The sequence below is a fragment of the Gordionus sp. m RMFG-2023 genome, chromosome 4, assembly GCF_954871325.1.
Source record: "Gordionus sp. m RMFG-2023 chromosome 4, tfGorSpeb1-WG-v2, whole genome shotgun sequence".
Taxonomy (NCBI): domain Eukaryota; kingdom Metazoa; phylum Nematomorpha; class Gordioida; order Chordodea; family Parachordodidae; genus Gordionus; species Gordionus sp. m RMFG-2023.
This window is the reverse complement of record NC_088778.1, coordinates 30,346,872-30,398,504: the sequence shown is the minus strand read 5'-3', so window position 1 is coordinate 30,398,504 and position 51,633 is coordinate 30,346,872. Positions and strand designations below refer to the sequence as shown.

At 28.4% G+C, this 51,633-nt stretch overlaps 3 protein-coding genes and 1 long non-coding RNA gene across 4 annotated transcripts; 3 read left to right on the top strand and 1 right to left on the bottom strand.

Annotated features, from left to right (window-relative positions):
- Nucleotides 1–3,898: 3,898 nt before the first annotated feature.
- Nucleotides 3,899–4,642, bottom strand: LOC135927814 (protein mago nashi homolog). Its single transcript, XM_065464008.1, has 5 exons — nucleotides 4,513–4,642; nucleotides 4,415–4,473; nucleotides 4,259–4,369; nucleotides 4,129–4,211; nucleotides 3,899–4,072 (listed from the first exon to the last, which is right to left on the bottom strand). The coding sequence occupies exons 1-5, from the start codon at nucleotides 4,607–4,609 to the stop codon at nucleotides 3,970–3,972; spliced, it is 453 nt and encodes a 150-aa protein (XP_065320080.1). The 5' UTR covers nucleotides 4,610–4,642; the 3' UTR covers nucleotides 3,899–3,969.
- Nucleotides 4,643–14,305: 9,663 nt separating this feature from the next.
- Nucleotides 14,306–28,222, top strand: LOC135927943 (uncharacterized oxidoreductase YjmC-like). Its single transcript, XM_065464223.1, has 10 exons — nucleotides 14,306–14,404; nucleotides 14,496–14,587; nucleotides 21,319–21,710; nucleotides 23,419–23,607; nucleotides 24,058–24,119; nucleotides 25,366–25,518; nucleotides 25,820–26,074; nucleotides 26,528–26,623; nucleotides 27,249–27,359; nucleotides 27,862–28,222. Exons 1-10 carry the CDS (start codon nucleotides 14,321–14,323, stop codon nucleotides 27,910–27,912), a joined length of 1,485 nt encoding a protein of 494 aa, XP_065320295.1. The 5' UTR covers nucleotides 14,306–14,320; the 3' UTR covers nucleotides 27,913–28,222.
- Nucleotides 28,223–29,041: 819 nt separating this feature from the next.
- Nucleotides 29,042–30,510, top strand: LOC135927932 (uncharacterized). Its single transcript, XR_010572207.1, has 3 exons — nucleotides 29,042–29,161; nucleotides 29,520–29,576; nucleotides 30,305–30,510. It is a non-coding gene; the product is annotated as an uncharacterized LOC135927932 (long non-coding RNA).
- Nucleotides 30,511–30,572: 62 nt separating this feature from the next.
- LOC135927931 (ankyrin repeat domain-containing protein 29-like) lies at nucleotides 30,573–35,234 on the top strand. The gene is made up of 10 exons (XM_065464210.1): nucleotides 30,573–30,681; nucleotides 30,744–30,854; nucleotides 30,901–30,999; nucleotides 31,048–31,146; nucleotides 31,193–31,291; nucleotides 31,424–31,522; nucleotides 33,477–33,575; nucleotides 33,650–33,745; nucleotides 34,364–34,462; nucleotides 34,511–35,234. Exons 1-10 carry the CDS (start codon nucleotides 30,670–30,672, stop codon nucleotides 34,661–34,663), a joined length of 966 nt encoding a protein of 321 aa, XP_065320282.1. The 5' UTR covers nucleotides 30,573–30,669; the 3' UTR covers nucleotides 34,664–35,234.
- Nucleotides 35,235–51,633: the final 16,399 nt, after the last annotated feature.

The window sequence follows — 51,633 nt, the reverse complement described above, 5'->3', positions numbered from 1 at the left end:
ATAGTATTTATTTATAAGACTGTTCATACCAATAGCTTTAAAGAAATGGAGAAACATTTAAATTTTGGTATAGGCGACTCTACATCCAAAAAGACTAATATTTAATTAATAATTCAAATGCCAATTTGTCTCAAATTGGCTGATAGTTTTGTTGATTTTATAATTGATATAGTTCAGCCAATCCTTTATTGATAATCCATCATTCACCATGATGATTAAAACTCTATCTCCTGGTACAACAATTTTATGTCACTAGACACTAATGAATAAAATAGCAGATAACTTTAAAGTGATGAAAGATGCTCTAATAATAAAGTTATGAGAGACATCATATATATGTACCAAGGCAGATAGTTGGACACATAACACTAGGTAAAAACTTATAAAATACAAAAATTTACCATAAATATTTATTTTTATTATATAAATTTTTTTATAATCAAAACTAACTATATTTAATATTTATAAATGATTTATATATTTACACAATAACATATATGCAAAAAAATAAAACAAATTTGTTTCTAAATTTTTTTTATAAAAAGTAGCTAAAGCAACTTTTAAAAAATAATAGCTAATAGCTAGCTACTTTTTTTGACAAATAGACAATAGCGTAGCGCGCTAATTTTTTTGACAAATAGCGATAGCTTAGCGTGCTAATTTTTTGACAAATAGCGATAGCGCGCTACTTTTAAAAGTAGCGATTAACAACTCTGCTTCCTCTATTTTCGTTTTTACAATGGCACACTTTTTATGCTGGCCACTTAAGAATACTTTACGTGATGCCCTCGAGAATATTTATCCTCAAACCTAATTTTAAGCTACAAATGGAGACGAATTTTTATTTTCTAATTTTTTACAATTTTATAAACACAAAAAATATGAACAAAATTGCAATTTTGCTTCCCTTTTATAGGAGAGCGAATAATAATTTTTTTAAAAAATTAAAAAGCTAAAAATATCTTCTTTCAAAATTACAAACTACCTATTCATGCCGAAAATTTAAATTATACGCTAAAAATACATTTTAACAAATTATAAATTCCCGCATCATAATTATTATTAAAAATTTATACTAAAGATAACTAAAACGGGATTATCTCAAAACAATTATGACTCAACTATGAGTTAACAAAAGGCGAAATTGTATGATTTGTCTTAGTTAGACAAGATATATATGTAAAATGTGTCAAATACCAAAACATATTGATTGTTTTAAAAAATTTCATAAAATATAAAAATTACAAAATAACTTATAAATGTAAAAATATTCAAGTAAATTTTGAAATTATAGTATTTTGATTTTTTGCAATAATATAATTTTATCTTATTTTTATACAGGACGATTTTTTTGTGCTGATTTTTTTGTGCTGATTTTTTATGATTTCCAGGCTAATATAAATAAATATTATATTACAACAGGCCTTATTAAACTAAATAAATGTAAATCATATAATATTCTAAAATTGATTCACATTATATTACATTAAAACTACCAATTTAATATACAATTATAATAACAATTGTTATTAAAATAAATCATCATGATCATAATTTATTATTAATTTAAATGCTGGACAAAAAAAATTAAAATGATTTATTATTAATTTAACTGCTTGATAAAAAATTTAAATGACTTATATTTAAATAGTTGACAAAAAAAAATTAAAAGCATTTTTTGAATGTAAAATAATGTGTAATTACAATGTTTTCATAAGCAACTCTTCATCTAAATACCATACAAATTGAGTGTAGGTATATAATTATATTGTGTCTATCATCATTAATAAGCAACTCTTCATTTTTGGTAACATACCATGTGTTGTCTTCAGTACCATACCATGCAAGTGCAGGAATTATACGAAGCTCATTCCATACCAGCTTGCAATAAGCTGGTGACCCTATCCTCCACTATGTAGGGATTTGGGTATAATAGTAGACAGGATTATGGATATATTAAAATATTATTTCAACAAGAAAATAAATTAACTTACAATTATCGATAATTTAAATATTTGATTTAGCCATAAAACAATATACAAACCGAATATAATATTATAAATAAAGAAGAATATATATATATAATATTACTAGTTTTTATTAAATATCAACATAAACTAATATTTTTAAAAACACTAAAAATAGTTCCTAATCAAATATTTAATATTGGCACATCCCTAATTATTACATTTGTCATTAAAAGGAACCTATTTTTAGAACAATATTATAATAATCAACATTTTAAAAAGCAGTTAGCAGTCCACTTTACTTGAAAAATTTTCATAATTATTTGTAATTTTAATTAAAAATATAAATTATTTTAAAGAAATAGTATTTGGTAATCAAATTCTTTTAAATAGTAATTACCCAAAATTCAAGAGTTAATAGTCATATACTTATTAGAAGGTATCCTGATCCAAACTAGCCTATGGAAATCACTACCAAGCTCCTTAACCTTGTTACATTTGAATATTTATTATTGTAAGATATATTTAAAGGTAACCTTATATTTGTATATTATATTATTCCGACATGTAATATTATATTATCGAGGTTAATCAAATTGCATATTATTAGAAGTTAAATTGGATAATTATATAAATGTATATATACCAAAAGAATTACAAATAAAGTATTATAGTTTTTTAAAAAAAACTTATTCGATATAATATTTGGCGACGAGGAAAAAGGTCGCGCGGTTTTCGGTCAAGTTAAATATTTTATAGAATTAAAAAAAAATTTTTGTTAAAAAAATAAATTGATTTAGCAATTATGGATAAAAGATGAATGAGATAAATGGGCTACTGACGACTATAGACACATAAAATATCCTCAAAATTTTCTATTGATAGAGGAGAAATTGATTTCATTAGATTAAGTCACGGCCCTACTGAATCCATAGTAAAGAATTAAGAATTTGAGATCAATTAATCACCGGAGAACTATGTTTACGATACCCAGATACTAAAGACAAAGACCAACCATGAAACTTAACAAAATTATAGAATAGGCACAATGCAGCCTATTTAGATTTCCATGGATTATAGAATTTATGATAATGATAAAGGGCACTATCAAAATGATTGATGCAGCCTATTGATTTCCATGGATTATAGAATTTATGACAATGATAAAGGTTACTATCAAAATGATTGATGCAGCCTATTTAGATTTCCATGGATTATAGAATTTGACTTATCATTACCAACATATGTAGAAATTAACATAATCAACAATATAATGATAATGGTAACGTGAATATTGATAAACTATATAGAGTAGCCACTCCAATGGTAATGGTACGTAAAACTTCAGGTTAACTACGATTGAGAATAATTCTACCAACGAATCGCAAAAATCGCTATAGATCTACAGATAAATGATGATAAAATAACAAGCGAAAATAAAACAGTGATGGTGGGACAATTGGTCGAAAAACTAGAATCGCCATCACAATCCTGGAAAAGGGAAGAAGAAGAAAAATAAACGTACAAAACCGTATTAGAACATCCCGACTACGTGAAATCAAATCAATAATAACAAGGAGGCAAACGGGTTATCCAACAAGGGAACTAAAGCCAACAAAAAAATATAGATGAACTTGAACTGGGTAAATAAAAAGATTGGTAGACAATCTTAACTTGGTGGGAAAGAAGATATGTTACATTTGAATATTTATTAAAGAATTACAAATAAAGTATTAGTTTTTTTTAAAAACTTAATTGATATAATAACCTGGCCTATAATTATTTTATCTACTGACAACTTCTCCAGCTTATATAAAAATGGTGGCTCACAGTGTTTTGGATCAAGTGTTGCCAACTTTTAATACTTATATTAGTTGGTATTTAAACAATGTAAATATTTATCACCCAATAAATGAGTCATAAAAATAAAATATATATTTTAAAGATCTTTATTAATCAACATATTAATTTACATATCTACATCATATTATATAAAAATATTTTACCAAATTGGCTTTATTTTAAAATGTAAACTAATCAATGAAAACACAAAACATTTAAGATCTTGAACAAGATAATAAAGTGCCTTAAGACCATTTGGATCTCTATACAAAAATAATAATAAACAATTTTAATTAATATTAAATGTAAAAATAATTACTTGCTCGAATCAGTATCAGCTAATGTTCCAATTTTTGATGTTGAAAACGATATGTATTCATCACCCATAACTATTTCTAATTCCTAATTATGTAAATATATATATATATACTATGATTTAAAAAATTAACTTGTCTTCCAACTCTATCAGGTGATGGCCATAATTTATCATCTTCTTTCATAATATCAGCTACTTCTACTATCCTTTTTAATTCTTCTAATACAGCTTTACTTACGTAGGCCTAAATACATATAATATAAACAAATATTGATAATTAGTTGATAACCTCTTTTCTAATAATAGTATCATTTTTATAATTAGAATTATTGGCATATCTCAGTTTTCCTAATATATATTAAATATTAGATATCTTTAATAATTTACCATTAGGACTGAATTCAAATTCCAGAAATTCATGGCCAAATTTTCCTTTATGTCCAACATAGTAACGCAAATATATGGGAGAACTAGAAGATGTCATCTTTTTTTTTAAATTTAATGGATAAGTGATGTTGATAAAATGATTTCTAAATAGGCATGCATGCTTTCAGCAATATAATATTATAGTAAAATTTATTTGCAATATTATTTACTACCAGACCATTTGAAAGTTATATTACATTATTTTAATCGAAATTGTATTTTAAAAACTATATAAATTTTCACTTTATACAAAATGTAATTTTAATACAGTATAGAATTTTTACACGAATTTAGTATGTAAATGTATCTGGTTCGAATCCATTGGCCTTAAGATATCAAAACGAACCTATTGAAAAGATTATGATAGGGTTAAAAGTGTTGTTGAAATATTTCTAAGAAAAAACACTATTTTTGTAACGACAGTAAAACTAGTAACCCGTCAAGTTACATTAATATAATGAATATTTTCTAGTTGAAATAGTCCATGGTTCAGATTCCCTAAATTTTGAAGCATTCACTAAAGATAATATTTTAGTTTGAGAAATGGAACGGAAATGTATAACAGTAAATAATACAAATATTAATATAATAAATTTTTTAAATTGTTCTAAATTTAATGAAATGCAAAATGAATACCAGATTGGGCAACTACCTTTATTAAAAAGATTACTAAATTTATTTAATTTAATATAAAAATAATTATATATTTACTAATATTATAAATTGAATGAAATTATAAGAGAAAGAAAATTGTGAAAATTCACAATTTATCAGAGAAGGATCGAGATTAAAGACTCAGATGTTAAATTCGATTATAATTTTATGCAAATTGTCCAGATCGCCTGTTTTTAAAAATGAGGATCAATAACGAGAGTCTTTTTATAATGTTAAAAATTCTTGCTATATATTTCCTTCTTTGTGTAGTAGCATCTTGCAATAATTCACCCAAAATTTAAGTTTAATTGGCCTTATATCAATCTGCCACTAAATCTATTGGGAGGTTAATAACATATTGAAGACCCACAGGGTCAACCACATGAAATTAATATATTCTCTGGGAAAAATTCTTCGCAAAATGCGTTTTCCCCTAACAATTTTTTTTTATTCAGATGATGATTCAATTGATATTATATTTATATAAATTTAAAAAATATTTTTTTGGAAATATAAAAATTTTGGCATCAATAGCATCTGTGAAGCACTTATTTAATAAAGCTAAATATGTTCTTAATGAAAGACGTGGATGTTTGAATGATGACAATTTCGAAAAATTTATTACTGAAAAGGCTGATTTTGTAAATAAATAATTGTTACATTATTTTATTACAGTATAAATTTACATAATATTTAATTTATTTTTGTATTATTTAATTTTGCATCGAGCATGAATTTTCAGAAATTCATGAAATATGAAAAGGATCATGATCGTGATCCGTTTTATTTTCAAAAAAGTCAATCATCAATTTCGATCCTTTTTTTATAAGATCTTGATCGGGATTCGATCCTTTTAAAGGATCGATTAACAAGCCTGTCTATTATGATTTATGCTAAATTTTCTTTAGGATTTTAGCAAGCTATTAAGATTATAGAAAAAGATATTTTTTAGATAGTACAGTGTTAAACGAATTGGTATTTTACATTATTTTGATTCGATCGTCATTACCACATATGGAAATAATATATACAAAATAAAGCTGTTTGCTTTTAAGTGGCTTGTTGGCTATGAGATTATGCATTCCGGTTATGACATGGAGGGTCACTGTCCCATATTTGGACAACTCTTCCACCAACCCCTAAGGACGGCCACATATAGCGTAGTGCTAATATATAATTTATAAAAGGATTTGACAAAATCTCATGGTGGTGATCCTAATTTTATCATATATGAAAAATTAGTTTAGAACTAATTATTGTTTATATAAGTTTTTTAAGTGCTATTTAAAATATGTAAGATTTAATTTAAAGTTATAATACAAGTTTTAAACATAATAAAAATTAAAAATAAAGTATTTAATATTAAAATCACAAAAAATTAATATATAACATTTTTTTAATTTTAGAATTATTAGATAATTATTTTAGGGTGAAAATAATATCGTCATCAATCCTCTTTATTGAATATTATTATATATGTTTACATTGGATAACTGATATAAAAAGATATTCATTATGAGACGCATGTCCAGGTGCGATATTTATGATAATTGTCTCCTCTAAACCTTTCGCTGAGTTGTGTATTAAGGGAAAATTTTTTTGAGAGTAGGTCGTGAAACCTTTTGAAGGAAATTTTCCGATTTTTCTGTCCTGGTGGATTAATATAAAACTTTCTAATATCTTAATACTTTTGATAGCTAACTTTTCTTGATTCTTTAACTAAATTTAAAAGGTTCGGCCTAAATCCTCTATCTTAAGCAATGTTAAATCATTCCGTTATAGTTAGTTCCTGCCTAAATTGTTTTCTCTATCTATCTCATCATAATGAATCGTTCTACTTAACTTCACTAACTATGTTACCTTAAAAAAATATTTTTTAACTAGCCAGATTATATTAGTTAGTTTTTTTTCGCATTTTATTGAGCATCAATAGCTGCCATAATATTTCTTGGCAAAATCTTTCCATTATAATCCTGCGAGTGCAACAATTAGATTATCATATTTAATTATAAAAACATGAATTAATTTATTTAATTGTTAACAAAATGTCTTATTTTTCTTCTTTTTTTTCTTGTATAATGAGATATTTATAAAACTTTCTCATGTTAAAGTTTTTTGTTTTTTTTCCTTTTAAGTTTAAATTATTATCTCCTCTTTTCGTGATTTGATTATTAATACTATATAATTCCAAATATCCGGTAAATTTATACAAAATTTGGGGGAAAAAAATCTTACGTAAGTTCTTATGAATATGATTTTTATTTTTGTAAAATTATTTATAATTTATAATTATACTAAGACTTTCTTTATAGAATATTAGTTAGCTTTTATGTGATGGCATACTCTTAGAAGATCTAAGAATACCCCTAGCGTAGGGAGATATACCCTATAGAATTGTTTTCTTTATACTCGTAAGAAAAGTTAGTATCTATGCTTTTATTTAAAATTTGATGAAAAATTCATATAGCATAAAATTTTACCATTTTAATTCTTTCATCGATAAATAACGGTCTCTCTGATGGGCCAATTAAAGTGTGTAGACTTAGGTTAGCCGCCACCTTGGTTATTATTGGTTTGAATTTTAAATTATAGTCAGACCTGTTCGTAGGTGAGAAGATTGACGGGGGCGGTGTTTTGCTTTAGAACTTTCGGTGATCAGTGGTGCTTTAATTTTCACGCTACCGTTTATATCGGCAATGGTGCGGTGGCACGCAGAAATTTCTTAACTGAAAAATTTTTTCGATTTTCTTTTACTTGCATACACTCTAATAATTTTATTTGAGACAAATTTTGTCAAATAAAAATTTTTTAAAAATTTACCAATTTTATTTAAATTATAATTATCCAGGCGCGTACGCAGGAATTTGGTCAGGGAGAGGATAATAAATTTTTTTGAGAAATATTATTGTTTTTTAAAAATATCAAGCATAAATTTATTAGGATTAATAACTAATCCTAATACACAATTTTAAATTAATGTGAATTATAAAAAAATTATATGTAAAGAATCATTTAAATAACCCAAAATAGAAATTTGAATTTTTTGAACCTTTATACAAAAAGTTTCTTAGGAATAATTGTATTTTGTACGTTATATATTTACAATGTAAAATCCAATCTTCGTTGGAATTGAGCTAATTTTTCAATTGTCTCATCCTTGCTTGCCGTCAAATGCCTATTATTCAAAAAATCCAAACCTTTCAATCTACTTTTACATGTTGTACTTCTTGGTATGTTTTTCAGAGACCTGCAAGCCCGGCCCCTGGGCCGGACAGTATATTAATTTTTTAAATATACCCGGGCCGGGCCCAAAATTTTTAAAAAAAAAGACGGGTCGAGCCTGTAAATTTAAAAAAAAAAAATTTTTTTAAAAAAAGCCGAGCCAGGCCTGAAAATTTTTAAAACAAAACCCAGTCCAGGCCGTAAAAAATCTTTAAAAAAAATCCGGGCCGTGCCCTGAAAATGGTACTTCTGCAGGCCTCTGTTATTCATCTTAAAAAAGAGAATGTTCTCTCATTAGTTTACTAATGGGAAGAGTTTATAAACCCTTTTAATACATTGGGAATTTAATCTAAAATGTGTTTGAAATAATGCAGAGCATCCATAGCATTTTTTGGGACTATATCAACTATAGTTAATCAAACATAGTTATTCAGCTAGTAAGGCATCATAAGATACTTTAACATCTTCATAATAAAAATCTAACAAATATTTTTTTTTCTAACACCATCTGAAAAAGGTTGGGAAGGCTTTGTGGAAGTAATATTTGCAGATGTAAGTGCTGCATGATATATTAAAAATTCATTTATTTGGGTTATAAATGTAGCTGCATCTAAGATATACTCTTCTACTGATCACTATATTAATGTTTTAACGATGAGCTTGCCTTGATACAAGTCGAGGGAGACAAATATTAAACACGTATAGCTCTGCTTTTGACTCAACAATAAAATATAAAATATGAAATTCTTCATCAATATTAGCCCTAATTTCCTTGAGTTCTGATAAAATGCTCTCCGCTATTCTCATCTTCTTAATCAAATCAATGTCATATTTTTGAAAAGTAATATAAAATAGTTGTATAATTAAATAATACATTCTAATGAGAAATATTGGAATAAGCATTGAATCCAATAACTTTCTTGCTTCTGAGGAAATATTCCTTTCAGGCCATTGTGATATTTCAGTAATAGCAAATAATTGGCTCTTCTAACTCCTTAATAGCTGTTAGTGCTTGATGGAAGAGGCTCTATCTCGTTGTACAAGGTTGCAATTTCTTTGTCCCTGTTGGACCAGAGGTTTCAGATTTAATTATTATTTGACTAGAAATTTGAAAATGGTAGATAAATATTACGCCACTAAAAATTTGAAAATAATAAGTAAATATTACGCCGGAAAACTTGAATGTAATAATATATGTAGTAAAATTCAATATGTGATACGAGTAAATATTAACAAATATAAATTAATATAAACAATAATATTTTTGAAAAATATATCCGGCATCTGCATTTTTTGGCTTTGGGGGGGGGGGGATTTGTCCCCCCGCCTCCCCCCCCCCCCCACTGCGTACGCCAATGTAATTATCATGTAAAAAATTAGAAGCGCGGAATGAGAATATTCTAGAAATTTAGGTAATCGCAGCTACAGAAAAAGTAAACTTACTTGAAATGTTTGTGGCCAGGACACATAGTATTTTCTGGCTAGAATTGAAAGTTTAGGAAATTGTTCTGATTTTTACTTATTGCAAAAGTCTATAATAGTTTCTACGGGTGTAGATAGAGGATAAAATGATAATACGGGTGTAGATAGAGGATAAAATGATAAAACTCTCTTTTTCTGAAAATTTCTAGAATATCGTTTGAATGTTATACGAATGCTGTAAAGAATTTGCTTCGGAATAAACTTGGCTCTCACTTCTACTATTTGTTTCATATATTTATAGGACAATAACGATCGCATAATGACATAAAAAAAATGAAACGGGAATGCATTTTTATTAAAATGCGGCTAATACCTAATAAAAAATAATGAATAAATACCTAAAGGAAAGGTTTTGGAAATCTATGATCTTTATCTAGTTTTGTTTGAAAAGATATATTTTCAACAATATCATTATCATAAATTTTTTAGGTATATATTCATTTTGAGATGCCACAATCCACTGAATCTTTGGAAATATTTTCGAAATTTAAAAGAGATTTTCCACTAAATTTCAATCAGAATTAAATTAAAATAATTTAAGGTAAAGTTGTTTTTTGTTTTGTTTATTTAATAATAATAATAATAATAATTAGAACGTTGTTGGCTCCAATCACACTTTATTGGTGTTAAAGTTTTGCTATTTTTTGTTTTATATGTATAGGAATCAGGTATCGTTGTTAAAAGGCTCGTTTTGATCCAATTTTTAAAAACTGCTAACTCAATATTTTAGCCAGAAAAATATTGCCTAAGCCTCGAGATTTCGAAAATATATGCCTTGACCTTTGTTCCTTCTGTAAACAATCTTCAGGCTTGTGTAATATTTTTCTGGCTGAAATATTGAATTAGCCCTTTTTTAAAATCGGCTCAAAACAAGCCGTTTAACAACACTAGGAATCACATAGGCCTATCCAAGATTTGGGGAGAGTGGGGGGTACTATTAGATAAAAAATATTTCCATAAATATTATTGGAGATCTTTAGGTCTATATTAGATTTTTTAATAAATAATTTTGGGTTTTCACTATTTTTTTAAAAAAAATTTGAATCATAGTTGTTAGTTTAAAAAAAGTCATCAACTTTTACTAATGTTGTAAATGAATGCCTTCAAAATTAAACGCGTTCATGAACGTATTCCATTTCTAGAAAAAAAGAAAAACGATAATTGGCGTACTTTTTATTTTTGACGGACTTTGGACGTCCTTTTTTTTTGACGAACGCGTTCGTTCAATTTTAGAAAATCTTCTTATTTTTATTCATTTGATACTAAAAAAAAAAAATTTAGTTTTATATATTAAAAATTTATAAGAAAAATTTATTGACTTTTAACTTTTAATTTTAAACGTGGCTAATATGTTGCGTTAATAAATATCAGAGTTGTTAAAGGATCTAGATACAAGTATCTAGTATCTAGATCCTTCCTGTATCTAGATATAAAAATGTGGTATCTGTATCTGTATCTAGATAGATTTTTGATTAAAATATCTGTATCTAGATATTATTTTAGACAGTGTATCTGTATCTAGATCCATTTAAAAAGTATCTTTTAACAACTCTGATAAATATATGGGATTTATTTATATTAAAATTAAATTGTTAAAATATTAGTAAAATTTTTGAACACCTTTGATTTTTGTCAATGAATATTGAAAGCGAACGCGTTTAATTTTTTTTTGGAAATATTAACAGCACTAACTATTTTTACCAATTTTTATTTCAAATTCTTCCTTACGATAGTATACTGTATACATTTTTTGAGGAAAGGGAAGTGAGGGCAGGGGGGGGGGGATTTTTATTAGCTTAAAATGATATTTATGAGAATAGGACAAATTTGCGATGGGGGGGGCATTGGATTGCGCCTGAGTATAATTATCACATTGGTCAAATACGTAATGTTCTCGACCAGTTCTAATATATCTGAAGGGGTGTCTATTGTTACTGCGCAATTTTATATTTTCAGAATCAATTACTTCCTCCAATTCTGAAGCCTTAAATTTTAACTCAAAAAGAATTTCTCTACTTTAGAAATATTTTATACAATTATCTCTTAAAATTTTAACAATAAAAAAATTATAAAATTTAATGGTAATATGGTTGGTATCTATAAAGTTATAAACTACAATGATGAACTTGTAAAATAAATTAATAAAGCTATTAATTGCGCGAATTAAATCTTAATGTAATTAATCATTTATAATTATAATTATAAATATTAATTATAATTATAAATATTAATTATAATTATAAATATTAATTTAATTTATAATTGTATCATTTATATACGTAGGATTATAAATATAATCATAGCACAAATAAAACTTTCCCAACCCGCGCTGCAGCTGAAAATTGCCGTCCCAGATGTTTCAAAAAAATGTCTGACGGCAAGGTGCGGCGGCAGACAGATCTAACTTAAGATCTATAACGGAGGTGTTTAAAAATACAAACATTGGGTGGATAAACAATTGGGTTAATTGGCGGACGAGTGAATATGGAAAATTCTCGAGCATAACTGGCTTATAAATTTATTTCATAATATTTCATTTTTTTTTTTAGTTTAAGTACAAAAAATATATCTAAATAATATAAATAAAAAGCCGAACCAAATTAATCAAATAATTTTTAACGTTTAAGTTGGAGCCTGGGTTAGACAGAATTGGTAAACTGGCGGATGAACTATTTTTTTTAAAAAACCCATGGGTGAGCGGGCCTTGGGGTTAAAAAGTTGCCCAAATTCTAGGTCCAACTATATTATAAAAACGAATGGCAAAGCAGTTTGCTTTAAATATTTCCTCCTGTCACCCATTTTACATTTTTTTCCAAAAAGAAACAAACAATAAACGCAATTTATCATTAACACCTTCCGACTCCCTAACGTATGTTTAGTCGAGTTTTTGACCGAAATGGCCCCAGCGCCTATTTTTGGGAACCAGGATCTAAGAAGTCAGCTGATTTATGAGTCCTTTTTCCGGAGCTGAGCCTAATTCTCCAGTGGAACCCTATAATATGAAGAGAGAAAAAAAAATTTCTTAGGCATTGTATCGAATATTTAATTTTATCCGCATCTGCTTTAATCTCTAAACAATTGTATAATTTAAAAAAATAATATATAATCCAGATTTTTTTTAATATTGATTTTGAATCGATAATTTTATCACGATTCAAAGAATTATGTTTAAAAAAAAAATTATATAAATATGCTTTATAAACTTTTTCATTTTGTTGAAATTTTAATAACCTTTCTATTAGAGAAGCCAGAACGGCTCGGATAGAACCGGTTCTTTTCTTATTTTTATATAGGTTTTCCTGACTGTAAAAAAAGTTGAAACTGGTCAGTTAACTGGGTATCCGGGCCCGGGGCAGGCTGATCTATTTAAAACGAATTATTCTATTTGTATTTTACGAATAAGAATAATCGAAAACGAATAAGGATCTCAAGTATTTAATATGATTCTCGTGGATTTTCTTCTTATTTTTTTTTAAACATTTTTTTCACATCTATAAATCACTTAATCTTTGCTTTTTGAAAATATTTTTAAAGAATTTAATTTACTCTCCTCCATAAGCAGTGTTGTTAAATGGCGGCCCGATTAAGATTATAGCTAAATAATATGTATGATTTTGCTCATAGATGGCTGAAAGACTTAAGCCACATCTTGAGGTAGACCCAAAATAACAACACTAGTGTTGTTAAATGGCGCTAACTCAATATTTTAGCCAGAAAAATATTGTCTAAGCCTCGAGATTTCGTTAATTTATGTCTAGACCTTTGTTCCTTCTATGAGCAAAATCTTCAGGCTTGCGTAATATTTTTCTGGGTGATATATTGAGTTAGCTGTTTTTAAAAAATCGGCTCAAAACGAGCCGTTTAACAACACTAAAACGCTATCATAGAAAATTATTTTTCGTGTGAGAATAATTTACAATAACATGATTCGTATTTTTTGTAGGTATTTGATTGAATCTTTAATTTTATTCCAAAAATTTCTAAATATGCAATTTAAATTTGTAATATTTATTTTGTTTATTTTGTCTCGTCAGCATAATTTAGAAATTATTATTTTTATTTTATATACCAATATTTAATAAAAAACATTAAAAAATATATAATTGATATTACATTTTAAAAATTATAATTGATAATAATAAAAAAAATAATAAAAGGTCACTTTAAAAAAATATGTTTTTTTTAAAAAATTATAAATTGGATAATTAATTTCAATTAATTATAACAAAACAAATGATTGATTTTGAAGAAGAAAAGAAAGATGATATTGATGATAATGAAATTGATCGATAAATAAAAACTACATTTAAAATATTAATTAAATAAAAAAAAAATAATAAAATAAATAAAAAAAAACAAACTAAATTAATAAAAAAAAAAAAAATTTTTAAATAAAAAGAAAATAATAATAATGAAAGGAAAAAGTATAAATAACGCGCTAGCATCTACTTGCAAACTTGTAATTTTACGTCGACTTTATTCCAATTATTTCCAGGTTTTTATTTTTAACCTTCCGAAAATCAATGAAAATAAATTGATCTTTTCAAAAAAATAAATAAATATATTTTTTTAAACATATTCGCCAGAACTCAACCATTTCGATTATTAGGAATCTCCAAGATATCCCAACCATTTTCAAACCAATAAAGTCAATTCGTAAATATTCGTCCTTTAGAAGGTTAAAAAAAAAATAAATAATTTTTGTTTCGTGTGGCTGAATATTGATATTTAAATTTTATCTTCAAAATACAAAAAAATTTATAATTCAAATTTATACGGGGGCAAACTAGCGATGAAGCGGCCTCGTGAGCGGATGTTTTCTAGCGGCAGGCCCCCATTTGCGGGCCTTAGGACCGCTTTTACCCGGCCTTTGGCTGGGACTTCCTTAATAACTTGCATATTATACATGTTTTTATTATTTATTATATTTTTGAGCAAAAATGTATATAAAACGATGGATTAATCACCATATTACATTTATGACATTTTTATTAAAAAATGACTAATATGAAATGATAATATTTTATTTTAAGAATTGCACATAATATGTCATCATACTAATCGAACATATAAAAAACATATCACAATTACCCATATAATAATAAAGTATGTATATTACACAAATATAAAATATTAATTTCACATAATATGCATAAAATATTACTTATTGCAATATAAAATCTACATACAATACCTCATAATTCATATTGCACCTATAAAATCAGGATCAGGTAGATTGCAAATATAGTTTCCCAAAATAGAATTTTAATAATGAATTAAACGAATATTGTATAATTTTTATAAGCTAATAATTCTCGCATTATCTCTAAACTTTGCCATAAATAAACACGTATTCGAGTTCCTATTTGTCAACGATTTTTTTTTCTTTTTCAACGGGCGTCAGTAAAGAATGCTTCCAACTCGGCCTATCTAGATGTTCTTCTTGCACAACACGATTTACTAATAGGTTGGCAAAAAAAAATAGATTAGTGTGTGCAGTTTTATTTAAAAAAAAATTTGTTTTTTGTCCAATGAATGCTTTAAGATAAATTGATAATAATCTTTGATTTTTATTGAACAAGACACAATGAAATATTAACAAATCAGTTTTCGTTTTTCTTTAATTATACAGGTTTTTATTTTAAATTCTTTTTATCAATTTCTATTTTCATTTATTCCTATTTTTATAACTTCAATGGTCGGTGCAGATTTGCACCAGGCTAGATTTTCTATTTAGGATTGTTATTTTTTTGGCCGATTTTTTTAGAATATCATATTTGAGCATTAATCAATATAATTTGAAAAAATTGAGCATTTTCATCCACTAGAAAAATCTTAACCATTAATGGGTTAATTATGTAAAATTGTAACTATTACATATTTCACTACAAATAAAGAATAACAAAACCGTTAGCATTTTTTTTGAAAATGGAAACTTAGCCGTTATATTTCATAACGGTAACGGTTAACTTCTATTAAGTAACATGCCCAACTCTGGTTGTGTGCATATCACAGCATTAAAGATTCATCATAGATACATGGTAAGCATTGATTACTTGGTTGGAGTTACTATTAACTTGTAATACTATCACAAATTACATCATCAATATTTCCCTTTTAACCCCAATTATTAAATCTTTGTATATACGGGTAAATGAAGACAGTTCATATATCGTAAATTGTCACTGAACACATTTTCTAATTATGAAACTTTCTTCAAGGTCAAGCGGACCTCCTACAACGTATGTTTTTTATATTCTGATTCGTTTAGTATGAAAATTATTCAGCTTTTAAGGGTCCCCAACCTACCCCTGTTTCACCTACACGTGTTTAAATATATGAGTTACCAATGACATATTATAATAACTAGACTGATGCATTCATAATAATGCATTTAAAAGCTTCGTTGATAGCAAATCAGCTGAACCCGCAATATTGGTAACCCTTATGGTAATTATTCTCATGTTAAAAACTACTATTAAATTGATAACCTGCTCCCTTATTATCTCGATGATCAGGCAATTCTTTAATAAAGTTTGCGTCAGGCATAAGAATAAATTGGCCTCTCGTTTAAAATTTTTAATAATGATATGGGTTACCAAAATAGCGTTTCCAGCTGTTTTTCACGTACACTTTTAATGAATATCGTTAGTCTAGGTATTATTATAGTCATTGGGCCATATACTTATAATTTATATCAGAAAGAAATCAAATCTAGAATTTTTCTTTCTTCTCCCAGCTAAAATTTTTTTATTTTCGAGTTTTAAAGTTTTAAAGTTTTAATCGGGTATTCATTTTTTTAAAAAAAATCGGCCCCTGCCCGAATTTTCTATAATTTATGCCATTTTTTGGTCTGTTCCTGGCAGGCCAATAGTTTTCTGCTTTATATACCAGAGGAAGGTCATCAATGGTTTAGATGTTGGTGGGAATAGAAAGATAAGGAATGATCATAAAATAAATTGAACAGAATAAATAAAATGAATGTGAAAGGTGCTAATTGGTGTCGTTAAATGGCAACTCAATATTTCATCCAGAAAAATATTACGCAAGCCTGAAGATTTTGTTCATAGAAGGAACAAAGGTCTGGGATATATATACTATCGAAATCTCGAAGCTTCCGTTTTTAAAATGGGCTCAAAACTAGAAATTACATGTTTTGTTTGTGACACATTCGCTTTAAAACTTTCGGATACCATTTACCCTCAAAACGGGCCCCTTAAATATACGCCACTGCCTGGTGAACTCAATATTTTAGCCAGAAAAATATTGACTAAGCCTCGAGATTTCGATGATATATGTCCAGACCTTTGTTCCTTCTCTTAGCAAAATCTTCAGGCTTGCGTAATATATTTCTGGATGAAATATTGAGTTTCAAAACGAGCCGTTTAACAACACTACTGATGGTTTATTTTGCCAGGATTTTGTCCAACGTGAAAAAGGCTCGTAAAAGAAGAAGTCCTGTTTTAAATCGATTTTGAATCACATTTTTCATTTGTCTCATAAAGTCATAAATAAAACAGTTGTATAAAAATAAAATATTTACGAATAATATAGCTCCCAAAGGAATGATTGTAAAATGAAAGATAATTACAATTTTAAGTTTAAACGATTCCTTTTTTTTTTAAACATAGATATTGTTTTTAATTTTTTTGTAATTGTTTAGCCATTTCTTAAAATATAGGATTAAGAATTTAAATTTGCGATTTGGCGCGGGCTTTGGCTAGGATTGATGTAGACCCTGAACCTGAATGCCAATTTATGACATCATTTCTAATCACCGGAGCTGACAATTTATTTTTAAAATGACGTTATTTTAACCATCTGGTTATCTAATTAACTTTCGTTATAGAGCCGGAAATAGGAGGGGGAGGGGGGTTTAAAGTTATATTATATTAGATATATATAAGGGACAGATATTTTAAGTCTACAAGCTTTCCCACCGTTGTTTAAAAATATTATTAAGTCGCCAGACGGTATAATCGCCTACCCACATGTTACCTTAATTTGATTGGCCGTAATATTGGGAAGTCTGCTTGCTAACTCGACTTAACTCTTAAGGTTAATCCAATCCTCCAAGAAGCTACACCTCGAGATTTAGGCTAAAAAAAGTTGACTTGTATCTCGAAGTTAAGTTGGAAAGATGTGTTTTAAAAAAATCAAAATTTAATCCAGGAATATTAGTCACCTCTAAATTAAGCCATTTAGGAGTATGCTTGTATAGGTGATTGATTCCCTATCACTAAATTGGTTGGCTTATGTTACCTATGTATAATTTTTTCATATATATAATGTGGTGGGTGGGCTATAAACTCCCCCGGTCATGTAACCCCAAATGTACATTGAAAAACTAAGACCTGTCTCAAACTTAAGCCAAATGACCATCCGCCGCAGATAAATTTAATGTAAATTTTTTTTAACGCTAAACATATGTTTTGTGTGTGTATGTTGACACAAAGGCGAAAATCGGGTTTATTCGCCTTTTTGAGTCGGGAGTAGAAACTAATTTTTTTTAATATCATGTTTACTTTTCGTCCGAATATACCACTAAAGTAAAACTTGTCTAATTTGGACTCGAAATCCCTAATTGGATCAAAATTTTGAATCTCAATCAAATTCCCATTAACTGCTACATATCATAAAATTCCTTTTTTTTACAAAATTGGGTGAAAAAATCTTAGTAACCCAAGTGGTGCCTAAATTGAACAAGTTTTTACTGTATTTAAATGTATATATAATAAGCTAAAATTTATACTATAATTGGAAAACGTTCAACGAATTTCAATTTTTTTTAAAAAAAATAGATATATTTTTATTGGTGTTTTATTATTTGTAAAATTAAAATGATTTTAAATTGTTTAGATAATCCAAAATATCATATAAATTATAATTTTTTTTTAAAATCAATTAATTTGTATTCTTCATTCTTTCTTCCAGTGTTGTAAAACGGCTCGTTTTGAGCCGATTTTCAAAAACGGCTAACTCAATACTTCCATCCAGAAAAATATTACCCAAGCCTAGCCTGAAGATTTTGCTCATAGAAGGAACAAAGGTCTAGACATATATTATCCAAATCTTGAGGCTTGGTAGCCAATATTTTCCTGGCCATAATGTTGAGTTATCAAAATAATACGATGAAGGAAGAATCATATCATAATAATTATTTCTTTTAATTAATTTCTCTAACTTAAATAGTTGGCTTGAAACAATGTTTACCATAAAAATATCCAATTACAAACAGTTTAAAAAAATTTTTTTTTCTTCTTTCTTTTCTTCCCTCAATAATTTAAATTTATAAGATGCCATAAAAATTTATCTTTCTCTATCTAAAACCATAGAATTTGATATTCGATAAATATTGTAGGGTTTGGGTCACCTACTTTAAAATAAAAAATAAGTGAAGATAATTTTATTATTAGATTATTTTATTTTTTGTAAAGTTTAAGATAAGAAAATCAGCACTTCTCCCTCCCACTCCCCTCTTACTTTGAATCCGTTAAATATTTGTTAGAAGTTTTGATCTGTCGTGTTTGCTCTATTTAAAAAGATATATTAGTGACCACCTGCAGGCCCAGTTCTAAACCCGACCCGGTCCTTTTTTAAATATACCCGGACCGAGGTTAAAAAAGATTTTTTAAAAATACCCGGGTCCATCCGAGCCGTATATTTTAAAACCGAATATTTAAAAAAAATCCGGGCTGTACCGTGGGTCTCTTGATATATATTTCACACACATGGGGAAAACGAGCCTGACATTTGGTGCCATCCATTTATTTATTTTCCTAATTAATTAATATTTAAAATAAAGATATTTTCTTTTTGCCCCCATTCTTTAAATTATTGTGCAATTTATCGATCACACTTTTCAGGGTTCGGTCCAGCCTTTCAATTATTTTTTTTTGCCTTATCCAGCCTGTTTAATATTACGGGCTATCCGACTCTGTACGTAAAAATACCTTTTTTTTGAGAGAAAAATCGTAAATCGATCTAAGTTCAGGCCGTGTAGATAGAACCTTTTATTATGATTCCTTATTTAATGTACTAAATGATTATCTCTATCTAATATCAATACAAATTGCACACTTTTTTTGTGGAAATCCTCAATTAAATTAGAGGTTTTAATAGGATTTAATTTTTTGTAATCAATTGTGATTCGCTAAAAAAAAAATTTTAAATAGCCTTATCCTGAAACATATTTTAAAAAGATCTCAAAATTTACAAATTTAACCCAAATTAATTAAAAATTATGAAACATGACCAAAAAATCTTACATTAAAATTTTGTAAAATTAAAATATTCAAAAATGCACGATATGAATTCATTTTATTTAGTCATTGTATTTAAAATAATATTCGAGATATTTACATCAAGCTTAATTTGAAAAATATAAATGATTAATTTAGCAAAAATCTTCAAATGTTTCGCTCAAAATTTTGAGCAAAATATCTTCACATTTTTTGATCTTCAAAAAGAGCAAAAAGGATCTTTCAAAGATTTTTGAATTTTATTTATTTTTTCATAAAAATTTCACTTATTATATTTAAAAAAAATCAGAGACCCGCAAAAAGTTCCATTTGCATGGCCCGGTATGGATATTATTATTTTTTGATTTTTTTTTTTAAAATTTTTTATAGCTAATAATAAGCTATTTAAATATCCGGTTTTAAAATATACGGCCCGAGCCGGCCCTAACAAATGGTACCTCTGCATGTCTCCGATATTTAGGACACACACAGCCTAAAGAAAGGAATAGAGCATTATAATAAAATGTAATTTAATTACAAAATAAAAATATATTATCGAATTTCTTTTCTTTTCTTTATATTTTCTTTCTTTACCTAGGGCGGAGTTCAAAAAATAATTATTTTTTTTTGCGTTATTTAAAAAATAAATAAATTTTAAAAGATAAAATTAACAATAATTACCCAAGAGTGTTCAAAATTTATCAGATAAATCACGCGCCAAAAATCTCTCCCCTCTTTCCCATCTCATTCCCAATTCCATGATGTATATGACATAAGTTTCCAAAATGTATTGATTTTTAATTTTGAAATCAAGGTGAACATAACCCATTTTGCCTTTATTATTTATTTATCGTCAATTTCTCGATAAAACGAAAAACAAAATCAATAAATATAAAATACTTTTTCTTACCCCCTTCTTTTGTTTCCTATACCTCATTATATTTTTAGATTTTTTTTATTAAATCAATAAAGTCAAAAAAAAGCATATTATTTTAAGATTTTTTTGAAAAACAATATTTTTATATAAATTTTTTTTTATTATCTCGTTCCCCTCCCCTACCCATACTCTCCCCAAAATCTAACTCGTTCCATCTTCGAAAAAAAAACAAACTCGCGCGTTAAAAACTTTAAAAAAAATGCACATGAAATACACCGTAATGGGGCGTAGGATAAACAATTCCGCTTCCAACCCTTGCAGGAGCCAATTCCCTCTCTACATCCTAACCGATAAAAATATCAATCGTTGTCCGGGCCCATACTACGCCGTCGATACTACCTGCTATTACAGCACCCACAGATCATCTGACTCTTTTTCGGATTCCACATTTTTGACGAGAAAGCTAGAAGACGCTCGCCTAGACTTTGACAACGAAATCATGACAACTGCACCCCCCGCCGCCAGCTGCGAAAAAATTTTGGTGCAATTGGGAGAAGCCAAGAGGTTCGCCGTGGAAAGTATGAAAGCCGTGGGCACACAAGAAGACCACGCCATCGCGCTCGCCGAGTTATTGGTGACCGCCGATTATCGGGGTCATTTTAGCCACGGGTTAAATAGATTACGTAAGTTTATTTATTCTTACACTTTCGTTCTTTTAATTAAGTCTAAATTTAAAATATTTTTTTTTTCTATCATTTTTAAGTGTGAGAATGTTTTAAAGAAATAATACAAAAAAGTCAAATCTTTGAATGACATTTTAATAAAAAATATGTATTATAATGTAGATAATACGAAATAAAATTGAATTCATTCTTAGAAAAAATTTCTTCTTTGCTCTAGAGCTGGGATCTTTAAAAATTTTGTTAAAATTAGTCGAGTTTTTTTTAACTCATTGTTTATACTTTTTTCTAGGACCAGCGGCCGGAACCCGGGCCGTATTCGGCAAAATAATGTGATTCTAAAAATCCGGGCTTGGCTTAAAATGTGGTTATTTCCAAAAACCGGGATCGAGCTGACGAATTTTTTTTAGGATAATACTTAGAAAATTATCTAATCTAAATCACTCTTTTCTTATTCTCGATTAAAATATACTAAATACAGCTAAAAACATTTAAGCTAAAATTCAACACGTTAATAAATATTTTTTTTGTAAAAGAAAATAAAATTAAGATAAGCGGAGATGTAACAAATATTGGCTTTAGCCTTGAAAAATTTCATATTTTATTTTTTGATAAGAGGACGAATATTTATATATAGAGGACGAGTATCTAATATACATAATATAATATATAAATATAAATAATTTAAATTAGCCATGTTTTATTGTCCTTGAAAATCTACTTGCCTTCTTAAAATTATAATTTGATGTTGTGTAATAAAAAAAAAACTAATCTTAATTTGTTATGTTAAAACGAACAAGAGGAGAAAATAATTATTATTCATTTTTTTTGTAATTTTCCTAAACCGGCAGTTGGTCCAGCCTAAATACCGGATTCTGTAGGATTAGTAAAATGGTATGACTTCGATATATCCGGGCCGGACCTCTTAAGAGATACAAATTTTTTTTAAAAAAATTATAATTAATTTAATCATTTGATACTGATAAATTTTACATTCTTTTCATTTCTCATATTTTTATTGAATCCCAAACATTTTTTCATAATGCAACTCAGAATGAAATTTTTTAGATCCTTATAGTGCTTACAAATTGAGCGTTTACGTTTTGCCTTAACTTTAAAATAAAAAAAAACGTAACGCGACCCTTGTTTAAATTGAGATTGTCTTTTTATTAATATCCGTCGATTCAAAATTTTAAATAAGTTTCTAAAAAAAAAGGATTTGTCTTTGAAAATTATATTATCGTCTGCCTTCTTATTTCTTTAATTTCGAAATATTCCACTTTAGGATATAAGTAATTTTATTTATATTTACATATTTATATAATATTACAAAGCGAAGAATAATAAAAGTAATGAAAAAGCAAACCTATTTGCGTTTTTAAAATGGTTGCAAGCGCCAAACGATAATTTTACCAATTTGCACGAGGCCATTTGAAATGCATTATTTACGCTTGCAACGCAGCGTTTGAAACGCTCAATTTGTGCATTAATCATTTGATACTGATAATTTTACGTTCATTAATTTTTCATATTTATCGATTTTCTTGAATTCCAAGCATTTTTTTTCAAGATGCAGCCCTAAATAAAATTTTTAAGATCCTCTAACCCCGGGCTAGGCTTAAACTAGACCGAGGGGATAGTTTTGCCTTGAATTCTATGAAAATAATATTGCTATCATATTATTACCATTCTTATATAATCGATATGGCAGCCATGTACGTGCGTGACATAGAGAGCGGAATATGCAAAAGCGATTGCGAACCCACGATTCTGAAAGAAACCGTTTCGACGGCTTGGGTAGACGGGAATAATTTATTGGGCCCCGTTGTCGGTATGTTCGCAATGAATTTAGCAATAAAAAAGGCCAAAGCGACCGGGGTAGGATGGATTTCTTGCAAAAGTTTTTTTTTTCGCATTTTTTTTTATTCAAATTATTTTAAGTTAAACTATTGGGTCAAAATGCCATTCTCTTTTTTCTTCCTTTTTTATTATTATTGCCGATATATGTTACTTATTTAATTTCACATTTATGCCTCTCATTATTGAAGTTAAAAGATGTTTCGTTCGGGCCAGGTACTTCTACCGTGTGGGAATAATTTAGGCGGAGAGTCAAGATCGTTTTGATGAAATTGGGGGGTGGAGGAGGGGGGGGGGTGAGTAGCTTCAATTATTTTCCAGGAGGATGTAGGGGGTAAAATCTTAATTGGCTTAGGGGGAAGGGCTGTAAAAATCCTTGATCCAATCAGGATGAAGCGCTTATTCGCAGTGCCTTGCGTCCCTTCTAAGATATACAAAGTATTATAAGTAATTTAAAGTTAAAAAATTTTAATTCTTATATCTGTGTTTTAAGATTCCAATCATTTCGGTATCGCGGGATATTATACCATCATGGCGGCCCATGAAGGATTAATAGTAACGAATTGAATAAACTATATATTTTTTTTATATAATAACAGAGATTGGAATGATCTTCAAGATCATAAAAAAAAATCTTTTGATCCTTCAATATGATTTTTTTTTGAGAATGCTAAACCAGAATTTTTGATCAAATTTTACCTGAATTTATATTTTTATTTTAAAAAAAAAACACTTACCATGCCAATCACATTTAGCGCGAATTCGCGGCGTAGTATACAAAAATAGCATTTTGTATAATTTTCCGCTAATCCACGTTAACTGTGAATGCATGGGTTATAAGGTAAATCTTTTGTGATTTTTATGCGCGAAGTTTTTTTTAATTTGAAATTCACAAATTTAAAAAAAATTTTACCCAAAATTTTGGATAAAAAAAAAATGTTCAAAAAATCTTTATTTCAAACTCTGAATAATATATTGAATATATTATAATACTATGGGATCGGGCGGACCCAAACACGCTTAATATAATATTGAACCTACCCGAAGCCCATTGTTGTTATAAGGTGTTGATCTTGGCTAAGCCTAATACCACAACTTAGTGTTGTTAAACGGCTCATTTTGAGCCGATTCTTAAAAACGCTAACTCAATATTTTAGCCAAAGAAATATTGCCGGTTTCAGATTTCGCTAATAGATGTCTAGACCTTTGTGCCATCTATGAACAAAATCTTCAGGTTTGAGTAATATTTTTCTGGAGCTACCACAACTATATAAACAAAAAAATGTTGTATATTTTAAGATAAAAACGTGGTAGAAATATATACATATATATGTATATAATGGGTTAATGATGCTTACTACCAAGTGAATGTATGGAAATATTCTAAATACCAACCTAATTTGCTAAATACCGACCAAAATTTATTAAAATGTAATAAGATCCTTATTATTTAATATATTAATACGGAATCACGTGGTCGAGTCCGGACTCCTATATATTATCCCCCAAGGATGGAACCACCAAGTTAGAATAAGAAAAAAAACATGATCATTCCTGGGATTCGAACCGGGGACCATGGGATAAGTAAACCAAGCTCTTGCCAGGCCATAGAGGCTTTCCAAAAATCACGATTTTTCAAATATATATTATAAATATATTTGGTAGTGCCTATCCAAATGAAAAATGAACAAAATTCAAATTTGATAGATGGTACCTTAAGGTACCAAGCATCATTAACCTATATAATGATTGCAGAAAGATTGTAATTTTTCCAAATTCATTTGAATACAATAAAAAATAGGGTATGGCTTTTACAAACACGTCCCCTTTGCAAGTGCCGACCCGTGCCAAAAAGACTATCCTAGGAACGAACCCTATAGCCATGACCGCTCCCGCCAAAGGTGACGATTATTTCTGCCTTGATATGGCTACATCAACCGCCGCGGTTGGAAAGGTTTTTATTTTCAAAATATTAAAATTTTATGCATTATTAAATAAAAAAATTAATTCTAGATGGCTGTGATAATTTATATTCGAATTATGTTCACTCTTTTATAAATGTTATATCAGAGAGAAAAAGAAAGAAAGAAAATTGGCATTATTAAATAAAAAAATTAATTCTAGATGGCTGTGATAATTTATATTCGAATTATGTTCACTCTTTTATAAATGTTATATCAGAGAGAAAAAGAAAGAAAGAAAATTATTTAAATTCTTATTAATTTTAAAAAAAAAATTTAAATCATATCTTAAAGGTAGAATACCACGACAGACAAGGAATCCCCATTCCTAAATGCTGGGGAGTAAATAAAGATGGCTTGGAAACGCAGAATCCTAAGGAGGTTCTTCAAGGGGGAGGTTTGCTCCCTCTAGGAGGTATGGAAAAAACGGGGGGATACAAAGGTTCTGGCCTAGCCATGATGGTCGAAATATTTTGCGGGATTCTGGCAGGTAGCACTTACGGTCCCAACATCAGGAAATGGATGAATACGGAGAAAGTCGCCGACTTGGTGAGGGATTTGGTTCCGTGTTTGGGTCCATTTTTTTTTAAATGCGCTTTTTGAATGAAAGTGTTAGGCACTATGTACATAAAATATGAATGGAACTAATTTTTTTTTCTTTTAGAAGAAGATTTAAACTACGAACCACCTATATAAAGTCAATGAGGGTTAGGGAACTTGGAAGTTTTTTTTGAAAGTTACTTTTTTTCTCCATAGTTGTTGAACCTTTTGAATGAATCCATCTAGATATCGATGCTGCTAAAAAGGCATCTTGATAACGATACAGATACTTTTTATATACGTTATATGGATACAGATATAGAAATTACATATCTAGTAAACATTTAAAACAATTAGGCTTTTTTTTAAAAAAACCAAAATTTTAAATTTAATTTCTATCAAATTTTAAATGTTTTGTTTTTTAATTTATATTAAGTTTAAAATAATTTTTATTATTAATAGGGTCAATGCTTTGTCGCGCTAAATCCCGAAATGTTCGCACCGAATTTCGTCGATAGAATGAGCGATCTTATGGCTATCAACCGCAATTTGCAGCCGGTAAAAATTAGAGTTTAAGCTCGGAGGATCTTGAATATTTTTTTTTTCGCTCAAAATCTTTGAAGCAAACAATAATCTTTGAAGATTAAAAAAAATAAATAAAATTCGTGGTCTTATTTTTTGAGAATGCTCATTTAATATTTTGATCAAATATAATCTTATTGGGATTTTTTTATTGAAGAAAAATTCAAAAAATTTTTGTTGCGAGTAGATTTTAAAACTCGGTATAAATATTTAGTAAATATAAATCTCTGCAATTAGTTTCAGCCTTTTTCTCCGCCGAAAGTTTTTCTCATTTTTTCATGGATTTTAGTACTAGCTTTAAATTAAACTGCATTATCAACCTAAATACTGTATCTATAACTTGCTATAACTTAATATCTCTATATTTATTAACTACGGATTACCTTTTATTATTATACTCATGAAGACGTGATATCGCAATTTATTAAATTTTGAATCATGAATACATTTTGATTTTATTCCCTGCCTGTTGCATCCTAATAACTCTATAAAAATTGGTTACACAAAAATCAATAATTGAAGAGTTTGTATAACAGTATTCTCTTTTATATCTGAGGTAATACTTTAATTTTTTTTTTAAATAATATTTTTACGGCATTAGATTGAGGGAGAAAAAGAGGTACTAGTAGCTGGAGATCCAGAGAGAAAGCACATGATTAAATGCGACAAGGATAATGGTATCAGATACCATCCCAATCTTTTCGACGCCATGGTATAAGAAAAAAATAAATATATTTAATTAATCGTCAGCCTTTGGAGTGTTCCACTTGCGCAAATGTTTAAAATGAGAAAATCAACATATCAAATATAGGAAAAGCTTATCGATCAATTTTGACAAGCTTATAACTTTGGCAAAAATTAATATTTTTTAATCTAGTTTTTATTAACTCAAATCATTTTGAAAATGTTGAGTGGAGCACTCCAATTCTAGACCGACGAAATATCAGTATAATTAAAAGGATATGGTATATGAGGCAAAAATTGTTTTCCATTACTTAAGCAAACTTTATAAGTTTACTACGAGAGACAGATGTTACAATATTCTTTATTAGTTCCTCATTTCATGTCTTATTTTTTTTTAATACATAATTTTTAGTCGAAAAATTTTTCATTTTTTCTAATACAAATTATAATATTAAGTTAAATTAATAAATTTTTTAAAAAAAATATTGAATATTTTATTTTATTTTTTTCAAAAATATATATAATTCTAGACACAATTAGGCGAAAGGCTGAAAATAAAGAATTTGCAAAAATCTTCGTAAACCGATCAAACTTGGCCAGAAATTTTCAATCGATTTCGTTTTTATATCTTTCGATTTTCCCGTGCCTTAAAGAAGAAAAACAAAATTTAATGTTTAAAGAACCGCAAAAATTAGAATATCTTCTTTAAAAAAATATCAAATTAAAATTTTCAAATCTCAGGTATGCGTTATATCTATCTGAAAAAAAACATTTAAAGATCGCAGCCTCAAACAAAAAAAAATGTTTTTTTTATACATAATGATAATATTTATATTTTTTACAATTCATGAACATTAGTTATTAAATTCGAATAAATTAATTTTGTGATTATTCCATTTTCATAAGTAGAAAAAAAGCAAGCAGGTGGGGGGGGGGGTGGGTGGTAATTTAAGTTTACAATTATGGGGTAAGATTTTCTGGGAAATAATGGTTTATCCTCAATCTTAAAGTGAGAACTCAGGATCAGAGACCTATGGGCCGGATATGGGTGGGCGTGATATATTTTCTATCAGGCCTGGGTTTTTCGAAAAAAAATTTTTTAAAATGAGCTAGGGGAAAAAAAGTTTCGCTAACTTGTAGAATAATATCGCAAATTCTTTCTTCTATTAATAATAACAAATATAAATATTGTAAACAAAATGATTGCCTAAATTCACTTAAAAATTGTGTTATATTTTCATGAAAATATACTATAAAGGCTTGGGTCCGGCTTTCGAAACTTATTATAGGCTTGGGCTGTACTTGGGAATTTTTTTTTATAGTATTAAATATAATCTCTTCTTTAATACTTTGTATAAATATTTAATTTTGTGATTCAAATACTAAACACGATAAAAATGAATTGGCTTGCTACTAATAGTGCGGATCAAAAAAAAAGAAGAATTTATACCATCTATCGCTATTCATAAAAAGAGGGAAAAAAATGTTGATTTCATTTTATGATCATTTTCTTCTTTTTATTTCCGGTTTTTATTATTTTAAATTTTTAAAAATATTTGATATTACCTCACTGTAAAGGCCTTTTATCAAGCTATATCAAAAAAAATTTAATGAAGCCTTTAACTTAATTTATCTAAAGATATTTATAATTAAAGGGTGTGCATCGTGCCTAATGCTTCATTATTTTGACATTTAGAGACCCGTATATCAGCCGCTGTTTGAAGTTGGAGGTTCAAAAATATTTTGGTTATAATATATTCAAACTCTTTCTAAAGAATTTTGGAAAAATTTGAGTGGGTCCAGATATCACTTTCACCAGCAATACTCAAGGTTAACTAATGAACCCAATAATTAATATATTCTTAAAGCTTAGGTCTTTTTCTTAAAAATAAGACTAGGAAAGCATAGGACTAGCTTTAAAAATTATATTCATATAATATATTTTCTAAACCAATTTAAACTCGGGTTTATAAATTGTAAAGAAGATTCTTTATTGAATACTAATTTGGTATGACTTCCGCAATTGTATTCGCAAATATTCGCTATAATCACTTCGCAATTTAATTTTTGCGATGATTTCGCTATAAAATTTTCTAGTTTTGTAGTGGTCATCATAAAGGAACTTGTTTAACCACGATCAAAATTTTTAAAAATGCAATAATATTTCTTTTATTTTAATATATATTAGGGAATTACATCGTCGCTTCCACTATTCAAAATAGCATAACCTGTGGCACATAACCAGGTTTGGGCTAATTTTCAAAAAAAATATATTCGAATATAAATACAAATACATTTCAAAATAAAATAGAGTACAAATACAAATACTTTTTTTAAAATATGTATTTTAAACATAAATACTAAATATTTATAAAAAAAATTTTTTAAGTATCTAACGAAAATATCAAATAAATACTATAATGAATACTTTAATCAATTTTTTAGCACCAAGATTAATTTTTTCTAACAAATTATATTTATTTCATTTACCATTTTATTTAATAATTGCAAATATAATTAATATCACATTTTACAGAGCAGGAAGGAATCGATCCATTTATGATATTGGTTTTTTCAGCAGATATTATATTTAGCTTTTACTATATTAATGATTTTGGATGATATTTTGAAATAAAATGCCAACCAGAAACTTACACTGTCACAGAATCCCTACATAAATATCTTATAAACATAAAAGGTTATTATAAAACCCCCTTTTTCTTCAATATTATATCTTTCTCATATTCAAAATGACATATAATACCTAGACTGACGATTGCATTTTAATTAATGAATAGTCAGTCTAGGCATTATTATATGTCATTGGCTTTTGGTAATAATTATTTTAATTATAAATAGGATGTAAAATAAAAGTAATTTTTATTACTAACTCACGTCACAAATTTAATATTTAAATAAATAAATGTGGATTTACATTTTATAATTCAATTTATAACAATGAATTATTTTAAGTACAAGTATCTGCGTTAATGCCCAACTCTGCATTCAACAACCAAGTTATTTGAAAACAAATTTAATCCTTTTTTGGATTCGAACGATCTTAATTTATATGTGCAATCACCGACGAGACCACAGTTGATTTCTAAACAATAGGTATATAGGAATAAACTATAACACTTACCAAATTGTTATTCTACTATATTCTTTCAAAAGAGATTGCAGAAAGGGTTTTATTATAAAATATTGCGCCATTTTTATCACGATAAATTTGCTATAATAGAATATTTCGCTGAATTGGCTTGAAACAGTTTTTATGATTTCTCAGCTGATAATTTCAAAAAGATCCCTTAAAACATTAGCGCTATTAACGTGAAAATATGTCAAAAAAGGTAAATTATTTTAAAGAATCCCATATATATTTAATTTAATATTAAAAAATTTGGAAATAAAGGTTGAATCACATTCTGATATTAATCTACATGTTGCAGCAAGGAATGGTGATTTAAATGCTCTAATAAATATCTTAGAAAGTGGAAAAGTTCATGTTGATTGCGAAGATTCGGTTTACATCATTAATATATTATAAAATTGAAATACTATAAAATTAGAATGGGACTACTGCCCTTATTTTATCATCAGTAAATAATCACCTAATGTGTTTAAAGGAACTGATTAATCAAGGGGCTGATATTAACCATCAAAGAATAGTAAAATTATATCAAAATATAAAGTTCTTATTGTAAATTGCATTTTAGACAGGTACCACTGCCTTGTTTTTTGCCTCTCAGGGTGGATTTATTGAAATAGTAAAAGAACTTCTAAACAATGGAGCTAATCCAAATATAATAAGCCATGTATAATAATTTAAAAATTAACATGTAATCTTTTAAAATTTTTAAGGATTCTGGCAGCGCTTTATTAGTTGCTTGTCAATGTAATCATTTAGATGTTGTAGTGGAGTTGATATCAAAAAATGCTGATATTCATAAATCATTAAATGTATTTATTATTTTTAAAAAATAATTTAGCAATCAATGTGAATAAATATTTTATATTATTTGATATTAATTTATCTATACATATAATAATCATTCTGATAAGTATTTAACAACCTATATTTATTTTAATTAGGATGGAGCATCAGCATTGTTTATTGCTTCCCAAAATAATAATTTAGATGTTGTCAAATATCTAATTTCAAAAGGAGCAGATTGTAATTTTATTCGAAAGGTAAATATTACATTTAGTTTATAAGGCATATACTAATTTCATTTATTATATCTTTAAGAAATTTTTTTAAAATTCTACCAGATGTAGTTAGTACTAGTTTTTTAAAATTAGTCTGAAGCCAAACAGCCCTATTTATTTGTAAAAATAAGTCAAATTGAGGTTCTTTAAGATTAACTCCTGCAGATAGTCATTTGGTGGCTAAAAGGAATAATTACATATATCTCTGATATTATATTAAGAAATAAATTTCAAAAATGTAGATTAACAAAAATACCTGTCAGGATTAGGGTTTTTCAGCAGAAAGACTGTAACCCTCTTTTTGCTATAGCTGTACTGAGATTAAATATTAGATCGGGCTGATATTTAGCATTTTTTTAAAAAAAATATTGGATTGGACCATTATTTATATTTTGGTTATTATTTTATGATTTAATATACATATATCAGAGACATGCACATGTACCATATGCCTGGTCAAGTTTTTCAGCCCTACCAGAGTTTTGTATTTTCAGGCCAGATCTAGATTTTTAAATATATTACATTAATTTTTAATTTTATAGCTGATAATGGTGATTTAAAATAAAAGAAAGTTCTAGGCCCGGCTTAGGTATTTTAAAAGGAAATATTTTTAGACCCAGCCCGGACTGTGTATATTAAAAAAAAAATTGAAGTACAGCCTGGACCAGGTACCCGGTAGTGTTGTTAAACGGCTCGTTTTGAGCCGATTTTCATAAACGGCTAATTTAAGATTTTAGCCAGAAAAATATTGCCTAAGTCTCTAGATTTCGCTAATTGATGTCTACTAGACCTTTGTGCCATCTATGAGAAAAATCTTCAGCCTTGCCTAATATTATTCTAGGTAAAATATTGAGTTAGCCACTTTTAAAAATGGGGTCAAATCGAGCCGTTTAACAACACTAATACCCGGGCTTGCAGGTCTATATTTGTATTTTATACATAATTTAATTATATATTAATTAAAGGAACCAAATTCAATCTATTTTTTAATGTTTTTTAAAAAAAATCTGAATATTTTAAAAAGATAATGTAACTAAAAATTGGTATCATTTCTTTTTTATAATTATACTATCTGGAACAAGAAAAGGGTTTATAATATACCTAACACATCTCTTTCAGCTGGTATTGTTAAACCGTTTAATTTGGCACGAATTTTGAATCAAGAATTGAGCCAAAAAGAAAATTAACTAATTTTGAAAATTTTGTTGACAGATGACAGAGAGATTATCTATTGGCGAAATTTAGAAGCTTAGGTAATATTATTTTGACTCTTCATTAGTTCCTTATTTTAAAAAAATCGGCTAAATCAGCCATTTAGCAACATTACATTCAGCTATAAACATTGCCCATATATTAAATGAGATTATTAACTTTTTGAAGAATAAAAATATCAAATTTTAGGTATCAGCTTCTAATTGGATCGATTTCACAATAATATTGGTCGATGAAAAATATGTGAATTAGCGCATCCCTACTGTTTGCTTAATGTTTTAAAATTTTGTACCTACCCATGGCAATTGTTTGAAATAATTTGGTTTTTTTTTTATTTCAAATTAGAGATCTGCAAAGCCTGGTCTGTAACACCTAGTTGGCGTGTCAAATTTTTTTAAGAAAAAATTATAACTTGCCAGGTGGAACAATCCACACAAGAAAAATATTCCGGCCGAATCGGACAATTTATACATAGACAGGGCCTCACAAATTTTGATTTTTCGGTGAAAATGGCTGTCTGACTAAAATACTAAATTTATAAATAACAGTTGTTAAAATATCTAGATATATAAATTTGGTATCTGTTTAGATTGTATAATTTTGTTTTAAACTTTAAAATTTGCTAATTTCATACTTCTCGAGGAATCGTCGATATTTTTTAATTTTATTTAGAAAAAAGAAATATTTCATTTAGGAAGTATAAAATTATTATTATTTTGCATAGGATGAAGTGTCACCGGTTTGGATAGCTTCTCAGATGGGGCATGTTGAGATCGTTAAAGAGTTGTTGCGTAATGGTGCCGATCCTAATATAGCCAAAGACGTTTTACAACTTTATTATATTAAATTAAATATTATTTTTTTTAAAAAAAAAAATAAATAAATTAAAATTTATAGAATGGTTCAACTCCACTTTTTAAAGCTGCGCATAAAGGTTACATTTTGATAGTGGAAGAATTATTGAAGTATAATCCAAACCTAATGCTTCTAAAGGTATATTTTTTTTCTTCTTCTTCCTATTATTGTTATAGAGTTTTAAGCAGTGTTTATATTTTATTAAAAGTAGAGAAATGGAAAGCATTATTTTAATTTTCGGAGGGGGTTTCCAGAATATTCCTGGCCCGTTGAAAAAAAATATGAAAGAATTTTTATTTTAATGGAAATAGAAGGAAAAAATGCCATCGCTCTTCAACCCTGGTTCAAAGTCCACTTTTGGTTAAATAAAATTAAGCTTGGGTTTCTTAGGACTTTCCTATATCCCTTCCCATTTAAAAATTCATCGTAAATGTAATATAATATTAATCATAGCGACGATTTCTAAATATCCTTTTTCTAATGGATATTTTGGAACCCGGACAAATCAGCCGGGAACTAGTTCTGTCAAATTTACATATAATAGATATATTGGGTTTATTTTAGTGGGGGGTTATTTATTGTTTAGATTTAATTTTTCTATTACTTTGATTGACGGTTTAGAAGCGGAATCGCGTCATATTTTTAGAATTGAACTAAAAATTTTAGGAACCGGAATTACCTAGAATATTCGGGAACAGAACCCTCATCTTCCAAACTCTGATTTATATATATTTTTTTTAAATAATCGTAATTTAGAATGGTGAGACCGTATTACACGCCGCTTGTAATTTTGGTCAAATGAAAATCGCTCAGCTATTGCTAAAACATGGAGCTAATCCCGAATTAAAAAATTCGGTTTGCTTTAATTTTTTTTCCTTTTTCTAAATTCCAACTTATTTTAAGGATGGCCTGACATGTTTGGACATCGCGCGTCAAAATAATTTCGTTGATTTATACAAATATTTGCGGTCGTCATTAAATAATTGTGATATCGAAAGCTCAAATATCAAAACTCAAAATAATTCGCAAGTCAATGACATGTCAACTATGGTTTAAAAACCGAGAAGAAATTATAGCTTAATTATACATTATAAAAATTTATTTCATATATATAAAATAAGCCTCCTTCATTAAATTCCATAGTCAAAATTATTATTCCTTTATATTTTAACCAAAATTCCTATTTGTTAAGAATTGTTAAAAACGGGAGTTTATTTTTGATCAAACTAATTTTTAAACTGTGATTTTTTTTTTTGAAACTTATAACAATTCAACGATTTTTTCTATTTATAATAATCAATCAAATTAATTATAATTGCTGTATTAGCTATAAATTATTTATTCAAATTTGAAATAGTGTATAATAAAAATATATTTACGCGATAAACATTGATATTTTATCAATTATATTTGAGGTCTGCAAAACTCAACCCGAAAACCGATCATCGACCCCTATTTGTGGGTTCTTACGGGAAATTGTGATTATTACTTTTCGGTTGTAGCGGATATGGAAATGCTCCGCCCCGGGTTAGGGTAGCGTCTTACATGACAAGATATTCCCTGGAAGCAACCCCCCCCCCCCCCCCCCACTTAAATACCTATACTTATCCCCTTAAAAATTTATTGCCGCCGATATTATAAAATTACGCGCGTTTAATTATAATGGTACTCCAACATATATTTTAAAAGAATAAAATATCACAAAATTGTGAATGTAAATTATATTTTAGAACATTAATTAAATTTAAAATGAGTTCATTATTATAGTATATTGTTTTGGCATGAATATGAGTTTGCTGATAAAATGTCTAACCTTTTTTTAAATTACATTTATAAAAGATAGCAGAAAATTATCGACAAAAAGTTTATTTGAAAAATAACGACAGATGATTAGATTTGGTCCGCTGTTTAGCAATATCATTGTATTATTAAAGGTCTATTATAGAAGTAATAAATAATTATTTAGAGGTATATATTTTATCCTATTTTATTTAAAAATTTAATTGCCCCCCCCTCCCCCCCCCCATTAAATTTTTAGTTTTTTCTACTCCCCTCCATCCCTTCAAAAAATTAGCGAAATACACCTATCCTCATTTCCCCTCTCATGTCGGGTGCAGATCTCTTCAAATACCCTAAAAATGTTAAAAATATAGGCCTATCGAAAATTATTAAATCCGATAACGAAATTTACTCAAACAAATCGTTTTACGAATAATAAAAATTTCTTTGACAAGTATCAAATTTAGACTTAATTAGTAATGTCATAAATTTTGGTTATCAAATATTTTTTTTTTGATATATTAATTTTATTATAAGTGACTGTTTAAAATTTCCTAAAACACAAATATGATAATAAATGTGGCATGGTTTCTAAAATAAGAAACAAATAGGTTAAATTTATGCCTGAAAAAATGGCTATTTTTTTTTAGTTTTTATGTTGTATCTTATATGCTGCTATTATTAATTATGCAATAAAATTTTCAAATTAATCGATTAAATTCATATTTTATTTTATTTAAATATGAATTTGAATTTATCTCAACCGGTTAAAATGTATTTAGAATGCTATTTATAAATATGCGGGCATAATTATCTTAACTGATTATTTTCTAAACTAAGTGTTGTTAAACGGCTCGTGTTGAGCCGGTTTTTTTAAGACGGCTAACTAAATATTTTAGGCAGAAAAAAAATTGCTTAAGCCTCGGGATTTCACTAAAAGATGTCTAATCAAATCATCACTTTACGACCCGACCATGTCAGATTTTGTTAAAATTTGGTATTTAAGTTAATAAAGTATTGCAATTGACGAATCCAAAATATTAGACTCTTAACTCTATTAGAACCTGAGATCTACAACTTCAAAGTGGTTCAGTTTGGTCATTTTTCGAAAAAAATGATTTTTTAAAATTGGGATAACTTTTATATTAGATGCACTATGTATATCTATTTGGCTCATTATATAGCCCTAAGTGTAAACTCTTGAACGTATGTTAAATAAAATTAATTTTTAGTTTATATATTTTTTTAAAATTGCGGTTAAAAATTTGTAATTTATTTTTTAAAATGTTAGACTTTTTTTTTAATGGATGAGATACTTTATTTAAATAACAAATTTTACATTTACGAATTATAATTTTTAAAAAAATATAAAAAAACTAATAATATATTAAAAATGAATTAAAAAATAAAATATGTATGTATAAAAGAGAAATGGGATATAAAAAATAATAAAATTTAAAAAAGGGTACAAATCACCCTAGAGAAGAGTGAATGCTTAAAAAATTGGACCGGCAGATTTTCATGGAAATCTGTTGACAAAGGTAAAATCCTTCATTGGGGTCCCCTGAGATCTGCCTCATTTTTTTTCCTATAGTTTTGATGAAATCGAATCACTTCCGAACATGCCTAGGGTAATGGTAATGATTGGGATAAACACGGTATTAGTGAGGCAATATTTTTTTTTTTTAGGATTTCGGCCTTTTGGATGGCAGAAAATGAGAGGTTGGACTTGGCGGCAAAATTGAAACCGGTATAGTCCCAAGCTAGGGGGAGACCATTACAGGGAATGAGAGATATGCCATCGGGGCGTATGGCATTTTTGTTTGAGAGGCAAACTGGTTCTAGGGTGGATGGAATATTAACTTTTTTAAGAGCAGCTAGGAGGATGTTGATAATAGATTTATGACACGGTTGTCTTCCACGGGAGAACTTGCAGTGCAAAGGATGGTAAGATTTCGATGGGATGGCCACTGTCTATGCAAATGGAGGGAACCACAGCCAAGGCATAGGACTATGGAAATACGTAGCTGTTCTCCAGTCAAGAGGAGGCCAATATTGGAACTGAGGATGGCTTCGAACCAGCGTCTACATGAGCGGGAGGGGTAGGAACAGTTTGCATCCTATTTTTTTGAGGGGGTAGGGGGTAAGCTGCTTTAATGGGGGTAGGATAAATTTTATTTGGGGAGGGGGTTATCTATTAAATTTGGAGATGAAATGACAAAATTTATTGCTGTAAAAATTAATACTTTTATTAATATTATTATAATACAATTCATCGACCAAATCTATATATTGCAAACAATCATACACATTGTTTTCCAAATAAACTATCCTTTTAAATATAATTTAAAAGGTTTAGATATTTCAGCAAGCTCATAATGCCATAATAATTAATTCATTGTAAATATAATGGAGGTTTTGATTAAATTTATTATGTAAAAAATAAATTCTTTATATTCACAAAATATTGATAGTTGGTAGTAGAGATAGATTAATATAAGTTATCCTTTATAAATTATTTGAAAAGAGTATCAATAAATAAATAGGTGAAAATAATGATAAAGGGCGGTAATTTTTTAGGGGGGCAGGCAAAGGTTTTTGAAGGGGGTTTGCATCCAATGAAAATCCTGTCATGTAGACGCTGGAGATTAGTAGAGATGGCATAGCCATAATTTGTCATTCATTTAAAGCTGACATTAAATATATTAATGTCCGATTCTCAATTTTTCGTAGCCCGGCTCTTAAAGACAAAATTTTGTTTACGTCTATAAAAATTATAATTTAAAAGAATACTATAATATTTTTTTTATTTAGTTATATTCGTTTTTTTTCGAGCAAACGATTATCGGTTATAAAAAATAATTAATCGTTCACTGGAAGCCGAATTGGTTTGAGGCTGACAAAATTTTTATTGACCAAATTCCTAAAATAAAATTAAGTTGAGCTACACAGGTAAAAATAAGATTTTCGAGGTAGGAAAACTTTATACAACATATTTTTATAGGACCTGAAAATTATCATATAAATCATATATATATATATCTTTTTTTAAATTAACACTAATCATACATTATTGAACGACTTGTCGTTATCTAAAAATCACTGTAATTCAGATTTATCAGAAGATTCGTCAAATTTTTGGCAATTCTCTTTGATAAGACTCTCTATTAATTTCACGGAGTTACTCGTTTTAACCGGTTTAATCAGAGTATCTACCCATGTTTTCCTTAAAAAGGCCCGCACAGTTTGAAGATTGCCCATGTTTATTCCACAATAGCTTACACTTAGAACAATTTTGTGTTCTTTTACATGGGCTGAGCAATTTATAATTAAAATATTTTAATGGGAGCAGAAATAGATAGCGAAAAAGGTCAAAAGACCTAAAAATCTTATCTAAATTAATTGTAAGAATTGTAGGTCATTAAAGACCCTATTAAAAAAATCATTTTTTGTAATTTTTTTTCTATTACTGGTTTACGTCCAGTTTGTCGATGTGTAAATAAGATGAATAAATATTTGAATTATTTATAATGTTTAATTTAAAATTTTTAAAATATCTTATTATTTTTAAATAAATACAATTATTTTTCAAATATAAATTTTGAGCAAAATAATATCTTAAATCACCATTTAATTTATTTATAATATTGGCAATGGGTTATAATAATGTTAGAAATAATTATTTTATAAAAATTATATTAAAAATATAAATAACAATATAAATTCCTCCTAATGATGGCGTCTTTTAAAAATCGACTTTTTTAAAAAATAATTAATATAATGTTAATAAAAGATATAAAAAAGATATCTCATGAGGAATAATTCATAAAAATCGTAATAATTATTTTATTGTCTCATTTTTATAAAAAGTTTAAATTTTATAAAATATTATTAGATTTGTAAATTAGAAATTACAATTATTTAATATAACATATTTAATTTATCACTACAGCAAGCATCTGCTCATTCTAATAGATGCTATGGGTATTAGGTAGTTAACCTTCACCCATTTAATAATCACAAATATATATATTATCATTATAGAATATATCTTTTTAACGAATATACTAATTCTTAATAAAATAATATGATATATTCAAACATATATTTCCATAATATAAATAATAACAATATATGTATAATTTCCACATTACTACATTTCCCCTTTATTAATTGAAAGCAAACTTATATCATTTAGACTTGAACAAACAATTTTTACTACAAAATCATTTAATAATCATAATTTTTTCATTCTCGCTTTTAATATTTGTATTGTTAATATATTTTATTTCATTCTGCAATTTCATTTAATATAATCTACCTGAACATCTTAATGAATTTATTATTTTATTTCTTTTGAAAATTCATTCATCAACCAATTTTATTTTTCTTTGTCAGCAATTATATAATAAGATTTTCATAATGGGGGGGGGGGGGGGAATTAAAAAATTATTGGGGGCTTCGCCCCCAGCCCCCATTTTGAGCGGGCCTTTGGCCCGCTTTTCCCCGGCCATCGGCCGGGTTACTTTAGTCTATATATAGTCATAAATATTTTTACAAATTTTAATAAAAAAAAAATAAACCTGGAACAAATATGAAATATATATTAGTTTATATAAAATATATTTTTATTAGTTTATATAAAATAAAAATATAATAATTTACTTGTATTGTATATACCTTAATATAAAAACATGGTAATAATTTATTCCAAACAATTATAAGTAAAAGAATAATTGTGCTAAAATGAATCGGTAGTAGAATAAGAATATGTAAGTCTGGTTGCGCTAAAACGAATAAGTAATAGGATAAGAATATGTAAGTCTGGTTTAGTTTGCTTTAGAATAAATAATAACGATATCTCCAAATAATAATAAAATGGGATTAAATTTATTCTTTTATTAGTGTTTAAATAAAACGCAAATATATATATATCAAGTCGTTAAAAAAGTAATTTTTTATTAACAAGTAAAATTATCGCGTGCATAGAAAGTCAAAAACTTCAAATATATATATATCTAGTAAATCAATTTAAGGTAAATCAATTGATGGTTTGAGGCTTTGTATGTAGAAATAAAATAATATATTATTTAGTGATTTTTTTTGTATATGTAAATAGTCATAGTTTAAAGCTTCAATTAACTTTGTATATTATGATATTAAATTATATTATGCAACATGCACCTCCTCAAAAAAAAACAAAAAAAAAATATAAACTAAAATTTATAATATAGGGAATAGGAGCTCGCTTGGGATGCGGGAGGTAATTTAGATTTACTTATAAGAAGAAAATAATAACAATAATGCAAAAGGAGCTATAACAAACTTTGACCTTAAAATACAAATTGGTTAATCAAGTGGGAAAACATAGGATAATAATGAGGGTACGGATTATGTATTATATTGATTTGAAAATATATGTATAATGGGGAAATGATACTGTTATTGTGTAATTAACAGCTGATAATAGGGAAAGACTGGGAAGGGGTTAACATATCATATATGTATAATGGAGAAATGGTACTGTTATTGTATATAAACAGCGGACAATAGGGGAAAGACTGGGAAGGGGTTAACATATCATATATGTAAAATGGGGAAATGGTACTGTTATTGTATATAAACAGCGGATAATAGGGGAAAGAATGTGAAAAAGTTAACATGTCATATATGTATTTACAATTTATTGTAATGTTTTTATATTAAAACTATAAGTGACAGTCACAAATTTCTGATTTGATCAATGTGCGCTAGCACCAGCGTCTACATAAGCGGGAGGGGTAGGAACAGTTCGCATCCTATTTTTTTGAGAGGGGTAGGGGATAGGCTGCTTTAATGGGGGTAGGATAAATTTTTTGGGGGGTTATCTATTAAATTTTGAGATAAAATAAGACAAAATATATTGCTGTAAAAATTGATACTTTTATTATAGAATTATTACAATACAATTCATCGACCAAATCTATATATTACAAACAATCATACACATTATTTTCCAAATAAAACTTTCTGCTATCCTTTTAAATGTAATTTAAAAGGTTTAGATATTTCAGCAAACTCATAATGCCATAATAATTAGTTCATTGTAAATAATGGAGGTTTTAATTGATTATCTAAAAAATAAATTCTGTATATTCACAAAATATCGATAGTTGGTAGTAGAGATAGATTAATTTAAGTTATCCTAGATAAATTCTCTGAAAAGAGTATCTATAAATTAAAAAAGTGAAAATAATAATAAACAGACACCGCCGCCGAAGGCGGCGAATTTTTTAGGGGGTAGGCAAAGGTTTTTGAAGGGGGTTTGCATCCAGCGAAAATCCTGTCATGTAGACGCTACTTCGAGCCATTCTTAACCTGAGCTTGCATGTAATACTAAATTATTGGCATTGTCCTCAAAGGGCCTATTCGAAATAAGGTATTCAAAGGAAAGGGCCATCAGAGGAGCATCCCAGTCTTTCTGAATCCTGGAAGCCGGACGACAAAGGGTGGGTGAGCAGTTGCTGTTCCAGAAGGTGAAGGCCTGTAAGAGGTCAGTCTCTGAAGGAGCTGATGCATTATCAATGATAGATTGTGCAGCAAGACGAGATGAGATAGAAGATGAGAGGGAAAGTTGTATCGTGGATCGGATACCAATGCCACCAGACTTGCTGGGAATGGTGGCCTGAAGCCAAGATGAATTGGAAAATTTAAGGTTTAATATAGGAGACCCTTAATTTGGATTTCATGAGAAACGAACAAGTCAAGGCATTTAAAGAACAGAGAGGATCTAAGCGCGTAAAGGATTTTAGGTTGTTGAAATAATTTTTTATTAAAAAAAAGATTGATGGGCTGGGTGGTAATTAAATAATGTATTTAATTTGGATAAATTGCTCAGGGATTTGTTTAAAAATTCTCGATGGCTTTTTCACCTCCTATCGGTGATCCAAGATGAGTCATCTCGTCTATGTTGATGACGTGATATGCCATGTCTAAACGGATAGAAGTGGGATTTAGGAAGCAAATCTCACATTTGGGGAGGTTAAGAGATAGTCCTGTTATATGAGAGAGATTCTAAGTGATGAGGGGAATGTACATGATTGAGGAAAGATTGCCCAAGACAATGCTGTCATCAAGATACCAGGAATTTTAGGAAAGGTTAGATTTAGATTGAATTTCCTGGATTATCTTGTAGATACCGATGCAAAAGCGGGCTGGGCCTAAGGAGACACCTTGTTGAATTCCCTCTTGAGATACGATTATGTTATTGAATTTTAAAAAAGAATGGCTAGAATAGCTGTGGCGGATGTAAGTAGAGTATTCGGGGTATTGGTTGCAAAATAGAGAAACGAAGTGTTGGCGTATTATTGTATTAAATGCATTGTTGAAATCCAGTTTTAGTACCACGTCATCAGGTATACAGTTAGCTAAAGTTAAACGAGTAAGGTGAGCGGAAATTTCAGGTTATTTTGTTTATTAAAAAAAATATGATAATGATTTATATATCCTAATGTCTATGATACTCTTAAAACAATTAGACCCTAATTACTCTACTATATCACAGATTTCTATTGCAATTTTTAATATGATTTACCTTGTCCTCATCTTATTAATTTATATAAATATATGTCTACAATTGACACCTTTCCTACATTACACATTTTGCATAAGTTTTCTAATTTTTTAAATATATGCCAAATTTTATCTTTCATTTTGATCACCCTAAATTCTATGTTTTAATTAGAGTGTTAAAAATAAAAATTTAAAAGCATGAAATATGTCCCTTATGCAATAAATCTACAAATATTACTAAAGCCAGAAAGTTTCAAATCCATAATCCCCCATCCTCCAGATGTCGAGGTTTAGGTCTACCAATATCAAGTATAACACCCACAGATCCTCCTCCATTCAGTTTATTAAATCTAGCCAGCCCTCCCTCTCCTATTGGTGCTACTAATTTGTCTCCCAGTCAACAAACTCCCAACATACAATCATGGGCCAATGATTTTTTATCTCTACCCAATTTTCCTACCATATCCCGCATAACAATTCTTTTGCAGACTCCTTCACCAAGTTAATCCTATTTACTATAAACAATTTGGAGAACTTACTAAGTTTTACCAATTTCACCCTTAAAATCCCTGATAATAAAAATATTCTATTATCCAAACATATTAAATCATCAATATCCCTATTGGATTCCAAATAAACCCCTACACAATCCAATCCAATCTCCATTGCCCGTAGGGCTAAAATAGTTGCAAACAAAATAAACAGCCATATAAACTCAGCCCTTCAGGCTATGATCTCTGAAGACTCCTTAGCTCCTAACAATGAGTCTACCTTAGAAGCTTTGCTTCTAAAACACCCTATATGTGATTTATTTGCCTTCTCAAGCCAAATCGATCATATAGCTCCCGAAATCAGCATTGATGAGACAATCAAAGCTGTTAGATCTTTTAAAAGAGACTCTTCCGGAGGTCTTGATGGCATTTGTGCTATCTTCATACAAGACATTTTAAAACCCAACATTTCGTGTAGAGCTCTTTTACAGAACCTTACCAGGTTACTAAATATAATTCTTAATGGATCCCTCCCATCACCTATCATTCCTATTCTCTTTGGTGCCCGCCTTATGGCCCCCCAAAAAAAGGATGGAGGTATTCCAATAGCTATCGGGTCGTTCTTCCGAAGGACCGCACTAATAAAGAAATACCTTTCTTCATTCTTGTCGCCACTTCAACTTTGGTTTGGTGTTCCTGGAGTTTTTTTTATTTTCACATCTATCCATGAAACGAAAATATTTTTTTAAATTAATTGTCAAATACCACCAAATCATTGTTGCTACCTATCTAATAGATTGTTATACAGTCATATATTTATATTTTCAACTGCATACCATAACTGGTTAATATAATTATGCCTATAGTTTATGCGCTGCCATTCACATGTCTCCTAAAGCTTCTTTTATTATGAATTACTCTCCCTACATCATACTCACCTTCAATATACATTCCGCATGTTATCATTCTGAATTCTTAATATATGTCAAATCTTATCTCTTATTTTGAATCCTCCTATGTATTAATAAGAGGGTTAACATATAAAAATTTTAAATGCATGATATGTGTCACATATGCAATAAATCTTTAAACATAACCAAAGCAAGGATGTTTCTAATTCATGGTCCTTCATCAATTGTAATGATTTCAAACACAGACATATACTATCAACTGCAAGTTCAACATAATTATGCCTACAGATATGCATTATCATTCTTATATGGTTTTTTCCAAATTTCAGATATTTTGCAATGAGTACCAAGAACTCTTCATATAAAAATTTCAGAATAAGGCCAAAAAAATTAATTAGGAAAATCTCATTTAAAATATTCCGCTAGATGGCGTAAGTAGTTTAAACTATTAATTTAACAATATAAGTCAATCTAAGAATTTTTTTTTATTCCATAATAAAATATTTATCGAATAATTAATGGTAAGAAAATTTAAAATAATTTTAATTAAATTTCCTTGAATTTAATTTATAGATATTAAAATTTATTAAGTAAGCAATAATAAATTATCGATTTCTCGAATAATTTTTTTTTCCAATAATTTATCGATTTTTTTATCTGTTACTTCCTAAAATTTGGAATTTTTAAAATTAATTTATATTAATATATTTTGTACAAATCTATTGAATTTTCCAAATCGCTATTGAAAAAATAGGTTTAAGAAAAGTGACTATTTGGATAACAATGTATAATTAAATTAACAAAGAAGAATTGTTGGAATTGTGTTAATTCCACGTTTTATTATAGTTAGATAATTATAATACATTTTATTTTTAATCATAATTTAAATTTTATTATTTGATAAATTACATTTTTATTTTTTCCCTCTAAATATCTTTTTTTTAAACAATAATAAAAAAAATAACTAATACAAATTTTAAAAAAAATGTTAATATAAAATTTTGACCTATTAAATTTAAATACAAATTGATATAATATAAAATAAATCAATTGCCAAAATAAATAATAAAAGAACATCGATCAAAATATTCAACATTCCACCCTCCAAAGAAATTCGGCTTATGATTTCCTTGGATAAGTTGAGTGGTATCGTCATTAACATTCATGATCACCACGCAATACGCCACCCATGTTCAAGTTGCAGTGTTCTTTTAAAACCGAACGATGGCTTGGTAAAGTAAAGACAACCCCTAACTAATTTCCAAACCGGATCGCTTGTGCATGGCATCGGACATCTAGATTCCTTTCGAGCAAGGTTTATTTTGTCGTGCTTTAGCCAGAAGTCCAATTTCTGAGTCGTTGTATCGATCTTGGCTCACGGAATTCTTTGAAGATATTAACTTAGGCACAGCATCGGGCTTCATATGAACTTTCTCTTGTACCATTTTGGTGTAGGAGTAAGTTAACTCGAGGTTGTCGAAATTATCTTCTCGAGATCATTCTCTACATTACCCACTAACACTAAGAACGTTTTTAAAATGTTGTTGAAGGTGTGGAGCCACATACGTCATAGCAGGGGGATCTTATCACAATACACTACAATGGCCTCCAGTGTATGTGAGTTTCCTTCATACTTAACGTACACATTGGCAAGACTAATATCTTGATAGCGCTGCCGTCATAACCAGTGAGTTTAATATCCGTCTTACGTATCGCGGTTATGCTTACAGTCTTAGCTGTCAGCTTCGGAAGTGTACTGTACCTGGTACCGCTGTCAACTTGCATCAACGTGGGTATGTTGTTGATTCTCACTGTCACGTTGTACGCGTCATATGCGGTATCCTTGACTCCCAGATTGTACACTTCCAAATTCTGCAGATTATATTCTTTAAGGTCTGTGTTTTAGTCGTTGTCATCATCAATTATTTCGATGTTCATAGCATGGTTCGTATTCAATTGACAATCACGATCTTTGTAATCAGAAGATCTATTATAAGTATTATTGTCATTTTTGTACTTGTTGGACCTCGACGAATATTTCGAGAAACAATTAATATTTTGAGGGTTGTGTCTGTGCTGACCACGACGGTAGTTGGTTCGGTTATCACCTTTATAGCAGTCATCCCTTTGATTAGGGCTTTGATGATGGTTACAATGATAGTCGTGGCGATTGCCATGGACGTTGTACCCGCTATTGTTGTATCGATCGTCGTAGTAGTTATCGTTGCGATTATCGAAATGGTTGCGGTTATAGTGACAATTATCGTAACTTTGATCCAAACGATTGTCGTGGAAGTTGCTGTGCCGTCCGTTGAATCGTTTGTCGCGGTCGTTGTCGTAGCATATATCGTAACGTTCATCAAATCGTTTGTCACGGCAATAGTCGCAGCAAAATTGATGAACTGGGGTTGCTTGATAATAGATTTACCATGTGCGGAGAGTCCTGAATGGGTTTTGTTGTTAAGTAACTATTTTTGACTCTGCCCATGTGATTAACATCTTGTACACCAGGTGATTCATTCAAATGTAACAATTTCATCTCGCCCTTGATGCCACTTGTGTCCGCGGTGTCTTCCTCTAGACCAAGATTGTAAATGTCTTCTATGGTCATAGAGCCCTTTCCACATCTTGAATATGAAGATACTCTCACTTTCTCAATAATTCTCTGAATTAAATTTACATTTTTTATTGAGTCGTGCTACGCTCGTGACCCAAGTCGAGAATGTCTCATCCTTGCCTTCAGTTGCAGCATAAAATAATGATAGTTTAGCGTTCTCGGTCTGATGGATGTTGTAACTTGAATTTGCCAAGCAGGGCGATTGGATCCTGGAAGTCTTCCTCAGTGCAAATTGCCCCAATATTATTGAATTCGTCATCAGGAAGACTTCGGAGAAATAAAGCTGCCTTTTCTCCGTTGGAGATCTTGCTGGTGTTGAAGAAATTCTGCAATTTCCCTATGTAGGCTCTGTCATCGCTAATAAATTTGGGGAAATCCAGCTTGACAAATTCAGTCATATATGTGAAATTGTTCAAAGCATCCATCATAAGAGAATTATAATCGATAAAGGCGTGAAAACGAATAAATGTACATTGTAAAATCAAGATCAAATTTTGAGATAATACTTACGCAGAGTTCATACGTAGATAGGTCGCGAGTTCGAGACTCGTCTTGGCCACCATGTTGGAATTGTGTTAATTCCACGTTTTATTATAGTTTGATAATTATAATACATTTTATTTTTAATCATAATTTAAATTTTATTATTTGATAAATTACATTTTTATTTTTCCCTCTGTATATATTTTTTTAAACAATAATAAAAAAAATAATTAATACAAATCGATCATGTTAATATAAAATTTTGACCGATTAAATTTAAATACAAATTGATATAATATAAAATTTTGACCGATTAAATTTAAATACAAATTGATATAATATAAAATAAATCAATTGCCAAAATAAATAATAAAATAACATCGATCAACATATTCAACAAGAATACATTTGTCCTAAATGTCGCAAATTTTTTAAAAAGAATAGTATTCCAATTTTAGAGGATAGCAACATCCCTACAATTTCAAATAGTTTCTTAAACCTCCACCGATATAGGAAATGTCCAATTAATAACGACAATGCGCAACTCCCTACACTTTTTTTAGAATCCTTAAATTCTACTTTAAATGGGGTTGTTATGGTTCTAACTAATAAAATATTTTGTATGAATTATTTAAAATTATTTAAAAATTAATGGATTTTGAATCATGAATGAATTAAAATGATAAAATTAAGAACTAGACGACTTCAATTTAAATTTAAATATTATAAAATATATTAGTGATCCCCAATAATTTTGAAAATTACTAGACGCAAGAATTCCATTAAAAATAATTTTTCATTTACAATAAGATATTAAAATAATTTAATAAAAGTTATATAAATTAGGTTAAATCATTCAATTTATAAATAAATTAAATTTTGAATATTAAATTAAAATATATTAATATATGTTACATGACAAAATGTAAAATTTGTTTCCTAATTATAACTATAAAACATGTGATATTATTAAATAAGGTAAAGTTTTGGATATTGCAACAGATTTATTCACATATGAAGGCAATTACCGATATTTATATTTTTCTATAACATATGATATGCTATTATATATCTTAATGCAAATCTAATATTTACCACAAATTGAGACTCAGATATAAATCAGATCAATATATGCAATTTCAGATAAAAGTAAGTAAAAAATTTAAGCCGGCTTTTCAATAAAGTTTTTAGCTACTGCCCTACTCTAAATAAGCTGGTGAAGGGGAAATATCATTAGATATATTCAGAAAATATTTAGTAAACTATTATAAGGGACGGTAATTTAAACATAGAGGAATGGAAAATCTAATCACGTTGCCTTTAAGAGGGACCTCCCTCCCACATATCATCTAAAATATAGCCCCATCATCGTTTAAAACCTTTCCCAAATATCCCCTTCACACTAAATCAAATTATCAAAAAAGGAGATATAAATAAAATTATTAAAAAAAGGAGATTCAAAATTAGTGAAAAAATAAAATTAAAATAAAAACTCCCCTATCCGACAATCTTACCTCATATTCCCATATACCTCCAAATTATTAATTTTCCTTTTATATGGGTATGCTCATGGAATGACTTAATACCATTAAACTACATAAAAAATCTATCAGAAAATTATCCTGAAAGAATTTTTATTTGAAAAATAAAGTACAGCAATATATTTTGCCTATTAGTAGAGATCTGCTATCTGTTAGTAGAAATCTCCAGGCATACATAATATTATTTCGTCTTAAATTATGATCGGGTCGTTTTTAAAAATCGACCCTAATCCATAAAAATGTGATCTTGCAGAAGACCACATTATATTAATTTAAATATTTTTTTTATTGTGAAAATTATATACTATAAAATTCTACCGGTAAACAACGCTATTTTATAACTAACTATATTCTTCATATTGGTTCTAACTTAATGGCCTCATTGAAGTTTTTGCCTTCCTCTTTTACGTTTGCCCATCACTTCCAAACTCTCAACCTTATTTCCTATATAGTTCACAGGCCTTCTCATTGTGTGCCCATACCACCTAAGTCTGTTAGCCATTATCTTAGTCTTAATAGGCACTACATTTAAACTTCCTAGTATTCTTGTACTTCGAACCTTATCCTTTCTTGATATCCCAGCAATCATCCTCAGCATTCTTCCATAGTTTGTAGACTTCTCTCGTCTCATTCTTTGGTTGGCCATGTTTCCGAACTATATAGAATAGTTGGTTGTATTATGGAACTAACGAATAAATAGTTTTAACATTGTTTTTTTCAAAGTTTTTAACAAAATAGTTTTTTTAATAATTATTGATTGTTTAAAATTTCTTTCTTTAAAACAATCGTTACGTGGGGGGGAGGGTGTTTAGATAAGGGGAAATCGTCAATCCCATTTTTTAAATAATTTATGCCGATAATTTGTAGATAAAATTTATTGAAATGATGTTTATTTTGTTTAATTCTCATTCGTAATTAAATTCTATATAGATATAATCTAAATTTTATATGATATGCTATAGGATATATCCATCGGATTAATCTATAGGCAAGGTGTATTATAGATAAATCAGGAATATGATAAATATAAACAAATTTAATTATTGTAAATGGGAAAATTACATGATGCGAGATAAAAACGTTTTTGCCCTCTGGTTGTGATTACAACAGAGCTTCGCTAGGTTATCCTCAAAATCCATCAAACTGGATATTTAATTTAGGGGGTAGAAAAATGCGGTGCCCTTAACACGTTTGTGGGCGAGCCGCACGACGCACAACAGTCCGAGAACTATCGTTTAAACGTCCATAGGCTAATAACAAAAGAAGTTGGACAAAACAAAAGACTACCCGAGAACTACAAAATAATTTAATTACTTTAAGGGAGGGTGGTGGCTGATTTTAAGCTAAAATCTTTAATGTAAGCTTTAATGATTACTAACTATGTATATTAAGATTTAATGTTCATATTGCAAATTATCCTAAAAGAGAAAAAAAGAAATTAAGAATATATTATTTAATTTCTCGTGAATATTTTTATTTGATTAATTTGGGTTTAAATCTTGGTATTCTATTAGAAATAAAATGTAAAAATATAAATTAAACTAGTCGAACATCTACTAATATAGTCGCATAGGGACTAAACTAATTAGCAACACTAGCTAAACTGGTTATGCAATATAAAACGGTGATCAGGGTCTACATGACATAATCAGTCTAACAAACATACCTTAAAGCTATATCTACCTTCCTAAAACGAATCTGCCGCCTTCGCGGCAATATTCCCGTGTTATTACAATAACATGTTGCAATTGTAATAGTAATTCCTTTATATATTTTAAAAAGAATTACTTAAATTATCATTACTCTACTACACTATTAAAAAATTGTGATTGTGAAAGAAATATTTTTTAGGATATGAATTAAATTATTCCCCCTCATTCACGATAAATACATTATTATAGTGTATTGTTTAGTATGAATATGGGTTTGCTCATAGAATGACTTAATACCTTTAAATTACATTAAAATGTCTATCAGAAAATTATCCCGATATAATTTTTATTTGCAAAAAAATGACTATGATTGTATGTATTAACTCATTAGGTCGATATTAAGTAATATATGTTCATTATAATAGCTCTATAATAATTTTTACAGCAATATATTTTACCTATTAATAGAGATCTGCAGTAGAAATCTCCAGCTTACAAAATATTATTTTGACTAAAATCTTGATCGGGACGTTTTTAAATATCGACCTAAATCAGGTCCTCTTGAAACATTAATGTAGACCTTGAAGTTAATCATATAAATGTTACCTTGCAGAAAACCACATTATATTAATTTAAATATTTTTTTTTATTGTGAAAATTATATACTATATTCTACAAGTAAACAACGCTATTTTATAATTAACACAATTTACCAACACAACTCTAAAACCAAAAATTTTTAACTGCTAATTTTATTGACCAAAAAAAAATAAAAAATATATTTTTTTTTCCTTTTTAGCTTTCATCTTTTCTGGTGGTTGGTTGTATTATGAAACTGTAAATGTTTCCTTTCAATTTGTGTGGGATTATTTTTCAATGAGCACTCTAGATAAAGATCTCCACTTTAACCACCCTTAATTAATTTTACTCTTTATTTCTTTCTCTATTGTGCCGTTTGTTTGTATAGTGGAGCCCAGATATTTGCAGCTTACAATTGCCGA

Excerpts from the sequence above, each read along its gene's own strand:
- LOC135927814 (XM_065464008.1), bottom strand. The coding sequence starts at position 4,609 with ATGACATCTTCTAGTTCTCCCATATATTTGCGTTACTATGTTGGACAT. Across the intron at positions 4,212-4,258 it reads CTGATAGAGTTGGAAGACAA|GAATTAGAAATAGTTATGGG; the intron begins GTTAATTTTTTA and ends TTACATAATTAG. Across the intron at positions 4,073-4,128 it reads GCTGATACTGATTCGAGCAA|AGATCCAAATGGTCTTAAGG; the intron begins GTAATTATTTTT and ends ATTTTTGTATAG.
- LOC135927931 (XM_065464210.1), top strand. Across the intron at positions 30,855-30,900 it reads ATGTTGATTGCGAAGATTCG|AATGGGACTACTGCCCTTAT; the intron begins GTTTACATCATT and ends CTATAAAATTAG. Across the intron at positions 31,523-33,476 it reads ATTGTAATTTTATTCGAAAG|GATGAAGTGTCACCGGTTTG; the intron begins GTAAATATTACA and ends TATTTTGCATAG.
- LOC135927943 (XM_065464223.1), top strand. The coding sequence starts at position 14,321 with ATGAAAGGAAAAAGTATAAATAACGCGCTAGCATCTACTTGCAAACTT. Across the intron at positions 14,588-21,318 it reads AAATATTCGTCCTTTAGAAG|GATAAACAATTCCGCTTCCA; the intron begins GTTAAAAAAAAA and ends AATGGGGCGTAG. Across the intron at positions 21,711-23,418 it reads CCACGGGTTAAATAGATTAC|CCATGTACGTGCGTGACATA; the intron begins GTAAGTTTATTT and ends TCGATATGGCAG.